Source organism: Rutidosis leptorrhynchoides, chromosome 4 (genome assembly GCF_046630445.1).
Source record: "Rutidosis leptorrhynchoides isolate AG116_Rl617_1_P2 chromosome 4, CSIRO_AGI_Rlap_v1, whole genome shotgun sequence".
NCBI lineage: Eukaryota > Viridiplantae > Streptophyta > Magnoliopsida > Asterales > Asteraceae > Rutidosis > Rutidosis leptorrhynchoides.
Window position 1 is genome coordinate 507,325,561 of NC_092336.1, and position 72,089 is coordinate 507,397,649.

At 34.5% G+C, this 72,089-nt stretch overlaps 2 protein-coding genes and 1 long non-coding RNA gene across 16 annotated transcripts; all 3 read right to left on the minus strand.

The window, feature by feature from the left end:
* Positions 1 to 5,323: 5,323 nt before the first annotated feature.
* On the minus strand, positions 5,324 to 20,389 carry LOC139844815 (brefeldin A-inhibited guanine nucleotide-exchange protein 2-like). 3 transcript variants are annotated; one of them, XM_071835045.1, is made up of 13 exons: positions 20,201 to 20,389; positions 19,113 to 20,143; positions 16,752 to 17,069; positions 16,305 to 16,656; positions 15,541 to 15,963; positions 15,175 to 15,461; positions 14,632 to 14,905; positions 13,822 to 14,321; positions 13,022 to 13,343; positions 11,967 to 12,231; positions 11,796 to 11,894; positions 10,683 to 11,377; positions 9,118 to 9,882 (listed from the first exon to the last, which is right to left on the minus strand). In XM_071835045.1, exons 1-13 carry the CDS (start codon positions 20,387 to 20,389, stop codon positions 9,265 to 9,267), a joined length of 5,373 nt encoding a protein of 1,790 aa, XP_071691146.1. In that variant the 3' UTR covers positions 9,118 to 9,264. The 3 variants fall into 3 exon arrangements, with proteins under 3 accessions (XP_071691145.1, XP_071691146.1, XP_071691144.1); XM_071835044.1 differs by adding an exon at positions 5,324 to 5,360 and having other exon boundaries at positions 9,261 to 9,882; positions 11,796 to 12,231; positions 19,113 to 20,389; XM_071835043.1 differs by having other exon boundaries at positions 11,796 to 12,231; positions 19,113 to 20,389.
* A 3,095-nt stretch (positions 20,390 to 23,484) lies between these two features.
* Positions 23,485 to 27,945, minus strand: LOC139844816 (uncharacterized). Of its 12 annotated transcripts, none has more exons than XR_011758100.1 (8): positions 27,628 to 27,938; positions 25,735 to 27,511; positions 25,560 to 25,649; positions 25,288 to 25,480; positions 25,104 to 25,124; positions 24,872 to 24,958; positions 24,387 to 24,460; positions 23,485 to 23,769 (listed from the first exon to the last, which is right to left on the minus strand). It is a non-coding gene; the product is annotated as an uncharacterized lncRNA (long non-coding RNA). The 12 variants fall into 12 exon arrangements; XR_011758105.1 differs by lacking the exons at positions 24,387 to 24,460; positions 25,104 to 25,124 and having other exon boundaries at positions 25,735 to 25,990; positions 26,449 to 26,498; positions 27,216 to 27,511; positions 27,628 to 27,933; XR_011758099.1 differs by lacking the exons at positions 24,387 to 24,460; positions 25,104 to 25,124 and having other exon boundaries at positions 27,628 to 27,745; positions 27,849 to 27,945.
* Positions 27,946 to 54,950: 27,005 nt separating this feature from the next.
* On the minus strand, positions 54,951 to 64,724 carry LOC139844817 (LOB domain-containing protein 30-like). Its single transcript, XM_071835046.1, has 2 exons — positions 64,389 to 64,724; positions 54,951 to 55,470 (listed from the first exon to the last, which is right to left on the minus strand). Exons 1-2 carry the CDS (start codon positions 64,722 to 64,724, stop codon positions 55,054 to 55,056), a joined length of 753 nt encoding a protein of 250 aa, XP_071691147.1. The 3' UTR covers positions 54,951 to 55,053.
* Positions 64,725 to 72,089: the final 7,365 nt, after the last annotated feature.

Consider the following 72,089-nt stretch of genomic DNA (forward strand, 5'->3'; position numbering starts at 1 on the left):
CATATATACCAGCAGTAAATACTCCAGCTCGAATTGAAATTCCAAAAGCTGGCAATAACGTCACTCATGAATCTTTGCCACGTCAGAAACGTGGAAGACCAATCGGTTCAAAGGATAAAAATCCTCGAAAAAGAAAATCAGCTGATAATGAAGTAAAAGAAAGTGTTCAAGAAGAACCACAAATCAGTACTCCTACTGCAGAGGAGATTGATGATGTCAATACAGAAATTGCAATCAATTATGCATATTCAAAAATATTATGGAACCGAAATGAAATGAAAAATCTTGATGAGAAATTTTCATTTAATGTTGCATATGACATCATGAATAATGATGATGATCCAGAACCAACATCTATGGTTGAATGTCAAAATAGACATGATTGGGCTCAATGGAAAGAAGCAATACGAGCTGAATTAGAATCACTCAATAAAAGAAAAGTTTTCGGATCCATCATTCTCACTCCTAAAGATGTGAAACCTGTAGGATACAGATGGATTTTTGTCCGAAAAAGAAATGAGAAAAATGAAGTTACAAGGTATAAAGCTAGACTTGTAGCTCAAGGTTTTTCTCAAAGACCGGGAATTGATTATGAAGAAACTTATTCTCCTGTTATGGATGCAATTACTTTTAGGTACTTAATCAGTCTGGCAGTTTCTAAAAATTTAGAAATGCATCTCATGGATGTTGTGACTGCTTATCTATATGGATCACTTGATAGTGATATATATATGAAGATACCTGAAGGATTTAAGGTACCAGAAGCATCAAATGCAAAACCCAAAGAAATGTATTCGATTAAATTACAAAGATCTTTATATGGGTTAAAACAATCGGGACGTATGTGGTATAACCGATTAAGTGATTACTTGATAAGCAAAGGGTATACAAATAATCTTACTTGCCCTTGTGTTTTCATTAAGAAAACAACATCCGGATATGTGATCATAGCTGTTTATGTTGATGATCTTAACATCATAGGTACAAATAAAGAGATCCATGAAGCCATTCAACTTCTAAAGAAAGAATTTGAAATGAAAGATCTCGGAAAAACCAAGTATTGCCTTGGTTTACAAATTGAGCATATGCCTAATGGTTTACTTGTACATCAAACAACATATACTGAAAAGATTTTGAAACGTTTCAATATGGACAAGGCAAAACCATTAAGTACTCCTATGGTTGTTAGATCACTCAATGTTGAAGCTGATCCATTTCGTCCATGTAAAGATCAAGAAGACATTCTTGGACCAGAAGTACCATATCTTAGTGCAATTGGAGCTCTTATGTATCTTACAAATTGTACAAGACCTGACATTTCTTTTGCAGTTAATTTGTTGGCAAGGTTCAGCTCTGCTCCTACCAAAAGACACTGGAATGGGATCAAACACATATTTCGATACCTTCGAGGAACTACTGATTTAGGATTATTTTATTCTAACGAATCAAAACAAGATTTGGTTGGTTATGCAGATGCAGGTTATTTATCTGATCCACATAAAGCTAAATCTCAAACTGGATATGTATTCCTAAATGGAGGTACTGCAATATCATGGCGTTCTCAAAAACAAACACTTGTTGCTACATCGTCAAATCATGCCGAAGTGATTGCATTACATGAAGCTACTCGAGAATGTTTTTGGTTGAGATCAATGACACAACTCATTACTGATTCTTGTGGACTAGAACGCGATAAAAGTCCAACAACTATCTATGAAGATAATGCAGCTTGCATAGCACAGATGAAAGAAGGGTATATCAAAAGTGACCGAACAAAACACATACCACCTAGATTCTTCTCATACACTCAAAATCTCATTAAGGACAACCAGATTGAAATGAGATATGTGCAATCTAGCAAAAACTCTGCTGATCTTTTCACGAAAGCACTTCCAACTGCTATTTTCAGAACACACGTTCATAACATTGGCATGAGACATGTTCAAAAGATGTAACAGCTGAAGCGATGTCTACTTGAGGGGGAGTCAACTCCATGCTGCACTCTTTTTCCCTTAGCTAAAGTTTTTTCCCACTGGGTTTTCTTTAGCAAGGTTTTTAACGAGGCAGTAATTTATAGTTGATCTTCAACAAAATAAAATTGCTATCCAAGGGGGAGTGTTATAATAATAATAATAATATAGATATGGATAGTCAATTTTGGTGTATACATATAGTCAATTTTGGTACACAAAGTATGTATTTTTATATTGAGATTTTAGGCTATAAATACTCATGAATGCAAGCATTAAACTTGCACCATTTCTCACACTTACAAAGTGTTTCTTTCTTTCTCTCCATTATCATCTTTGTTCTTACACTTCATTATTAGTATTCTAAATCAAGAATCAAATCACTAAAGGTAGTTATAAGCCTACTGAATTATAACATCAAGAATCAAACCACTAAAGGTAGTTATAAGCCTACTGAATTATAACATCAAGAATCAAACCACTAAAGGTAGTTATAAGCCTACTGAATTATAACAGAAAACACCTCCAATCTTCTCATCTTTTTGTACTTGGATCTAACTTTGAATCACTAGGTTCTATATCGTAATAGGTTCGTTCATTGACTAATGTATTTATTCCGATTATATATAACCACGAATCGACTCTAGTAACGACGCACATATATCCGAGTTTTAGTATAGTCTATAGCGATCATGTTATGTTGTATGATATACAGACTAACTAAATTTAAAATCCGAGCTCTAGAAATTTTTCCATATGATAATAACAAGATCGTGCGTGAATATAACTCGATCTAATAAAAAATGAAATGAGATTTTATATAACACAGTCAGAGATTGTTTGATGTTCATTTTCATATCACTTATATGACAGCGGCAGATCCAGAAATATTTTTCGACGGGGGCAAAAATTTGATGATAAAATAAATATCTGAATATGCATTAGAAAATTATGAAAAACATAACTACGTGAAGGTCTCGAACCTGCACCATAAGTTTCATTAACAAGAAGCAGTAAGCAAGAGAGCTGGTAAGAACCTTGTTTCGATATTTCTTAAACATTTTATAACCTTCTACAGCTGTACACATAAAACTATTATTAGAATATTAAAAACAAAAGAAAGGCTCGAACCTGAAACCTTCAAGTTGCTAGCAGTGTGTACTAACCAGGTGATCTAAAAGCAATCATGTTCAAATTTTATACATTTAGTATATAACACATAACCACAGTATCATTTTTATTGATATTTAATTAAAAACAATTAGCGAATAATTTTCAATTGTCGGGAGCGGATGATCCGAGTTGCCCCAAGGTGGATCCGCTCATGCTTATATGGATTAATACTCCGTATAATTTAACCAAATTGCGCTTGGCTTATATATATGCAAGACGTACGTACGTCAGTCAACAAACTTGTTGAGAGATCAAGTCTCATAAAGATATATGATATATGTATATAATATGTAATTAGTAGTACAACTATGTGTAATAATTTGTTTTTTTCTAATGCATGTGTGGGTGATAAATTAAAACATTCGATTGTGATATTAACATTTTTTTTTAAAAACAGTACAAAGTGTTTGAAAGGCGATTATAAGTGTGAACCCAAAAGTGAGGTCTTCATTGAAATTAACCAACCTAGTCTTCCCTTTCTTTTGAAAAAGAGAGCAAGTCATAGCTACAAACTTGGAAAAATGTTGTCACTTTGGACTTATGTGTGCCAGCATCTACACACCAAACAAGTCTAACATCCCATTTTGGATTCCTCTTTCATCTTATATCACTTCAGATTACTGTATTTTAATTTCTTTCTTGAAAAATATTACTCCATCTGTCTCATTTTAAGTGTCTATTGTTAACTTTTCAAAATCGTTCTTTATCAACTTTGACCGTAAATATTTTTATTTATGTTACATAATATTTGATGAAAATTATATGAATGAAAACACATTTAAATCACAATTTATTCATATAATTTCCATCAGATACTATATAGCACAAATACAAATATTTACGGTCAAAGTTGACAAAGAATGATTTTGAAAAGTCAACAATGAACACTTAAGATGGGACGAAGTGAGTACAAATTAAAGCAATTAATCAAATGATAGTAGATACAGAGTAACTAAAAAGTACCCGACTGCCTAGGTCATTTATTTGTTTTTGATCGATCTGTATCCATCAATAGTTATATGATAGCACTTTATATATATATATATATATATATATATATATATATATATATATATATATATATATATATATATATATATATATATATATATATATATATATATATATATATATATGTCCCAATTAGATAGTCCTGTTTTTCTATTTTGGGATGTCCCAAATTAATAGTCCACTTCCATAAATAGAAAGAAAAGAGAATATTTGATTGGTGGATTTGGAGAGAGAAAATATTTCATTGGTGGATAAATGAAGTTAGTGGAATTTCCTAAAACTGTGTGCCATTTTGTCTGTGGACTATTAAATTGGGATGGATGGAGTATATATATATATATATATATATATATATATATATATATATATATATATATATATATATATATATATATATATATATATATATATATATATATATATAAATGGCATGTTCAAACGAGAACCACAAAAAGGGCGAGAACTGCAAGAATTCTTTAATTACATGGTTTATATGCATTTATATTCAACACATTGCATATAAGTGTTATCTAATGTTCGTATCATTGACAAAAAAAATGTTCACAACTACAAATTACATGTTCAATTGTGAATTATATGAAATGTTCGCATGTTACACAAACACATCTGCACATATGAACGTGAAATTATATATTTGATTATATAGTTAAAATATAGGTTTTTTCAAACTGTTTTTTGTTCAACCTTACTCTTCATCAACATTAATATGTGATTCAACCTATTTAAATTTGAAAATCCTTGTAGTTTAATGGTTCTCGCAGTTCTCGCCTTTTTTGTTGGTTCTCGTTTGAATTTTTGGCTATATATATATATATATATATATATATATATATATATATATATATATATATATATCAAGTATGTTAACAATAGCCAAACATGTAGGGTTACTTTCTAGTTTCTAAAACTCTTGAGTGCATTTTATATTTCTGCTAAGTTTATAATTTTTTTCGAACAACTATGGAATTTTTATTAAAAACCTCTGGTAAGCTACTAGAGAAAACAAATAATACAAATTACAATGACAATAAGAGCCATTTGTTTCATAATATTTTAAAAATCTACGTGTATTAATCAATCAAGAAAAAGAAGTAGAATGAATACCATCAAATAAAAGTCATTTTCTGATCATCGACTCACCAAAACAACTCCCTTTCAATGCCTCCAAGTTAGACATAAACAAAGCTGCAACGATACAATGTTGGTGATTTTAGTGTCATCGGTCATTTTATGTATTGATGATTTACTTGAGACAAATGAATTTCGAGTTAAGCTTTATGACAAGTTAGGAGAGTGTGAATTGCACACTTATTTAAGCTAACTAGAATCAATAAGTTGAAAGGTTGTTATGTTTATTAGTTGGTGTCTTTTTCACCAAAAGACACAACTATTGATGAAATGGTGTAAACTTTTAATGAAATGATGTAACGTTACATGAAATGGTGTGACTTTTCATGGTATCATTTCACCAATAGTTGTAACCATTCATGCTAACTATTTGTCAAAAGGTGTGACCATACATGGTACATTTTAGCCAAATGCTGCAACCTTTCACACTCTATATATAGAGTGATTTTATCTCAAAATCGTTTTTTGATTAAAACATGAACATTCACAATATACAAATTATATATGTTCTTGACTTCCAATTTTAATTGTCTATATTGGAGTTGTGCCTTTGTCTTATCCCGAATTCATGTAACCCAAAGGCAATATATGTATAGGATCAAAATACTTTATCGCGGATGTGATTACGCGAAAGTGATTACAATAAAGCTGATTCTTTAACCTGTTTGAACAATTCAAATCTTCGAACCAATGGACAAAGTCGGTTCATTTGGCGAACGAAGGAATATTCATTTGCGTCCAACATCTTAATTTACTCTATAATTTTGAAGCAATATTGCAAGAAAACAAGAGATGATCTATAAGTTCCACACTAACATGGACGTCCAATCTCTATTATTTCCAAACTACGTTTAAAAAGATTAAGGTGATTAGAAAGACGGTCAAGAGCTAAGTTTATGATTCGACGTAACAAGCAAAACTCACTTCAATATATTTTTGGCTCATTGACAATAACTGAAATTACCATTACATACTTATATATATAATCTTTATTGCATAGGTTAAAGAAAATTTTCACAATAAAAAAAAAAACTAATATTCAAACCCCCTATTTTCTCGCTCCTCTATTATGTTCAAGTAATGAAATCCACATTAATTAATTAATTCCCTGGATAAAGTTAACTAATGATGACTGTAAGACCTAATCTCATGGACCACTTACAAACACCATTTTGCATTCATGTGATGACCACAATGGCCTTTGAATCTAACCATAATATAATCTTTATTGCCATGTTCTTCCTTTTCATCTTTCTTGAACTATGCTTTCTTAGTTGTTAATTAGTGTCTTGAGAACAGTTTCATAATATATAAGATAGGATTTAGATAATTAGTGCTTTCTTAGTTGTTTTGTACTCGTTTGATCTCTTTCATGAACATTCTATTTAAGTTGTTTGTTATTTCAGAAACAAAAACATTATAGGATAGATACATTTATATCTAGGCCCGTTGATAACTTTAACTTCATTTGGGTGATCTTGTTCTCATAAGTTTATTAAACTTTCTTTTAGGCAAAAAATTATGATCATCTACTTTTTAATCATTGTTTAGTGGTCTTTTAACGGCAACCTTGAATCGTTGCGAAAACCATAACTCGCCGTGAAAAGTCAATTTTCTTGTAGTGTAATCCAATCAAATTTCACAAGGACAAATATTATTATTATTATTAACCCTTAAATTGTAGCAGTATACATATCGACCGTTAAGTTAAACTACAAGTGGTTAAGCATCTGGAGCGCTTTCCATTGGATTAAAAAACAGCCGACCATTATTTAGGTGACCATGTGATTGATGGTGATGTGATCTCTTTGGGACTTTTGCCAAGGCCTGAGGGATGCCCTCCAACTGCTCGACGTTTGTGCTTTAATGAAATAAGCTATAAACTAATTATTTGGATGTCAACGGGTGTCCCTTTTGACTCACAATTTTTGTCGTTTTCTTGTTGAATCCAAATTTGTTCTTTCAATTATGTAGTGTGACTGTGATTAAATTGATTGATTGTCCTTAATAATTTCTTTTCTCGTCCCTTAGTAGTCATATTTTAAATTTAGAAGTTTTTCTTCTCAATTTAACTTTAAATATTTTGTTCATTAGATATCATATACTCTCTTCATCTCAAAATTATTATCTCAATTTGACTTTTAAAATTTTTCTCATTCAGCATTGACAATAAATATTTTTAATTTGTGTTATATAATATTTGATGAGCATTATATCAATGAAAATACGTTTAGAACAAAGTATATTCATATAAATTTTATCAGGTATTATATTGAGTGTTATACAAATAAAAATATTTAAAGTCATAGTTGTAAAAAAATTCCAAAAATTAATTGGGAAAGTTATTTCGCGGCGGAGAAAAACAACACCAAAAATAATTTGCAGTCAACGTTTGAAAGAAAAGACTTCGAAAGTTCAAATATTATTACTAATATGAGACGGATGGAGTGTTATTTTAAGGTATGAGGTGAAACCTAAATAACTCGTTGAACTAGTAAATATATACTCCACTCATTATTCCCTCCGTAAGGGAGAGTTTTTTTTTATTCAAATATAGACTCCGTGTTTGTTATGTTATGACCTTTTTTTGACCTTTTTTACCATCTAAAAATCTTCTTTTATGAATGTTAGGACACCACCTCCTACTTGCTATTGACCTTTCACAGTTTTTTTTTTTTATATATTTACTGTTTAACGTTTGATTTAATAGTTGAGTTCGAAGTGTATTTTATTTGATTATGTTGAACCAAAGATTTAAAATATAAAATTTAAGCAGATAGAGATTAAACGGGTCGAAGAAGCCAGAAGAGTTATGTGTGTACAAGACACATTCCCAATATTACTTAGAAAAATAGCTACATAGTCATAGATTATTACTCCTTTATACTAAAACCAAAAATGGCCCAACTTGCCATTTTACTATTTTGTTTTCATTTTCATTTTTCCTTCTCTACTTTCTATTATTACTATTATTAAAACTATTATTATTATTATTATTAATTTTATTTATATAGTATTACAATTACAATATATTACGTTAGCTATTATAAGTACGGAGTAATAACTAACTTCGTACGCATTTTAATATACTATCGAAAAAGATAGTATAAATATCAATAGCGAACTTTCTTTTGTTGGAAGGCCAAAAAGAAAGCAACGCACTTCTATCATTGGTTCATTATATATACTATTTTTCTATTTCTACATGTAGAGTTGAAACTATGAGTTGTCCCATATCCCTGAAAAAGAGTATCACATAACCATATTCTAACGATAATTTTAACGACTAGATTAAATGGCAGAAGTTTCGATTTAGATACAAAAACAAAAACCGTTGTCAAATCTACTTACAGTAAAACCTCTATAAATTAATAATGTTGAGACAGAGATATTTTATTAATTTAGCGATATATTATTATATCGATAAATTAATAAATTATCAATTTAAAAAATTGGCTTATATTAATGAGCAAATCTCAAATTAATGCATCGACATTAGAAATTATTATGTCCGTTCACTTTACCTATTTGAATAAAACATAAACAAGAACCTTCAAAATTCTCATGTATGTACATTCACATATTAATGACCTTGTTAAGTTCAATGTATATTAGGATTTCAAAAAAAAAAAATAGTAATTATTAATCTATAGTTTCGCTGGGACCAATATATTTACATTGGGATTTCAAAAAAATTATTATCTTATTATTTTATCGATTGGGGTCCAAATTTGTACTGGTCCCAAGTTGGGACCGGCCAAATTATTAATTTTATCGAGGTTATTAATTTATCGAGTATTAAATTACAGAGGTTTTAATGTATCTAGATTAATCTAATGATAACTATATATATGCTATGAACTACATTTTTTAACTAAAAATCAGTTAAGTGAAGGTAGCAAAAGCAAAAGAATTAGCTTAGCTAAACACAAATAATGATAAAAACAAAAGATATACCATTTCAACATAGCTGAAGCAGAACAGGGCCGACCGAAGAGCTAAGCATTTCACTAAGAGCGACCTGGACCTCATTTGACCCGTGTTCGCATTTTATCAAGCTTGAAATCAGAGGGAAAAAACTATCAAGGCTCTTCTTGAATGAAGAATCTTCCAAACTACATATAGCGCGTATAGTAGTCACAATAACAGGCCCACGAGATGCCAGCTCTTTCCTTTTTCCTGACGCTAAAGGTATTAACCAATGTGGTTGGAGTCTGTTGTTAAGAGACAAATACATCAAATATGCAGGACGAGCAATTTCAACGTAGGACTTTAAGACTTCATGGCAAAGGTCAACAAGGTGTGACTCAACTTGTGATTCCTCATACAGTTGAGGTCTATCAGCAACTATATTCTGTACAAACTTGAAGCATATTTGATAGGACTCGTTTTCAAGGCGTAACAATGGAGGATCCTGCATTTGTGTCATGTGTCCGAATTCTTGTAGCTTAGAGTGTAATGTGTTGTCTGTATTTATTTTGTGAGCATGGTTTGCCACTTCTCGCACTGCATTGAAAATAATCATAGTGTTCTTTACTGATAGCTGAGGTCTGTACATATTCTGAATCTCTGTAATTGCCTAGAGATATTTACAAGCAAAAAAAATGTTTAATTATTTACATAAAAAGTACCTTAAAGTAGTGAAGTATTAGTACGAATAAACACACATCTAAAAAAACAAAACTCCCGCAATTTGGTCTTTACTCTTGCATCTTAGTGCGCGAATAGGACTAAGTGCTTCAGTAAGTCTTTTAAAGAATCAATTTGGTAGGAACAATGAAATCATTCATTTAAAGAGTTATCTTGGTCAAAAGTAAGACGGGATTGAAAATTTTGAGTTCATGGATTTGCAAAGTCCAAATATATTCACATTTTATATATTGGAAAGTATGTAAAATGGTGACCTGACCTCATATCCCTCACTTAATGCACATTGAAACATTGTTTGCATATAAACCCGAATCGCTAGAGGTGTAAAAAGGGGTAACAGGTCAAAATGGATTCAAGTCAAAAAAGCTAATATTTTAAGGAAGGTCAGTCCAGAATGGGACAGGTACTCAAAAGTTTTTGTTCCCTTTTTAAACAATCTACAAACAACTGCTATAATAACATGATTTTAAACTTTTCTCTATAAACCGGAAATAACTGTAAAGTTAAACTAATAACCCAGCTCTTTCAGTTTTACAATTTTAACTTTAAAGAATTCGAAAACGTTTTGGGCAACCTCGGCCCATTTGACCAGTTCTATAAACCTATCTAACCTATTGGAAATATATAAAACCCAAGATGATCCATTTTAGACATCCACCTCTACAACTTGCTAGTTAAGTTTACCTGAAGTCCTGACAGCATTATAACCTAAAAAGAAAATTATATTACCTGTATCAATAGAAGTTGAACAGCAGCATGACATTTGACATCAGAAACGGCAGTAAATAAACGAGCCCGATGCAGTTTCTCCCAATCTCCATCCTGCGTACTAGATCCAGCAGGTTCTGCATTTCTACTTAGTGTCACACCATCTTCAGGGTTCAGAGAGCTACTGTCTTTACGAAAAACAAATGAAAAATCAGGAAGTGTGGCATTAGCTGCTTCTTTTAAAGACAAAACGACTTCAAGCCACTTATCATCAGAAAACAACTCTCCCGCATTGCTCATCAAACGTACAAATCCAGCAACACCGATACCAGCAAGGCTTTGATGAGGCCGTTTAATGAAATCTACTAGTAACGTCAGCACGTTCTTTAAAAGCGGATTAACAGTAGTGTAGAAACTGACAAAAAGATCCACTACTAACTGGAGTGAAAGGGTGCATGTCTCATATAGCCAAGAGTCTTGATCAAGTTCATCATCATCATCACCATCACCATCAACCTCCCTAACGGATGAATTATCACCAGAAGGATCAATAGCATGTCGAACGTAATCAAAGATTGGAAATAAAACAGATTCGAACACCCTTTCCCACAATGGTAGTGTGAAGTGGTGACCATAGTTCTTTAATGTATCAAAGAGTACTTCCAGAGCACTTTGTCTTATTTCGGGTCTTGGGTCAAAGATAAGTTCAGACAGCCCTGAAATAGATAAAAATTATATATAAGATTAAGAACAATCTTTGAAGATGCAGTATATGTCAAAGATAGTAGCTGTAATTTATGCACCAGAGCAAATAGGCAATATATATTCTGGAAATCTTCATATTATGAGCAATTTTTTCCCCTAAATTAGTGTGTATGTTTGTGTAAGTTACTTTATAAGCAAGAAAAATGAAACTTTCGTGTAACTTAGGCTGTTAATTAGCTTGTTTGCAAGGCGTCTAACTGGATTCTTCTCAGAGAGACTGATACTCATGTTAATAGTAGTTGAAGGTCAACCCAACCCAACCCAACCAGTGTGCCTTTTACCTGTACTATATTTACCCATATAAAAACAAAGAGCTTCCAAAACGGCAACATGAAGTTCAATCACCAAACTAAATATACATTTCCTTACCAGCTAATAACGGAAACCAGAAGTAAAGATGGTCTTCCTTATCTAGAAATTTCATGTTGTTTCCTTGATATGGAGATTTCACTTGATTTGGAGATTTCACTTGATTTGGTGATTTCACTTGATGTGGTGATCTCACTATTTGGTGATGTGGTGATCTCACTATTTCAGAACCTTCTTTCTCCTTATTCCTCGGAAAGCCTATATCTCCTTCTGCAAGTTTTGCAGCACATGACCGCAAGAATCCAATAGCACTGAGACTTATATCTTTGTTACATTTACTATTAGTGAACGCAATAAGACAATTTACACAATCCGTAAAAGCGGCAGTCTCTGTCTCAGTTATATATGGGAAATAATCTTGCACTATCTTCTCAATTAATTCAAATGCGAGAAGTACAATACTTTTGTGGTCATCATAAGCTGCAGTTTTGAAGACCTGGTAAATGGCACCATAATTAGAATTCAAGTGTAAACAGTATATGAATTAAATAGTAAGTACTTGACTGCTTGAACCATAGTCCTTGCTTATTACATTGCAAGAAACCATATTTTTGTGAAAAAGAAACTAGAACACTACACTTCAAAAATGCCACCACAGGCTTTATTTTTTGATGTGGCAATTTCAACCCTTGTAGATATTTTACTTCACTTTTTTGGTTCATCTCTATGTAGGCAAACAGGTAAAATCATAAAACGTCACCCTAATAAACACCTCAAAAGGCATACGAACAACAACAACCATGCCCAATTCCACCAATGTGGAGTACAGGGAGGTGAGATGTATACCGTCATTCCTCTACCCTAAAGTACAAGGGAAGTCGTTCATCCACCTACAAAGGCATACACAGTGCATATTAAATGCACAAACACCTCTAAAGTCTTTTATTCAAACTTTTGATAACTGTTGAGATAACATGAGTTTATTTTGACATTACTTCTTTATAATCCAGTATAAAAAATATGGACAAAACACATAGAACCCGGCACCCGCCCAGTTCTATATGTCCATAATCGTTCATTCTTTTAAACTATGGTGTATTTCTGTTTCATTTATGTAAAAAAAATTGATTAACTTGCACAAAAAGGCTAGTGGTTAATAAAAATCACATTAGAACAGTTTACATGAGCCAAAATCACATATGGTTATTACCCTTGAAAAGCTTGACCAAAACATCCTGGATATAATCTCATATCTCATATATCAAGAAAAAGAAAAGTTATAGTACCATGAACATGCTTTTCCATCCTGACTTAACATTATTGACACGAGATAAGACCATTTGGGAGACACATCTGATTATTAATTCTCTGATTTCCACAGCACTGCTTTTCCGCATGGCAATCACATAAGGTTTCATAAACTCATTCTGGAAGTTATAGTTAGCCAACTCTTCCCTCTCCAAAAACTTCATAGACAGTTGACGTAAAGAATCCATTGCAAATATTGCAATTGACAAGTTTTCAGAGGAGCCAATCGTCACAAAAAAGTCAGAGAGAACATTCCAGATACTTGTCCAAACAAGGCGAATGCGGTTCATGTTATAGTGCCTGAAGAAGGAAGAAAGAACTAAAGCTTATGCAAGACAACAACGGAAATATTAGAGGTTCACATTTTGGCCCATTTATTGTGAATAGGTTGCTTAGAGAATTAGGTTGAGTGTAATTTTAAACGAATAAATTCGTAAATTTCTCTGAAAGGAAACGGGTCAAAGTCAAACAGGTTGGAAAGTCACCCAGAGTTATTTACAAGGAATAACTCATAGATCGATTTTACTCTAACTTTTTAACTATTATTGTAAAACCCTTGTTTGTATAATCAAAATGATTGCTTTAACTATTTGTCGAGATAACTTATTACTGTGAACAAAAAAGTATATGAGGGTGGACCCAGCCTGTTTTGAAATGTACCCAAAAATGACCCATTTTAACGCAAATCCATTACCTGGCCCACCCATCTTACTACCTTTAAAAACTTCAGATAAGTGCAAGTGAAGTATACAAAGAAAGAAAAAAGACAGAGTCATACGCAATTTCAACTATTTTTGTGAGACTGAAAACTCGTGGATCAGATGTAGAACGTAGCTCCCACATCGATAGTTTGCAAAGTGCCTTGACAAAGTCAACAATTGCCTCGCTGTTAAGTTTCTGACTTCTTGCAAATATACGATTCATATCGCCAACTTGTTCCAACATATTTAAGTTAGAGACCAAGTTATGAGCTTGCTCTGATGTAATACCAGCAAAAGCATTGCCACCAAAATCAGAACTGTCATAAGAACCCCGTCTCAATGCAGCAGCTGCATGCTGAATCCTCCCAGTCCCTTTTTGCTTAAGTACCGGAAGAATGTTTGACTTCATCTGTTTTGACTTTCCAAATTCTTTTGTATAACTGGAAAAGAATGTAGCATCTGGAGGAGCCCCCTCTCTCAATAGATGCAAATTCTCAAACCGAGAGACGCATGTTAGAATATGCTCCCATGCCTCTTGTAAGTAATCCCCATCTTCATCTGCAATTTCAACTATCACCTGTGAAACAGGGCAGTGATCACTGAGGTTAACTTCTTCCGGTAAAAAAAACAGTTTCGAGATAAAGTGATAGTTATAAATTGAAGGGTCTTATTTCTTGGGGAGAGGGGGTTGACAGCTAAAACTTTCACTATTTTAATTGCTAAAATTTAGATGTTGAGATATTAGAATAGGCTAATAGCTTGGTGGATAACGAAAATCCATGCATTAAAAGGCGGTTTAAGTGACCGCCATGCACACTTAATTTACAACCCAGATTTCAATTGCTCCAAGTGACTATATATAATGAGTCTTTGAAAGCCATATTAACCTTGATTGCGTCGATGTTTCGCTGTTTTATATCAGCTGGTGAATGAAGGGAAGTAAACTTTGCTAGTGAAGTTACAAAAACATCACGATGAGTCTTCATGGACATAACTGCTGTAACATGAATGGCATGACGAAAACCTTCCAAACATTGAGCAATAACTATCTCGTCGTCGCTTTGATCGAGAGGAACACTAAAGGCTGCAAGCATATGAGCCCAACAAGCCTCTATCATGAATCGGAGTATAAAAACGTCTGTGGCAGCATGATAAACTGACCTGCAAGTTGCCAACAAGAGTATATAAGTAAGAGAATCACTGACAATGAGTTCATGACACATGTAACCATGACCACTATCTAAACAATAAGAATGCATCAAACATGTGTAGCACTAATATGAATAAATCAAAATGTGTTAGATATCTAGCATTTATGTCTATATACATTATTAAAATATTGAGTTGATATGAATTTATAGTGTAAAATAATATAGATAGCATGTAGGTTTCGCAGCCATTCTTCATCCACACAGACCACTTAAACTTACTCGGATTTACGTGCTTTCTCTTGAAACTGTTCTTGCATGTGCCGCATAAGATCTTCGCTTGTATGAATTTCTTCATCTCTCTTGCGCACCACAATATTAAGTATACTGTCCAGGCCCAAAATCTTGTTTGAATTTACAGCATGCCTTTGTTGAATGGGAAAATCTTCTTCTTTCATTTTAATCTCGTTTTTTGATATTCGTTCAAATAATGATCTCAGGTACTCCTCTGGTAAATCTTTTCCATCGTCTATTCCACGATTGTTTCTAATAAAATCATCAGCTGACATCTGAAAACTTAACAAGTACTTTGTATTAACAGCAGATTTTTTAGGCCCAATTTGGTTATTAATAACAGAATGTATATACCTTATTCTTCACCATCGGATTGTGAGCATCAGTATTCAGCATTATGACAGAGTAAGCAAGAACATATGCAGAATCAGCACTGATAAATGCCTTTGGATTGCATTTGCAATAACGTTCAGCCAACTTTTCCATAATCCGATCAATCTTTTGTGCCTCACCAGGCAACCTAAAACCCCGTAACAAGGTTCTGATAGCCTCATCAAACTCCATATCTTGAAAGTCAAAGGAATCCACATATGCATGCATAACATTTAATGATGATTCTTCCCTTTCCCCCAGATAATCACCGATCATAGTTTTGTTTAAACCAGAAGTGTTCTTTAAAAAATCCGCTATTTCTTCAGGTGAACTTCCTACTTTATTGGCGTTAATCAAAAAACTAATTCCTTTCTTTGGTTTCTGATTGAAAAGTGATATACCTTGCTGCCATTAACCTTACATTAGTCCACTAATAAATAGCCAAGTCAAATACACTAGGAAAAAATTGCCACAAATTCTCAGCAAGCAACATTTACCTAATGAGGGTTTAAACAAGTCGTTATCATGTACTGATTAAAACAGAATGGGTAACCCATAACACACTTTACCCATTTTTAATGAAAAAATCAAGTTTTAGGCGTTAAACATGATTACAGATACCGTTTAGTTGTCAAACTCTCCTGAGTCACGAGTCTATTATTTGAAGTACTTCCTACTTGATCAAACAAAATCCATACTGAATCATTAATAAGTAAATGGGTTGAGACTGCCACCTATGTGTTTACCTGAAGTTCAAGCTTGTAAGCACGGCGTTGTTCAATTGTTAAAGCATCTGAAATCTCACTGGAGGCGTCAGCATGAGAATCTGATCCATCAACAGACTCATGCTCACTTGCAACCCCGTTTTCCATGGGCAGATGTTTGATTTCAGGATTATAGTGACACACATCAGAAATAACCGAAGAATTAGGATCCGGGATACGCAATTGCTTATTCATCCAATCCCCCATTGACTTTAAAATAGCCACTAAACACTTCATAGCTTCAAGCTTCATGGTAGCCTCTTGAGGTGGTAAAAGTGTTGTGGTAATACCTGGTTGAGCACCTTGAGCTGTTTTTAGAAGTCCATTGACCATTCTGTGCAAGGATTTAGTATAATAAAACTCAATGGTCATAATTTTTACAAATTTAACTGAACGATGGATAAAATTAAAGGACCAGAGATAATATACCTCTCAAATATGTTGGAAGAATTAACATCACAATCGTAGTTGATAAATATATCTACCATGATCTGTGAATCAACACAGAGCTTTTCAAGAAACTTCAGTACAATCATTTTCTGCTGGAAATTAGGTTGAGCAACATTTTCTAGAACTCTGAGAACAATCATAGGAAAAAAAACTCCAATCTCTGCCTTTAATCCAGCTCTAAATCTTGACACGAGGCTTATAAAAATCGAGCAAGAGAGCTGAAAAATGATCATAAGGGTTGACGCGCTGTTTTTCAACAGTGACAAGCATAAATACTGTTTAATGGCACCCAAAAATCTGTTCCAAATAGAAAAGAGAAATAAGAATAACACATAAAATAAAAAGAATAGTATCAAGCCACATAAAGATCAATTGCAGCAAGCAGGATCATAGGCAATAGAAGTGCATCTACTTATTACCATGATTGTTTGAACTTCCAGCCCCAAGACTTAAGATATAGTGGTCAAACGTTGCAACTAGTCGATACCTAAGATGATAGACACAGTAACTAACTTATTTGAGTTCCCTGCCCATCATGGGTTTGAAGGATTCAAACTAGAAGTTGCAGAAAGAAAGAAAAAAAATGCCCTGCCATCGTCGTTATGAAGGACTAAATATTGGGCACTCACATTAAAATGACGAATTTAAGATCAAACTTCACATTTAAATACACAAATAACAAGAAGTAACCTATAACCCAAGTGTATAGACTGATCATTTGACACATAAGCCCATTGAGTAGAACACTAACCAACAGAAAATAGGACTGATGTAAATCCTAATAGAAATTTTTTCCGGGTGCAAAAGTTTCTTGTTATAATTATGTAGTGTCAATTTCAAAATAAAATGATATAGTTGGACACTTGGATGGTTGCTTTAAGAACACGTGGAAGTAAATTCATCTTGCTAACCAAATAAACTGAAATTGATGTGGATAGAGAATCGAGAATCATTCGAGAGGTGTGATTGAAAAAGTAATTTGATCAGTAACGTAGAACAAGATGGACTGCTTATTGTTCTCATGTCACAATCAACCAAGAAAGTCTCTAATCAGCATTTAATAACTCTAACTGCTCTTGTAATTTTTTATTAAGAATCGTCTAAGGGAAACTCCAGCGCACAACAATCATAATCATGTCTTCCACATGTTCCACAAAAGCAAGCCTAGTGTTAGCATATAAACTGGAGTAAAATACACTTGATACACTGGCGATGGCATGTTAGTAGGGTATATACAACTCGCAATACTCAAAATACCATGCTACAGTTTCTATATACGAAGGTTACACATGGTTAACACTGGTTCTTCAGCCAAGCATATACAATCAAAGATCTTGTTAAACTGTAACTATTGCCAGGTTCAAGTCTAGAGACTGTGATCATTTGATATCCTATCTTGATCTGTTACCCTACTCACTTCAAATGCACTCAACTTATTCTTAAGACTACACCTACACGCTACACCTGATGCTAATTCAAACATATGACGACTCTAGCAACTTAATATAGTTCCTGCCATGACTGTGTCTCACAAACCTACTAATAAACATATGACGACTCTAACTATTACCAGGCATCTCCTACAGCTTCAATTAGTTAGAGCCACTTAAGTGACCGTGTATGTCTAAGCATCCCTCGCTACTTCAATTAGCTCCTAATTCTAGAAGCATTTTCATAATACCATGGGTCTAGTAAACTTTTTCAGAGGTAATACTCTCAAAACCTTATGAGTGATTATATCATTGTAACAATAGAACTAATTATTTAGAAAAGTGATGATCAAAATTGCATGGCTCCTGGTTCCTAAATCTAAATATATACATATTCTAATAATAAATGTAGTTGACATGTGTAAATGAAGATCTTATCCTTCTACTTAACATCAATGTAACTTTGGTGTGAATGGACATAATATGCATTACTTAATCTTTAACTTGAGAACTTGAGAACTTGAGAACTTGAGAAGGAAATTCTACTTGTCTTCCAAAATTTATGTAATGTACAAGAAAGTCAAATGTCGAATCACTTTTAAAGATGAAGCACAGGTCTAGTTGCAGACATTTGGTATTTGATCTTGAATGATGATTCTAACAGTATACATCAACAATAATATGGATGAGATTGATAATTATGTTTAAAAGTTTGCATTATTTAAGAATAGATAGTTAGTGATCTAAGCAGCATCAGTGTTACACAACCCCAAGTCCCCAACAGTTGATACAATGCAGTAAGTTTAGCAGGTCTTATCCACATTTCAGCATAAAATGAAAGGCAATTAAAGCATTTCAAACAGTGAAAAAAACATGATCATGATCTGACAACAAAGCATAGAAGAAGCACCTTTCACTAGTACGAAAAACAGTCCCTGCATTCTCCAGCAATATCTTGAGCAACTCCAAGGCTAGAATCTTCCCTCGCATTAACATCGGGTCTGCCATTGCCTCTTTTGGAGGGGTCTTCATCGATAGTTTACAAAGAGCTCGAAACACAAGAAAAGCATCCCTCCTCAGTTTATTCCCAATCCGAACCTCAATGTCGTCGTCTCTCTCCCCCTCTCCATCAACCAATTCTCCTTTACGTCCCTCCAACGCCGTCTTATACATACTAATCTCCCAATACTTAGCATCCAACATATCCTTGTCAGTAGAATCCAACATATCAGCTGGATTCGTCGACTCCATAGTCGACGTTTTTGTCTCAAACGCCCCATCATGCACCACATTAACACTACCCACGTTAGATTCCCCTGTAGACCCTGGATTCATAACTCCATCCACTCCCTGCATAACCTTACTAATAAACCCTTGAACATACATTGTCATTGTCCCATCACCATCATCTCCTTTCTCTGTCGGTTGCATCAACTCCGCCACAACAATCGGTTGCACAATCTCAGTTGAAGAATCTGCCTCCATTCTTCTAAACACAATCACAAGCATCTGAATCAATGACGCTTTAGCTGTAGTCTGATTAACCGCATTCTGACTATCTAAATAAATATCATAACTAGTCCTCACAATCTGCAACAAACTATCACCAACTATCCTCAACGACATTGACGTCACCGCAGATAATACCGTCTTCAATACTAACAACTCTACTCCTTCATCACACAATTCACGACACTTACAAACACAACTAATCAATTTCGCTAACAGCTTCGAATCCGGTCCACCGGACGGATCCGATTCTCCACGTAAGCAACCATGAGCTATCAATTTTTGTACACAGTCTAACGCCGGTTCGGCAATTTTAAGCGTTTCGGAAGATAACGCATTAATAATAGGAGATAATATGAATTCTGATTCGGCTAGGGTTAGTTCGTACGTACCGGAATCATGCAAAACGCCGGAAGGTGGTAATGATGATGACTGTGACGGTGAATTAACGGACGATTGCGACGGTGAATTTATGGATAATTGAGTCGCAGATGTAGAAGTGGAGGTAGGTGAGAGTGAAGGTGTGGTTGCCGCCGGTGAGGTGATGCGAGCGAGTACGGATTTTGACTGTTTAACGAGTTTTGAGTGTTTACGCCATGAGCCGTTTTTAATGAATTTTTGTAAAGAAGGGATAACAATACTGTTGATGAGACGAGATTCGGCTTCCGAAGAAACCATATAATTTGGATGGATCTGGTGGCCGGTGGTGGTGATTTTGTTCGGAAGATGGCGGAGATGAAGTCCGTTAGGAAATTGGATCGCGTACGAGTAGTGGTAGTTTTTTGATTTTTGTAAATAAAAATATAATATAATGATATTAGTTTAAATATATCAAATGACGATATTGGCCTTCAAATCTAGTGTAGCTGACTGTAGGCTAGGCTCAAGTAGGGGTGTAAACGATCTGAAGTGAGTTTGACCTCGACTCGTATAAATTTCAATGAGCTTGAGCTCAAGCTCAGCTCAATATAAATTTTAAAGAGTATGGGCTCAAGCTCGGCTCGATTCGAATCTAATATCTTAAACCCGAACTTGGCTCATTGATATCTTATAAGTTCGAATTTGATTCGTTAGGACGTCTTTATATTATTTAATTTAAATTTAATTTAAGTTCATATCTCGGAGTACTTTATTGTTTATGATTTATTATTATCCCATATATTAAGATTCAATATTATTAATTTAATTATTTTTATATAATAGGATTATTATCATTATATCTATATTTATATATTTATGTATTTATATAATTATATATTTTATATTATTAAAACATAATTAGTATATAATGAAAATCTCGTTTAGACTCGCGATCTTGTTTAAACTCGTGATATGAAAGTCCAACTCTAGACGAGCTTCAAAATAAGTTCAAGCTCGAGCTCGTTTAGGCTTCGACTGGAATCGAGCTTTTAACGATTCGAGCTGGAATAGCTCGTGAGTAGCTCGGCTAATTTACACTTCTAGCTTCATGACTACATTGAACTGGGTTTGAGTAACGACTAATATATCGATTGATGTAGTTTTAATGATTCTTTTCATTTACTACTCTATACTCTATCTATAAATCTATATATTTTTAGATTTAAATATCTAACTAAGGGTGTATTTGTTTAAAATGCTAATAAGATAATTTTTCATAAGTTGTTATTAGTAATGATTATTAAACAGTTATTGTCATTCGTAATCAAATTCATTCAGAACTCCTGAATCATTCTATTATAAATCATTCAACCATTAATTGTTATGTTTATCAAACGCACCCTAATATTACTTCTTATATATAAAAGTTCGGCTATAATTATATATGTTTATCTTTTGTAAAAATATTAGATATTGATTTTAAATGACTTTGTAACAATGTTTTTTAATCATTGATTTAGAGAATAATGTTATAATTGTCACTTCCTTCAAATCAACCTAACATTGATTAAAAATTTCAACAACTATTTTGCAATTCAATTAATTTCACGAAATCAAGATTGTATATAATTCTTTCTTCTTACATATGAAAGATAAGTCACAAATGTCATCATTTGTGAAAATATTGAATATTTACCTTTAAATGAGTTGATAACTATGATTTTTAATCATTGGTTTGGATAAATATAAGTGTGTTTAGCCGAAACTAGTTGGAACTTATAGCTGGAGTCGGAGCTTATTTTTGATACTGTAAGTTGGAGCTTATTTTTTCCTATTTGGTAGACTAAATGAAGCTAGAGTTGAAATTTTGTAAAAATATTACATAGAAGGACACAATTATTTATAGGTACGACATCAATAATAAAATTAAAGGGTAACATGGTAATTCCACATATGAAAAGGAGCTTTTTTAAAAAGTTTGTTGCATGAGCTTAATCCTTATGAAAATATGCTAGTAAGTTATGACAAGCGAAATTACATTATTACCCCTTAAATCAGTATACATCATTTATTTTATGTCCTTAATTATATGACATTTTACATACATAAGTTCTAGATAGTCTACCAAACACTTATAACACATAAGCTCAAACTTCTAGCTCTAGCTACAAGCTATTTTACTATTTTTGGTTGAAGTACCAAAATACTTACCACTATGTTTTATTCATTTATTTTTTTCTCTTTTATCGGTAACTAGTGACAGTTAATGAGAAATATTAATTTTTTTTTGAACATTTTAGCTAAATTCGTAATAGTAATAATTAGTCTTCACCTTCTATGATTTTTTAGTTCAAATTTTACGTTAAACGTTTTGCTATATATTTGAGAACAATTTGTAGTATTCATTTTAATCTTTTATATATTTCGTATCCGTAATAATTATTCTTTAGGCTATAACTAGATTTAAGAGCCCGTGCGTTGCACGGGGGACTTATAATCTAACTAAATCGAAACGTAAAATGTTATATCATTTGAAGTTTTTGAAAGACAGTCTCACAAGTATCATTGTATCAAATATTAATGGCTTTAACGTTTCTCATCCTTGTATCTATACATTGGGTTGTAACATTTGCCAATATATCTGACTACAACCTATGTTATGCGTGTAAGTCTTTCAAATTGATCATTCGAAATCTCGTTAATAACCCTATAAATGTATACCTTTATATCAAAAGAGCCCGTGCGTTGCACGACAACTCTAAAAAATAACATTCGAAAATGTTAGTATTGAGACTGATTAGCTTAGATGTATGATACAATTATAATGAAAAAAAGCCTTTAGTATTGAGGCATTATTTGAAGATGAGAAGGTTGAGACACTAATGAAAGATGGTTTGAAGGTTAATAATGAAGTTTGTGGTCAAAATAGGCAGAATATTAATGTTTTGCTATTTCAAGTTGTGGATTAAAGAAATAATAATGTGGAAAGGTTGAACATGGATTGGAGGAATAGTTTTATGGTAGATTAATATTATGAAACATAACATTTACATAGTTGAACATGGATTGGAGGAATAGTTTTATGACAGATTAATAATATGAAACATAACAATTACATATACCGATGGAAGTAGTAAACACAGCTATTTCAAGTTGTGGGTAAAAGAAATAATAATGTGGACAGGTTGTTGATGGATTGGAGGAATAGTTTCAATAATAAGTGGTAACTCTAAAATCGGCTACTATTATGATAAGCAACCTACGTTTACTGAGTAAAATGGGCAGTAATTTAAAAGCGAGGGAATTTTGCCTAACTGAGCCAGTGTATACAATAGTATCAGAAGAGAGTATCATTTCCAAAAACCTACAAATGATGATCAAACTCATAGATAAAATGGTGTTAACTACTTTGAATGATTTTAAAGATGGTCATTTATGAAAGTGAGTTGATTTTCCCAAATCAATCCATACACATCATTTATCAAATATTAACAATTTTACCCCCGATTTTAATCAACATAAAAATATAAAAGCAAATAAATCTCAATCTATTATCGTTGTAATCATATACTCCATACATTTCGAAAATAACACATACTTTTCGATGATCAACATGACTCGTTACGGTGAGAATTGTAAGTCGGTCTTGTAAATTGTCCATGTCTTCTTCCTCATAGGTTTTTGACCCATTTAAACACCTGAGACATTACATTGATAAAGTCAATAAACATAAGTGACTTAGTATCATGGTGCTTACACAACAATATGGACTTTTGGTTAGTTTGCAAAGAAAAATCAATTACACTTATTTAAGCAAAAGCCAATGCAACTGAGTAAACATCCATAACTTGTTAATTATTACTCGTACATATTATGTCATATATGGCTAGAAACAATTACCAACAAATTGCAGCATATAGCTTTAGGATTAATGTCAAATGAGCCCGTGCAATACACGAATGTTTAAAAATCAGTTAACAAATTGTTTGTGATTACCTCAATTAAATAAGTTTTGAAACCTGTAAGGGTTAAGTGTGGTACTATAAATACTCAAAGTCATTATATATTGTGTAACTTTTGCCATTTATCTTGTAAACATTTGTGCTTAATGAAAGAACCGATTCTCCGATAACTCTCTCTATCTCTCTAAGCTAACACCTTTATCTATCTATACTCAACTCTAAGTGTTCTAACATGAATTAAGACTTGAAAAAACGAAAATAACCCATAACCCATTTTGACCCTTACCTAACCCCCTTCAAGCCCGCCCTAGTCGCCCGTCTTTCCAGCTCTAATATAATTCATGTAATAATACCTTAACGACTCTGAAATTTATGCATTCTTCCATCACTAATAGTTTCACATCATTTTCTTAATAACAACCTGAAACTGTATAGTAGACATCGAATGATTTATAGATTCAAACCATAGATTATGTAGAGCCACAATGACCAATGCATAGTTAGATTGTTGTTTCAACATAATATGATCCAACTATGACAACAATGGATTGTCAAAAGTTGAATTAAGTTTTCACATTTTGATTTAAGTATTCAAAGCAGGAGTATTGTCTCTTAGTGTTGTATATTTTTTCAACCTTAACATAAGATGACCAACTATTGATCTATTACACAAGGTTGACAACAAAACATGAGTCATAAAACATGAGTTCATGATTATTTTTTAAAATATATAACATGAATTTGTTACACAACTTTGACAACAAAAACCTCAATCATTTTGTGGATGTAGCAACCATTTGAAGTGTTAAAACGAAAGTAGATAATAGCAATAACGTACATGAGACGAAAACCAATACTTCTGATAGTGAGCTTTGTTGCACTCTATCCACATCAGTAAAAGCAACATCTCTAATGGTAAAGCTCTCTGTTTTTTTATGACAAATAGTTGTTTGTTAGTGCCTACAAAGTTTCAACACTGAAAAATTGAAATAGTTGCATTCTTGCAATTAAAAAAAAAAAAAAAAAAAAAAAAAAACACATAAAAGTTAGAGCACATGAAGGTGGATAACCTTGTCATCTAACCCGCGCATCTAATCCATAGTTGGTGGCATTTTTCATATCATATCACCAGTGGAAAATTATGAATCGAATGATAATAATCATAAAAAAACATGACAAAACCTCTTTAGCTTGTTATCTAACCCGCCCATTTTGACTATATTATATAAGCACAATAATATATTATATTACTACCTCAAGTTTCTTCTCTTTCAGCCAAGAATGAACCCCTTGTAATTCCAATTTTTAAGCTGTCATTATCAATCTTGCTTGTATAAATGGGAAAGATGAGAAAATAAAATGATCTTCAATCCCACCAAACTCATATTGACATTGATATCCACGAACCTTCTAGCTTGTCTTCATCATGATGAAGTATCACACCACACTGTAGAAGCACATTTGTCCCTAACTGTTACTTTCGAATTTTTTTGAAAGGATAAGAGAAAAAAAATAAAGAAAATGACCTAACAAAAACCCGTGAACCATAAGTAGAAGCACCAACTGTTACAGCAGCACCCTTGTACTATGGCTAAGTAGGTACCTTACACAGAGGACTGCACAAATAATTATATTATATTTAAAAAAAAAAAATATAGCAGTAGGCGTTATCAATATAACATGTATAATGATAATATATACCTCTAAGAGGATATGGCAACCCATAAAACTGCCTATCCAGATTCGCAACTGCAGTGATCCCACCAAGTTTATTTCCAATCGCCTTTTCAAAATTGCTTGGCAACTTGAGCGTTTCATCACAATTTTCAGTCCAATTAAGTCAACTCACATGTTCAATGTCGTAGTTAAATGTGTGTACTTGAAACGGGCCGCAACTCTAATCTGTCAACATAATAATCAAACGACTACAAAGCAACGACCTCAATCTTCTGCATATCTAAAGAAGCGAAGACCAAAAGAATCACAAAACGTTTCTAACTGAACATTTAACTAACATAACATTCAATACAGTCTGCATATTCAGAAATAACAGTTACAGAGAGATAAGAAAGATAGCGATTAAGCAGCACAATAAAAGTGAATCCACAATAAAAGTGAATCAACAAATTCACAAGCGTTTGAGAAACAACCAAAAGACATCGAAAAAAGAACTAACCACATGAACTAAAATTACTTTTTGGCATTCTCAACCTTATACATTGTCTTTTTGTTTACCTATTCAGAGCAAAAACTCACCGGCTAATTTATATGTATTAGATCTTGTACGCAATTAAATGGAAAGCCACCCATCTTATTGAGGCAGAAAACATATTTACTCACACACAAAACTGACCAAACACAAAAACAACACTAATTTAAAACACAGGGCTGGTGGTTTCTCTTGTCGACACTCACCGTGTAGGTTGTGCAGCAAGAGTTGTGGCTGGGGGTTTATCTTGTAGACCCTGAAATCATAGAAAATACAGGTTGAAAGGTTCATCAATCATCAATAAGAATATAAGGCTACTTAGATATTCGAATCATTAAATAAGATGGTCGTTTTGACAACACAAAACAAAATACCAATAAAATGTCATCATAAGATCATACCTCAAAACTGTATTTAAGGCAGTAATAAAATATTACTAATCCGATCCCGATCTCCAAAAGAATTTTCAATTCAACATTACAGGTAAAAAACAATAATCGAACAATAATCGTACAGGTAAAGAACAATAATCGAAGTAAGCACTTACATAACCTTTACTTATAATCGACATGACAATTGACTGGAGAACCCCTGTACGTTATGTGTATCTAATAGATGGTGATTTAGGGTTGTAAATGAAGCAGATGCGTATCTTATAGATGGTAGTTTAGGATCTGATAAGTACATCCATTTATCTAATAGATGGTGATTTATGGTCGTAGATGAAGCAGATGATTGGAACGACAATCACATATGGAGGTTTAGGGTTGTAAAACTAATTCAATCAGTTATGGGTGCAGATACAGTTTCAACCGACACAACCACTTTGTTGCTAAGACTACACTAAGTAATATATAAATCATTATAATCAAACAAACAATAAGAGAAAAACAATTAATAAACAGCAGCAGTTGTACAATGAATAATAAAGAGAATAATCACATAATAGAATGAGTTAACACCAGAAACATACTTTCAAAAACAGAATGAGTTAACACTGGTAACTTCACCTAATACAACCGCATAACAACCATTTAGAAAGTTACAAAAAACATAAGAAGAGAAAGAAAAAATCAGAAACAGACCTGTGAACCAAACGAAATTACAACCACAGATGTTGAATATAGGCACCCTAAAAATTAATAAACTTGGCAAATACATACAATTACTAATTAGTAACTGGATATTATAAATAACAACAAAAAAACCTGCTTCGATCTTGAATGATCAAATTTCGTTGATAACAGATAGTAGTTGTACAAAAAAAACCTGCAATTGACAAATTAGGGGTTTCAGATGACTAAAAAATCAACGATTTTAACAATGATAATGATGAAAAAATTTCAATTATTACAAAATACGAAATTATAATAATGGAAACTTACACCATGATTCGACAAGTGAATGTTGAAATCCTTTCGGAAGCTTGATTGATGTTGTTTGATTCCAATGGGAATGACAATTTGATGATTGAAACGGTAAAACTGACGAAGGAGTAATCGACTGCAAGATGAACAGTTTAACAATTTGATTTATCTTAGATTTGAGAGATGTGTGCGTGAAATTGGAATGCTACGAGGAAGATTGAAATTGTCGATGCAGTTACCGCTAATTTAGGGATTACGAATCAATAAAACCGATGCAGTTAGGGTTATTTGAGATTTCTGGATTTTGAAATATGAATTTTGAAGCCCTAATAAACCCCGGTTGGATGGAATTAATCGAGCGTAAGATTAAGCGGAAACATTGAGAGTACACGTGTCATTTTCTCAGAATTAGTCTAATAATTCAAGATTAATTAGAAAAAAAGATAAATGTGAGAGTGAACATGGGCTTGACACACGTGGATTTAAACTACCGGATTACTAAGATAGATGGAAGATTTCGTAATCGTAAATTTAATATTTTTGATAAATGTTCATTATTTTTTAAAAAATGTTCACATATATGTTCACAATTATAAAATATAATTGCGAACATCATTGTGATTACTATATACAATATTTTCAATTAAATAGGGGTTCAAATGCATGCTGAAAACTGTTCGACAAATAATACAGTAGTTGTTACTTCTGTTTGGGGGTCAGGGAGTCGAGCAAATGTTGGGAAATTACGGCCTCACTAATTTCCAACAAACGCCCAATGAAAAACAGTAAAGAAATAAGAACAATACACAACACAAGATTTAACGTGGAAACTCCAAAACAGGAGAAAAATCACCGGCCTCCAAAGAGAAAAATACACTATATCACAAATTGTTACAATGATATAGACGGCTCTCTTAAGCCAACTACACTCTCCAAAATATTTAACTAATACAACTCTCAAACAAGGGTAAGAAAGAAAGAAATAATCAAATACTTAAAGTGTATTGATTGGTGCAATTTGGAAGTGAGGCTTAACACTCCTTTTATAACCAAGTCACCCCCTCCCACCTATGTGGGATAACATCCATTCACAAATACAAAGCAACCATATCCATTTCTTCTAACCAAAACTATAACCAACAAATCTCCACCTTTTGGATAGAAGAAGATAACCATGCTTCCACTTTGCAAAAGAAACCGACGTAGATGCTTCCTCGACGACAACTTAAAGATCCTCATCTTCATGCCGCTGACATTACCTCTAACCCAAGAAATAAAATTTACATCTTCATCGAACATTGTCAAGACCCGACAATCATTGTCATCACAGACAATCATAACTCTTAACAAGAATTATCATACTCCACCATTAAGAGTATAACACTTAGAATATCACATTCCAAGTATTTCACCTCGGCACATGTTGTTGAACAACCAGCTGAAACTTTATGGTGCAACTTTCCTGTTTGGCTTTCAAGAAAGTCCCATCAGCTACAACATCAGTTTCCACCACACAACCTGCATCAACGCCAAACCAATGCCCATGTGTAATTGTGAAACCGCTAACGAACATCCCTTTCTATGGTGGCGCGGACACACCATGAGGATGACGTAACTTCAGAGGAATTCGTCACTCTCCGTAACAACGGAGACATCATTAGCGCCTTTGGAGCCATTTGCCGAATTAGCTCCACCTGGACAATTAACCCTTACATGCCCAGTTTTCCCGCACTTCCAGCATACCAGGTTCTTTCCGAGTTTCTCTTCCGCCTATCCGAACACAACAGTACCGTACTTTCTGATGACGAGACCCCGTTACCTTCCAGTCTTTTCTCCTCGGATAGGAGCTTGCTAGTAACGTCTTCAAACTTCAGAGTTTCTTTCCCATACATCAAAATAGGTTTCATGTGTTCATAGGACGATAACAAAGATAATATCAGCCTCAAAGCTTTATCTTCATCTTCCATTTTAACTCCAATAGCCTCCAATTCCGAAACAATACCATTAAGAATACTCAGATGATCTGAAATCTTTGAACCCCCATCCATACGCAAAGTATGGAACTGTTCTTTAAGACACAACCGATTTGAGATGCCCTTGCCCTGGTACAACTGCTCCAACTTATCCCAAAGTTCCTTAGCCGTTGATAACCCGTGCACATTTGCAAGCACGTTCTTTGCAAGACACAAACGAATCGCACTTGCCGCCCTTAAATCCATATCATCTCATTCTTCTTCATCGACCTTACTGCTAGAATCACTGCCAGGAACAAGGGTGGGTTTACCCTTCAATGCCTTGCGTAAACTAGACTGAATCAACACATCCTTGACTTGAACCTGCCATAAGCCAAAATTGATCCTCCCATCAAATTTCTCAACATCAAACCTCATTGGACTGAACTTCGACATCGTATCCGTATCCTATAAACAACACTTTCTCTGATTTTGCTCACGTTTCGACTGGCCGAGAGATGTAGTGGAGTGGCGCACAGGATCCGTTAAATTGGAAAATCCAACACCCGGTCCACTACAAATTCTAGACACCACTTACTCCGAATCAGAAAAATATTGTTAAACCAGATACCCTATACGATCAATAGAACTCGTTTCTGATGTGGACGATCCACTCCCGTGGCAACCACAGAGCATACTCCGACTCCTATAACCGAGACCTCCGTCAAACCTGACGCTCTGATACCAGTTGTTGGGAAATTACGGCCTCACTAATTCCCAACAAACGCCCAATGAAAAACAGTAAAGAAATAAGAACAATACACAACACAAGATTTAACGTGGAAACTCCAAAACAGGAGAAAAACAACCGGCCCCCAAAGAGAGAAATACACTATATCACAAATTGTTACAATGATATAGACGACTCTCTTAAGCCAACTACACTCTTCAAAATATTTAACTAATACAACTCTCAAACAAGGGTAAGAAAGAAAGAAATAATCAAATACTTAAAGTGTATTGATTGGTGCAATTTGGAAGTGAGGCTTAACACTCCTTTTATAACCAAGTCACCCCCTCCCACTTCTTCCTCCCACCTATGTGGGATAACATCCATTCACAAATACAAAGCAATCATATCAATTTCTTCTAACCAAAACTATAACCAACAGCAAACACAGAGATGACAACATTATTCTCATGGCAACATATGAGTATGGACTCAGATTCCAAGTTGACAAAGTTTTTGGGGTATGAGTGTAAAGTCGAAGAATGGGGAAGGACTTGAGAATATAACGGTGGTGCGTGGTGTAAAGAAAAAATCACTATTATTGGGAACATACCTCATCTATTGCGAATGTGGAAACTTTATACTGTAGTGTTCATGAGATTTTGAAGTGTGATTACTAGTTAAGTCCTATTTTTGTTGAGATATTTAGTTTGGATGAATGCAATGATATTTCTGGTTTTCTATTAAAAGGAGAGGGAGACAGAATGTCAACTTTCGGAGCAAAAACTAGTAATATTGTCCGATAAAAAATATTATTGTTTGAAAAGTATATTTATATTTTTTGGCATCATTTAGTAGTAATCTTTGAAAAAATATTATATTTGTAGGCAAAAATTAGTACTCCAATATTCTTTTGTAAGGAACACTAAAATTCTAGGCAAATAATAATAATAGTTTTAAAACAGAATATTATTCTTTGCAAATAATAATAATAATTTGGACAAAATTAGTTAACATTCATTGAAAATAATAAATATGGTCAGTTAAATATTGACTTTTAAAAATTAATGTAATATTAAATTTGTTAAGTCATGTACTTCTGAGAAATTAATTTTCGTATAGTTAATTCATTAAAATTTTGTTTCCAGTGACTCATTCAGTAAATTTTTTTTTTTTTTTTTTGAAAAGCAAGGAATATTATTAAGCACAGAAAATATTACAACGTCCACAAATTACAGTATGAGAAATAGGTTGCGAAGTGAGCAACCATATAAGAAAACTAGCTCGAAAGATACAAGTGTGGGTTGCTCAACCAAGTAAACCAGTCAAACTTTTTTCCTCTCTTACGTAGGGATATCCATTCGAAGGATTTTACTTGGATTTCATTAAGAGTAACCGCTGCACTCCACGAATTTCCGCGAAACACTCGATTATTACGATTTTTCCAAATATAGTAAGTACATATCCACTCGATAGCTTGCCATATTTTCTTCCCGAAAGGAGACATAGAAACACCTGAGTTGCCTCGAAGAATCTCATTGAAACTAAGATTCGAAAATGATCCCAACCCCCACCAACTATTGATACGCTTCCAAATGTCTTGAGCAAACGAACAAAAAAGCAAGGTATGATCCGTTGTTTCAATATCATCATCACAAAGGGGGCATCGAACACTATGTAGATCAATACCCCTTTTGTCTAACTCAATCCTAACCGGTAGTCTTTTCTTCATCAAACGCCACACAGAAATTTCAATTTTTTAGGCACTAAGTTGTTACGCATAGTACTTGAATAATTGGTTCCAAAAGATAAAAGATTTTCATCACACAAACCCGATAATTTTTTTGACAGTGAATGGCTTGTCCCCATCCGAGTTCCAAATCCATGAATCCACTTTGTCGCTTAACGTTACCTCCGAAACCATCTGAATCAGTGACATGAGATCACCCAAGCCTCGGCCCGAAGGTTGACGAGCCCAGGCCCATGTGATTCTCTCCGGATGATTAGCCAACCCAATAAAATATCCTTAATTTTCCGGTAGAATTCTATTTCGCCTAAGTTTCACAGATTATATCATCTTGTATGTATCTTGTATAAAGTTAATTTGAAAAGAAAAATTCAAGTTAAAACCCATAATAAAATAAAATTATATTAAATAATAATTGATGATGTGCGGAGCCCATCGGGCCGAGTAATTGGGCTTGGTCCATGGACCGCGCTCAAGTCTTCCTCCTAAACCCTAATTCCCTCTTATAAATAGAGGGGTAATCTAAGCAATTAGGGCACCCAATCGGGACACATTCTCACTAGGGTTTTTACCTACCACTCTTGGTAGGGTTCCCTTCGCAGCCAATCGGAGCGCCGTCCATCGGCCGGCGGTCAGCCCTTAGCCACCCTCCCGAGATCATCATCTCGGCTAGGGTTATCACGGTAACCGGACCGGAGGTTAACGCCGCTGAACTAATAAAACCCTCCTCTATTGCACTCAAGCGTGTTTCTATCCTAGGCGAAAATATACTTGATCAATTGGTGCTTTCATTGAGAGCGTGGATCAAAAGGTCTCCTACTGCTGCAACGGGAAAGCTTTGTGCATTTGTAAGTTTCTACTTCTTTGCTTTTGAATCTAAGGTTAGTTATTTTTTGGATGTGGATATCAAAGTTTTGTCAAAATAAATCATGTGGCCACATTTGTACTTACCTGCCGTCCTAAATACCAAAGGCAATTAGAACTGTGATCTTAATGCAATTATATGATTTATTATTTTATTATGACAATTAAAATCATGCTTTGGTTGGCTACTATCAATTTCTAGAAAATCGATGTATAGTAATCTCGATCCATCTGTCGGTGATTGTACTATCAGTTACACAAAACTCAGACTTCAAAATTGAGCGATCTTTGCGCAGACTTCAATCCTGGGCGGATTGCAGCACCTCCGGGAAGGGCCGTAATGCCTACGGGTAGGTCCATAATGTCTCCGGGTAGATCCGCAGCTTTTCCATCATAATGATGCGATCCGCAGCTCATAAGTGTTGTTGACTTCATTAGCAGAGAACCCAAAAGCAATAATTAATTATACAAAGAAAGAAAATAAAATTTCCACTATAAATTTTCTTTTAGTTCTTAGGTTCCGTACAAGAAATCGGGGTGAAAATTAATTTACCGATTACCTCGAATTTACCTATGAGGTTGATACTACCGATATATTGTTATCAACAAACCGCGAGTTTAACGCACCATCTAAACAGTTGACACTTATCATGTAGAGCTGTTTCTGGGAACAAATAGGTTTTTTTTAATGTCTTATCGTAAATTCAAAGAGGTTATTATCGACAATAGAGGCAGACTTTTTGTAATTTTGAACAGCTAATACGGAGTATCTTTTATTATTAGTAAAAGATTATTCAAGATATTAATTTTCACAAGCAGATACGGAGTATGTATTTTACTTTTGGCATATTTATATGCGATACATATGGTACAAGTGCTCATTGCTTGGATATAATAACCTACATTAATTTTCAAACGTGGTCAACTTCTTTTTGTGAACGTATAAGAAATGAAAATATTGGCCTCCATTTAATGAACAAAATTAAATTAAATTCTTTGATGAATTTATTCGCGGCTGGAGGGCAACGGTCCTGGCTACAGCTGTTTACGCAATTCTTCGCATGGTACCATACACGGCTCTTTGTAAACTCGTTGCCCAGCTCGTTTTCGTGGCTATTTGCGTACCCATGTGTGCGGCTCTTCGCACAGGTTCTTGGCACGGTTCCGTACGTGATCCTTGGTGCGATACTTGGGCACTATGGTTACAGTCTTTGCGCGGTATTGTCGCAGCTTGATTGCATCCCCTCACGAAACCCTTTGCGCCGTCATATGCGAACCATTAGCGCGGTCCTTTCCGTACCATTTGTTCAGCGCATGCGCGGTCCTTTGCGCAGCTTATTGAAAACCACACGAACACGTGGCTGTTATGTTTACCTGACACCATTTGTTTTTCGATTACTTGGTGTCAGTTATTTCAGGATCTCTTCGACTGAAAACTACAATTGTACTAGAATTTTACGCAAACAGGAACGGGTGTCGACATGCATCAATTTTATTGTTCGCGTGGGGGAAAAGCGGTTCATGGATAACAACCCGCGTAATCTCACAGTCGATCGTTCCATTGATCAAAGACTCAGTTAAATTTCTATGAAAATTCGATCCCCTCTGTTGCGTTTTGGTTTGGCCATGACCGCATTTTTTCCGCAATTGTTATGACGTCGGAGACATTGGGTCAGGTCTATAACATTGAAATCCGTAACTGGATTTGGTGAGGAGTATTCGGGATAACGACTCGTATACGCATGGCTGCGGTTTACGCGGAATAAGCTGTGTATCAATTTCAATAATCCGTGTGATCTCTTAATTAAACAACATGCGTGTGCGCAATTTCTATGTCGTCGTACGGAGTCAAGCATTTGTTTACATGGTTGCATTCGGGTTATTATGACCGGTGATTGATTTTTGACGATGCAGTAATCTCAACCATGCTTGAAGAAAGACTTGCTTTATTTCTAAAAGTTTCAGCCGCAAACCATCTGCTCAGATATAGTAATATATCAAACACATTTCAAAAGTTTTGTTCAAATATTAATGGTTGAACAGATTATGTACCGCATGTCACAGTTATTAATTGGGTCAAAAATATCAAACATAAATTTCACGAGGATTACTTTGGCACAAGCTCTTCAAGAGTGTCTATGACATAAATTTCTAATGCATGCACGCATGCACCTGCGGTACAATTATATAATGTCTTTTCACGGTGCCATAATGCGGCGTTAATCGAAGCATCTCTGTTTGTGTAATCTGCATTATATTCAAGCTTTGCACACATTGCGCCATAGCAGCTCCGTGTAAGGCCATGGCCACAGTTTCTTTGTGCTTTGCACACGTTGAACCATGGCGGCTCTGCGTAAGCCCATGGTCGCAGTTTTTGTGCGCTTCCCAACACTGCAAATACGTTGTACGCATTTTGCTTTGCGCCATGGCGATTACGCGTAAGCCCTTGACCATAGGTTTATATGTGCATCTTGCACCTTACGCCACGATGGTTGTGCGTAAGCCATAGACGGAGTTTATGCACTTCGCACGACTATTTGTACATCTCGTTTGTGCTCCTCATTGCGCAGTTTTTTACGAGGGGTTTGTAAGACACATTTGCGAACATCTTCGTAAAACCTTTTGCGCAGATCGTTGCACACCAATTCACACGATTCTTAGTGTGGTACATGGCGCGATTCTTTATACGTATGTTCGCATCATGTTTGTGCAGTTCGATTGCAGCCCGAGCATTTCCTTAAAAGTGTACGCCGTTTCAAGAATAGACCTCAACGTGTAACGACCCGACTTTTTCGACTTGCTTTTGTGCTTTGTATTTTAGCGAAACTGCGTATTTGTGCGTACTGTGTTACTTTATACTCTGGAAACTTGATATACGTGGTTTACTTCCATTTATATGTTAAAACGTGCCTTAGAGTACGTAGGATACTTAACTTGTTCAACGGAAGCCTTTATAACCGTTAGTGTTACTTAACGTTTCGAATAAACCGCGAACTGCGCACACGTTTGACTTTTGTCGTAACCGGAATATTATGACTGCGAAATATTAATTATTATTTTATAATAATAATTACCTGGACTTTTGGATGCTTAATTTTAATTAATTATTTACTAGATCACAATAGTTAGTCTTGTTGGACTTTCTACCTTATTGGACCTTAGCCCACCCTACACTAGCTAGTGGCCCAATTAATTAGCCCAAGTATTATTACTAGTGACCCATAATAAATAAAATAAATAAAATAAATTAATTAATGAGTCATACTAGCATTTGGATAAGGATTATCCATATTGTTACATGGGATTCTAGCATAAGTACATACTTTAGACAACCACTAACCAAAAAGCAAAATGGTGTCTCCCCCCCCCCCTCCCCCCCCCCCTTTGAAAATCATGGCCATATGGCCCTCCACCTCATCAATCCATGTCAAATTTTGCCTATAAATACTAGCCATTTCCTCTCATTTTACACATGCTCTCATTTGAATTTCACACACACTTACTCTCTTACTTCCTTTCTAGCATTTCTCACTTGTAAGTTTTTGATCTTTTTCTTCTTCTTTCACCTTTCTAATTCGTGTATCATCATCATTATGGAAGATCAAGCTCTTTAGCCTTGATTTTGAATATATCTTGTTGATTCAAGCATGAATCCTTCAAGAACATGGAAGATTCAAGCTTCAAGCTTTCTAGCTTTGAATCTTCACCAAATTTATAGATCTATATTTTTTTTACTTTAATCTTGTTGTTTTGTTAAAAAGATTCAAACTTTTGTTTGTTATCTTCATATATTTTAAAGATCCAAGCTTTATGCTTCAAGATCTTCAAGAACAACCAAGATGCAAGCTTTCTAGCTTGAATCTTCATATCTTGTTGTTGGATCTAAGTTTTCTAGCTTATGATCTCGTTGTTTTGTTATAAAGATCAAAACTTGTGTTTATGGTCTTCATGAAACTTAAAGATCCAAGCTTTATGCTTCAAGATCTTCAAGAACACTAAAGGTTCAAGCTTTCTAGCTTTGTGACCTTATAAATTGTGTGAAAGGGATCCAAGCTCTCTAGCTTAGGGTTCCATCACTCCATTTGACTTAGATCATGTTCATACTTGTTTGATTGATGTAAAGTTTGTAACTTTGTTGTAAATAGGACTTGTAATTGTGTTAAGACTAAGGATATGATGTAACCTTGGTTCATCATCCATCTAAGACTCTTAAATGAGTTGTGTTACCACTTGGTCTTAACATATTGTGTATTGATAGTAGAATCTTGGTCAAAAGTGATGCTAAACCATCAACGAGTTGTACACTTGAAGCTACAAGCATCAAGGATGAGAACCGTGATGAGCATCAAGCACCAAGAACCCCACCGGAGCACTTGTCCACTGATTTTCGTATCAGATCAGGCCACCTGGGCTACTGGAAAGTTGATTTTCAGCTAGTTCGGTTCGAGTATATGATTTTCTGTTTAGGCCTCATCTTAATCCGAGTTACGGTTTAGGATTTATGGCCCTCCGAGAGTCACTACACCCTATTAACGTTGTGCTGAAATTTTTGACCTACTCGCACTTAAACCGTCGTCAAGGTCAAACGAAGACGAATTAGGTTCTAAAAATTGGTCAGCTGTTAGGGAACTCATATACGGAGCCATAGCCACTGACTATGCGTCTTTTTGATTTACGTAGAGGTCGCAGAAGCTGACTGAAGTCAGCCTATTGTTTCGATCTCTATTCTTGTCGAACTTACTTAGCTTTTATGATGATGAATGATGATGATGATGACACTTAAACTTATTTTATGCACTATTAGAATTTATAAAGACAACCTACTAACCTAGTAACCCTTGATTTAGGTTGACGACCTTTCGAACTGACTTACTACTTGCGTACTTTCATTACCGACTATACCGCTTTTATCACTGTGAGTTATAGCATCCCTTTTTATTTTAGCTATTTTGGGACTGAGAATACATGCGCTTTTTACGTTTTACATACTAGGCACGAGTACTTGAACTTTATATGTGTGTGGGTTATACAACGGCATAAACATTCCCCTTAGCACGGTAACGTTTAGTCATTGGTTTTTGAACCGGTGAACGCGAATCTTAGATATGAATCCATAGGGTTTGACATCCCCACTCGGGCTAGTCGCGCTAGCATTTAATGGGTGTTTAATACTTTGTGAACATACGCACTCGCCAAGTGTACTTTCAGGGGGTTATAAACGTTAAGTCTAGTTACCGGGTGCCCACGGTTATACATATACTTTTCATACTGTTTTGATACGCTGTTTGCAGCACTGAAATCTCGTGGCCTACCTTACGTTACTGTTACAACTTAAACTATAGCTCACCAAAATTCGTGTTGACCTTTTAAGCGTGTATTTCTCAGGTGCCTAGAGGTTTCTTGCTTCCGCTGTTAGATTTGTTGTCATGCTGTTATTGAATTGCTGTTAAGGACCTGCTGTATTAGTTATCCGCTGCATTACTAGAGATGTCTCATTCATGGAACTTTTCTTTTGCATTCGTAGTTTATGTTAATTTCAAACAATGACTTTGTAACGACCTTAGGGTCAAATAATTATATTTATGCTCCTATTCGTAGGATGCGCGCTATTTTTTGTAAAACGTTATCTTTTTTATGAATGCAAATCGGTTTTTAAACAGTATATAGTGTTTGACCATGTAATGATCCTGTTGATTGATGATCCGTACACGATAGTTTTGTACGGGGCGTCACATTTGGTATCAGAGCATTGGATGTAGGGAATTAGGTTGCATTAGTGAGTCTTGACCGGACCAAGCAGGATTCACTAATAGGACTAATCTACAACTTGCCAGTTTACTTGTTTTCGCGAAACTTACTACATGCTTTTGCCTACATTTTCAGCTGTATGATCTTACTGCATGCTATTGCTTATCTTTACTTCCATGCGAACTTGCTGTATGCTTACTTCCGCTAATGCATGTTACTATCTGTATCCGCATGTTATTTCTGTTTAGCACTGTTATTATTACTGCCATGCTAGGTTGCTGTAGTGCCTAATACGTGCTTGCTTTATGACTTACTGACATGGAAAAGTTATTTTTTCTTGTTCAGATGTCGGATATTCCACATGTCATCATTTTGGGCAGCGATTCAGACTCTTCAGCCACTTCACCTACCACTGTTGCCGATCCTCCGATCCCGTCGGTGACACCCACCAGTGACCCCGGCGCTTCATCCTCCGGAACCAGCAGCCGTACGCCTGCCCCAGTGGTTACCTCAGACGGAGCCCAGGACCCCCCGGAGATTCCAGCTCTACTTTCCCCAGGACCCTCGGAGCCACCGCCCCGCTCCGGTGGTGTTGTGATTCCCGGGGAATACGGGGACATTCCGTTCCGTAATGAGCATAACCATTGGTGTCGACGCCTTCCTGATGGACGTGTCATACCGATCCCACCTTTCAGATACCGAATCATGACTACTGGTCGCCGATCGCCGCCACCTCCAGCTGTTTTCGACGATTCATCATCCGACGACTCATCCACAGACGACTCTAGTGACGATGACTCCGAAGAGGAGGACCCTGATGATGCACCTGTACAGCCACCCTCCACCCCGCCGAAGAAGCGGTACTGTTTCGATGGCACCGTTATTCCGGGGATCAACGGAGGTCGAGCGTTCACTAACTCACATGGTCAGCGTCGTAGGGTTACCGCCCGTAAGCGGGTTGTGCCTTACCCTACTGATCCTTTCGTGCGTAAGCCTTACCGCTATGCAGCATCTACTTCTGGTACTGGACCATCGGAACCACCGGCACCACCTGCACCAGCAGCACTACCTGCTCTGCCAGCCCCTCCCTCTGTCGAGGAACTGACGAGGGAGGTGGAGATCCTCCATGCTCGGGTAACTGAGCTCGAGGACCAGATGTCCCACGTAATGGACATCCTTTACCCACCGTCACCATAGGGCATTGTAGTAGATTTCATTATGTAATCTCGTTTGTAGTTCATGTTTTACTTATGTACTGTACGAACCTATGCAGATGTATGCAACTCTTTATTAACGAATGGAACTTTGTATTGTTTAATACTTGCACAGTGTTCTATTTACATTACTGTATGTTGGTTTTGCGATATTTATACCTGGTTGCGTTACTTAATTGGCATGCATTGTGTTGTTCCCCTGTTTACCATATACTGTATTATTATATATATTAAATGCTGGATTTTGACTTAAGTCAAAATTTCTGTTTAGAAGAGCAATGGTTAACGGACGAGCAGCACCCACAGCAGCACAGATTGAGGAAATGATTGCGGAACGAGTAGCCGCAGCCATGGCAAATGTCATTCCCCCAGCCCCACCGGTTAACCAGAATGTCCAGAACGGTTCCACTTACAAAGAGTTTCAAAGCTGCAAGCCCCACAACTTTAGCAGCACTGAGGGGCCAGTTGGTTTGACTAGGTGGTTTGAGAAATTGGAAGCTGTGTTTCGCGTCAGCAACTGCTCAGAGGCAAAAAAAAACAAGTATGCCTCATGTACGCTGTCAGACGGCGCCCTAACCTGGTGGAACACACTGGCTCAAGCTATGGGTATTGATGAGGCTTATGCCATTTCGTGGGAAGAATTCAAGGGGGCCATGATCGAAGAGTACTGCCCCAGGACAGAGATACAGAAAATGGAGGCTGACTTCTGGGAGTTAAAGGTTGGGGGCAACGATCTTGATGGTTACAACCGTAGGTATCTGGAATTAGCCCTAATGTGTCCCACGATGGTTACCCCAGAATTTAAAAGAATGGAGCGATACTTGTGGGGACTTCCCAAGTCCATTCAAGGAAATGTCACCTCTTCTAATCCACCCAACGTCCTGGCAGCTATGCGCATGGCGCTGATATTGCTCTAAACATACATATTATTCGACGCAATATCAGTTATATTTCATCAGCTTTTATCATTTAAAAAGACATTCAACGTATAATATTCAAGAAAAATGACAAAAGTGGACAAGAGCTTGCTATTTGAAGAAACGACGATAAAACGATAGTTTTAACCAAATTTATATCAAGAAAAGTTTATCCGAATGAAAGTACAAGATATATGAAGAAAAGAGTTCAAATGGAAAGTGCCAAGTCAGTACACGTCGATACGAGGTCAACAAAGAACAAACGAGAAAATAAAAATATGAAAACTGCCATTTACTCCTACGCGAATCGTGTGAGTGTACACGAAACGCGTAGTAATTTGTTCTTACACGAATCGTGTAGCCTCTACACGAAACGCGTAGTATTAGGCAGAACATAATCATTGATTCAGATAAGGGCGGCTGGCTTTTGAGTTTTAAAACAATTCTTTTGTTGAATTGTGATACAGCAAGGAACCAATTAAGCTCAACTACTCCCTTCTATTCATGTTAAATACGGAGTATGTACAGAGAGGGAGAACACACAGGACACATATCAATTACTATACAAAAATTGTTACTTTAGTTACTTTATATTTTTCAAGTACTCCGTATAATTTAGTTCCATATTATAGTTGAAGAATTAAGATAGTTTCAAATATTAAGGGTGTATTGTTCGTGATTACGGATGTTATTATTGTAATTTTCTACCGTTTGAAGTTAATGAAAGTGAAGAATTTTTAGTAAGTTTACTCTGTTAAAATTATCGTTGTTATTATGGTTGCATATTTATATTTTTATGTTTACCCTAGTGTAATGAATAGCTAAATTTCCTTAGTGTTTGTTTAGATGTAGAGCCCCTAGTGAAATGGATTGTTATCAATTGTAAAAGTTAAAATGTAACTTTAGTATTTTTAATATTGAGCCTAGTTAAAAGAACCATTATTGTGTAATTAGGTATTTAACCCTTGCCACTTAATTTATTAAATTTAAATAACGAAAGTTGTTTTTATTTACATAAATTAAGCTTCAACATTAAAATGATCTAGACGAATTTATGGATAAATTATTAACACCAATTTAGAAATAAACTTCGGTGGTTTGGGTAATATCAATAATTATATGATAGTGAAATTGTAAAAAGGGAAACCGTTACGATTTGGGTATTGGCGAAAGTCAAAACTAGGCTAGGTCTCAATTTAAATACTTAGGGAATAGTAGCTATCCAAATAGAATCCGATGAAAATTTGATTTATTTTGGTTAGTCGTAACCTTATATTTATTCGAAAGAAAAATATAAAGTTTATTACTAAAACATTTTAAATAGGGCGTAAACTTAAAACAATCCATGGACCTAGGGGTGACACATTTAAGTAAACACTCCCATTTATCCCATTATTATTTCTTGTAAACTTATTATTATCATTATTTACGAATTATTATTTTAAAATAAAAAAAAAATATACATAAAAACATTTAAAATTCGTAACAGACTGTTTGTCACAGTTTATATATCATACGCGAATCGTGTATGGTATACGCGAAACGCGTATGCCTGTAATTCAAACTGTACGACCAGATTCACACAATTCGCGTAGGTTTTAAATTATACGCGATACGCGTATAAATACGCGAAACGCGTATGAACAAGACACGGCTACAGTACCAGTAGGGTTAAAATTAGGGTTTTAATTATTTAATTAGTTTAAAATTAGGGTTTTAGCCTTTTTACTATTATATTTAGGTTATTACTATATAATTTATTTTAGTTCTTATAAAATACTTTAATACATGTTAAATCCTAATAATTAGTGTTAATTATAATACTTTATAATTAGAAATTAGTTTACAATTAGTTAATTATTTTAATTCCTTTTAATTTGTATTAATCTTTTTAAACATGTCATTTAGTTAATTTAAATAAGTTTATATTATAATTGCTCAATACAAAATTCTAAACATATAGTTTTATTAAAAGTTACTATTTTACTAATTACCATTTAGTAATATAATTAATGTATCATAATTAGTATAATTTCATTTAGTTCCTTTTTAAGTTAATTATTGTAATCTTGTAATTTTATTTAGTAAATTAGTTTAAGTTATTTTCTTTTACTGTTATTTTATAAATTCCTAATCCAAAACCCCCTTTAATTAAGTTTGACATCAAAGACTATTAAAAACCATTAAACACTCCATCTCCCTGTGGAACGAATCGGATTTACCGACAAACTAAACTACACGGATAGGACTAGTTGCCTATATATGTGTGAAATCAACCTGAATTCAATAAAATACCACATATACAATAAATCAATTCGTGTAATAAAACAACTCAAATCCGTTCATAAATAAAGGTTACGTTTCGCAACATCAGGCGCAAACCCTTATGAACCAAATTATCAGCAAAGAACCGGAAAAGGCTAAATCCGAATCGGGAGACAGTGGTGAGAAGCGTAAGTGGGACTACAACAACAAGGGGAGAACCTATGATCAAACCCCCGCTAAGAGGCCTAACGACGGAAGAAACCCCAACCCGAACACTAGCTCGAACCCCAACTACAAGGGTACTCTACCGCAGTGCAAGAGGTGCTACAAGCACCATACCGGGTATTGTAATGTGGTCTGTGAAAAGTGCAAAAGGACCGGGCATATTGGCAAGAACTGCAAGATTCCCCTCCCAGCTGTGAGGACAAACCCAAACGGACCAAGAAAATGCTATGAGTGTGGACAGCAGGGCCACCTTAGGAATGAGTGTCCCAACAAGCGAAAGGACGGAGGACCACCGCATGGAAGAGCTTTCAATGTGAACGCAAGGGATGCCTGTGAGAACCCCGACTTGGTTACATGTATATTCACTATCAAAAATCTATTAGCCTCTGTCCTATTTGATACTGGTGCCGATAGAAGCTATGTCTGTAGAAACTTTTGCTCTAAGATAGATTGGTCATTAGTACCTTTAGAGGAGAATATGCTAGTAGAAGTAGCCAATGGGAAACTTGAGAAAGTTGACCAAATTGGACGAGGAGCTATTATTAACATAGTTGGCGTGGATTTCCAAATTGACTTAATACCTATCAAATTGGGGAGTTTTGACGTGATTGTCGGTATGGACTGGTTGACCAAAGTAAAGGCCGACATTATCTGTGGAGACAAAGCTCTTCGTATACCACAAGGAGACGGTGAGCCACTGACTATTTACGGAGAAAGATGTAACTCGAATCTGAACCTCATTAGCTGTATGAAAGCGCAGAAGATCATGAAGAAAGGACGACTTGCTGTTTTAGCACACGTGAAGGCTTTAGAATCAGAGGAGAAGAGTGTGAATGACGTGCGAATCGTGAATGAATTCCCTGACGTCTTTTTGGAAGAGTTGCCTGGATTACCGCCACCAAGAGCAGTGGAGTTCCAGATCGATCTAGTGCCGGGAGCTGCACCCGTAGCTCGCGCACCTTATCGACTAGCACCTTCCGAACTGCAAGAGTTGCAGAGTCAACTGCAGGAATTGCTCGACCGAGGGTTTACCTAACCGAGCTCGTCGCCTTGGGGCGCACCTATTTTATTCGTGAATAAGAAGGACGGATCCTTCCGCATGTGTATCGACTACCTCGAACTCAACAAATTGACGATCAAGAATCGATATCCTCTTCCCCGAATTGACGATCTTTTTGATCAGCTGCAAGGATCAAGCGTTTACTCTAAGATCGATTTGCAATTCAGTTATCACCAGTTGAGAGTGAAAGAGAGTGATGTGATGAAGACTGCGTTTAGAACCCGCTATGGACATTACGAGTTTCTCGTGATACCGTTCGGCTTAACCAATGCACCAGCCGTGTTCATGGACCTCATGAATCGTGTCTGCAGGCCTTATCTGGATAAATTCGTTATCATCTTCATAGATGATATCCTCATCTACTCCAAGAGTGAAGAAGAACATGAGCAACATCTTCGGTTAGTGCTTGAACTCTTAAGATGAGAGCAGCTTTATGCCAAATTCTCCAAGTGTGAATTTTGGCTGAAGGAAGTCCAATTTCTGGGTCATATTGTGAGTGATCAAGGTATCAAAGTTGACCCCGCCAAGATTGAAGCTATCAGCAAGTGGGAGACACCCACTACTCCGACTCACATCCGCCAATTTCTAGGTCTTGCCGGTTACTACAGAAGGTTTATTGAAGGTTTTTCATTGATTGCGCGTCCTTTGACCGCACTGACTCACAAAGGAAAGAAGTTCGTTTGGGAAACCGAACAAGAAGCAACATTTCAAACCCTAAAGTAGAAGTTAACCACCGCACCTATCTTATCTCTTCCCGAAGGCAGTGACGACTTCGTTGTGTACTGCGATGCTTCGAAGAATGGTTTTGGTTGTGTATTGATGCAAAGAACGAAGGTCATTGCTTATGCATCTCGTCAGCTGAAGATTCATGAGCGAAACTACACTACTCACGATCTCGAACTTGGAGCCGTTGTCTTCGCATTGAAGCTGTGGAGACACTATCTCTATGGAACAAAGAGTACCATATTCACCGATCACAAAAGCCTCCAGCACATCTTTGATCAGAAGCAGCTGAACATGAGACAACGAAGATGGATTGAGGCGCTGAACGACTATAATTGTGAACTTCATTACCATCCTGGTAAGGCCAATGTTGTAGCCGACGTTCTGAGTCGAAAGAAGAGAACGGTACCTCTTCGTGTTCGGGCTCTGAACATCACCATCCATTCGAACTTCCACAGCCAGATCCGAGTAGCCCAAGAAGAGACTCTCAAGGAGGAGAACATATCTCGTGAATACCTGAACATCATGGTCTCTAAATTCGAGGTTAATGAGTCTGGACTCCGATGTTATGCCGGGAGAATTTGGGTACCTCGTTATGGGGATTTACGAAGCCTTTTACTTGATGAAGCCCACAATTCGAGATATTCGATTCATCCAGGAGCCGGAAAAATGTACCACGATCTTAAGGAACAGTATTGGTGGCCAAATCTGAAGAAGGATGTTGAAACTTATGTTGGGAGGTGTTTGACTTGTTCGAAGGTTAAAGCTGAACATCAGAGGCCATCTGGATTACTTCAACAACCAGAAATCCCACAATGGAAATGGGAAGCAATTATGATGGATTTCATCATGAAGCTACCAAAGACGGTGGGAGGATACGATACAATCTGGGTTATTGTTGACCGTCTTACCAAATCTGCTCATTTTCTAGCGATGAAAGAAACAGACACAATGGAGAGACTTGCTCAACTATACATCAAAGAGGTTATATCTCGTCATGGTGTGCCTCTATCAATTATCTCAGATCGCGATCCCAGTTTTGCTTTCAGATTCTTGCGTTCTTTGCAAGAAGCCTTGGGAACTCATCTCGACATGAGCACCGCGTATCACCCCCAGACCGACGGTCAGAGCGAACGAATGATTTAGACTTTGGAGGACATGTTGCGTGCCTGTGTTATTGACTTCGGAAAGTCTTGGGAAAGGCATCTGCCGCTAGCCGAATTCTCTTACAACAACAGTTATCATTCGAGTATTAAAGCCGCTCCTTTTGAAGTGTTGTATGGCCGCAAGTGCCGTTCTCCTATTTTTTGGGCCGAGTTAGGCGAAGTGCAAATCACCGGACCCGAGATAGTCCATGAAACGACGGAGAATATTTCTCAGATTCAGGCGAGACATAAGATGGCCCGCGATCGCCAAAAGAGTTATGCTGATCTTAAACGTAAAGACTTCGAATTCAACGTGAGTGACCGAGTAATGTTGAAGGTCGCACCTTGGAAAGGTGTAATTCGTTTTGGAAAGCGCGAAAAGTTAAACCCACGATATATCGGTCCTTTTGAAATTTTGGAACGTGTTGGACCCGTTGCTTATCGTCTGGATCTTCCGACTCAGTTGAGTGCTGTTCATCCTACCTTCCATGTATCAAATTTGAAGAAGTGTCTTGCTCCACCGGAACTTGTCATACCATTGGAAGAACTTACGATTGATGACAAACTCCACTTCGTGGAAGAGCCTGTCGAAATTATGGACCGTGAGGTCAAAACCTTGAAATGCAATAAGATTCCAATTGTCCGAGTTCGATGGAATGCCAAGCGTGGACCTGAGTTTACCTGGGAACGAGAGGATCAAATGATGCAGAAGTATCCTCACCTTTTCCCGACTCCATCACCATCAGCTTAAATTTCGGGACGAAATTTCCAATAACAGGTGGGTAATGTAACGACCCGACTTTTTCGACTTGCTTTTGTGCTTTGTATTTTAGCGAAACTGCGTATTTATGCGTACTGTTTTACTTTATACTCTGGAAACTTGATATACGTGGTTTACTTCCATTTATATGTTAAAATGTGCCTTAGAGTACGTAGGATACTTAACTTGTTCAACGGAAGTAGGGATGGCAAAAAAGCCCGAACCCGACGGGGAAAATATATATATATATATATATATATATATATATATATATATATATATATATATATATATATATATATATATATATATATATATATATATATATATATATATATATTTTCGACATAACTGGGCTGGGTCTGGTCCGGGTCTACGGGTCTCGGGCCGGGTATGGGATTGATTTTCAAAAAATATTCGGGTTCGGGTTCGGGTCTGGGTTTAAAGAAAGACCCGTCTACCCGGCCCGTTTACCCAGCCCATATACCCGCATAATAATAATAATAATAATAATAATAATAATAATAATAATAATAATAATAATAATAATAATAATAATAATAATTAAAACTGAATAATAACAAAAATTAAATTAAAAAAATATGTTGATTACAAGGTCAATATGAATTTATATATGTATTTATCATCTATTAACTTCACATTTTCATCTGTATTTATCATCATCATTATGGAAGATCAAGCTCTTTAGCCTTGATCTTGAATATATCTTGTTGATTCAAGCATTAATCCTTCAAGAACATGGAAGATTCAAGCTTTCTAGCTTTGAATCTTCACCAACTTTGTAGATCTATATCTTTCTTACTTTAATCTTGTTGTTTTGTTAAAAAGATTCAAACTTTTGTTTGTTATCTTCATATATCTTAAAGATCCAAGCATTATGCTTCAAGATCTTCAAGAACAACCAAGATGCAAGCTTTTTAGCTTGAATCTTCATATCTTGTTGTTGGATCCAAGTTTTCTAGCTTATGATCTTGTTGTTTTGTTATAAAGATCAAAACTTGTGTTTATGGTCTTCATGAAACTTAAAGATCCAAGCTTTATGCTTCAAGATCTTCAAGAACACTAAAGGTTCAAGCTTTCTAGCTTTGTGACCTTATAAATTGTGTGAAAGGGATCCAAGCTCTCTAACTTAGGGTTCCATCACTCCATTTGACTTAGATCATGTTCATACTTATTTGATTGATGTAAAGTTTGTAACTTTGTTGTAAATAGGACTTGTAATTGTGTTAAGACTAAGGATATGATGTAACCTTGGTTCATCATCCATCTAAGACTCTTAAATGAGTTGTGTTACCACTTGGTCTTAACATATTGTGTATTGATGGTAGAATCTTGGTCAAAAGTGATGCTAAACCATCAACGAGTTGTACACTTGAAGCTACAAGCATCAAGGATGAGAACCGTGATGAGTATCAAGCACCAAGAACCCCACCGGAGCACTTGTCCACTGATTTTCGTATCTGATCAGGCCACCTGGGCTACTGGAAAGTTGATTTTCAGCTATTTTGTTTCGAGTAGATGATTTTCTGTTTAGGCCTCGTCTTAATCCGAGTTACGGTTTAGGATTTATGGCCCTCCGAGAGTCACTACAACCTATTAACGTTGTGCTAAAATTTCTGACCTACTCGCACTTAAACCGTCACCACGGTCAAACGAAGACGAGTTAGGTTCTGAAAATTGGTCAGCTGTTAGGGAACTCATATACGGAGCCATAGTCACTGACTATGCGTCTTTTCGATTTACGTAGAGGTCGTAGCAGCTGACCGAATTCAGCCTATTGTTTCGATCTCTATTCTTGTCGAACTTACTTAGCTTTTATGATGATGAATGATGATGATGATGACACTTAAACTTATTTTATGCACTATTAGAATTTATAAAGATAACCTACTGACCTAGTAACCCTTGATTTAGGTTGACGACCTTTCGAACCGACTTACTACTTGCGTACTTTCATTACCGACTATACCGCTTTTATCACTGTGAGTTATAGCATCCCTTTTTACTTTAACTATTTTGTTACTGAGAATACATGCGCTTTTTACTTTTTACATACTAGGCACGAGTACTTAAACTTTATATGTGTGTGGGTTATACAACGGCATAAACATTCTCCTTAGCACGGTAACATTTAGTCATTGGTTTTTGAACCGGTGAACGCGAATTTTAGATATGGATCCATAGAGTTTGACATCCCTACTCGGGCTAGTCGCGCTAGCATTTAACGGGTGTTTAATACTTCGTGAACATACGCACTCGCCAAGTGTACTTTCAGGGGGTTATAAACGTTAAGTCTAGTTACCGGGTGCCCACGGTTATACATATACTTTTCATACTGTTTTGATACGCTGTTTGCGGCACTAAAATCTCGTGACCTACCTTACGTTACTGTTACAACTTAAACTATAGCTCACCAACATTCGTGTTGACCTTTTAAGCGTGTATTTCTCAGGTGCCTAGAGGTTTCTTGCTTTCGCTGTTAGATTTGCTGTCATGCTGTTATTGAATTGCTGTTAAGGACCTGCTGTATTAGTTATCCGCTGCATTACTAGAGATGTCTCATTCATGGAACTTTTCTTTTGCATTCGTAGTTTATGTTAATTTCAAACAATGGCTTTGTAACGACCTTAGGGTCAAATAATTATGTTTATGCTCCTATTCGTAGGATACGCGCTATCTTTTGTAAAACGTTATCTTTTTTATGAATGCAAATCGGTTTTCAAACAGCATATAGTGTTTGACCATGTAATGATCCTATTGATTGATGATCCGTACACGATGGTTTTGTATGGGGCGTCACACAACGTATTCTGTTTGCGACTTTCCGGATGCTTAATTGTAGTCTTGTTCGGGTTCAATTCACATTCCATTCCATATGGGAGCTCTAATGGCCAAACGTGAATTTTGGGTCGCCAAGATTTATTCACAGGGAACTTTAATACTTTATTTTCATGAATGCAATGCACATAGTTCTGATGCATAAATATGTAGATGTGATTAGTTATATAATAAAGGGTCATGCGTATTTTTATTTTTTTTTGCTCATAATAGTATAACATGGCCAGTTTATATTAAATGCCTATTTGCGCGGTCATTCGCGCGGTTCATTACGTGGTACTTTGTAAGTTCCTATTGCTTTACAGTTTTAGACTGTAGTATTTCTATTCAAATTTCATACGCGTTCATCGCCCCTAAAAGTGGCCGATGTCAACTTTTTGTTGAATTTTAATACCACTAAATACCTTAGTAGTATTGAAATGGGGGCTAGCATGGTGCTAGATTAGCAGTGGGAAAGACGTATTCCATTGTCATGTGTAGTCGTACAACTTATTTTGGGTGGGCCCGTTTGCACAATATGTGTTCTTAAGAATATCTCTCCTTTGGGAGGAGCGTCATTATGCCTCTGGATAACACCGGGCCACTCCCGTTTCATGTTTCGTTGTGTCTTCATTGACTATACTAGTTTGTCGGAACTGACTCACTTCATTACCTTCTTTATGATGAGGGCGTAGACTTATGACGCAAATATTCTGCAACACGCTTCAACAATACACGGTATCTTTCCATACTACTTTACGCGTTGAGTGTCATTCATGGCATTAATCCCGCATAGCACCATTCACACTTCTCGTGGTTCTATTGTACATTTTAGTTTGTTCATGCTTAGAGCAACTTTACATTGCGCCATGGCGGCTCCGCATAAGCCCATGGCCGCAGTTATGTTCGTACTTCGTGCACATTGCACCATGGCGGCTCCGCATAAGCCCATGGCCACAGTTATATTCATACTTCGCGCACATTGCACCATGGCAGCTTCGCATAAGCCCATGGTTGCGGGTTAGGTGTCGTGTACGTTGCACAGTTCATTGAACGGTTATTTGTGCACCAATGCGGTCTTTTTAGCAGTCCTACGGACACCCTTTTGAGTGCAATTCTTTGCACGATGCTTCACGCGGTTCTTTTCAATAAAAAATTGTTTCGAATGCATTTTTGTATCGCCCTTGAAGGCGGTGTAAGCTTAATGATGGATTTCAACACCACTAGATACTTAGTAGTATTGAAGTGGGGGCTACCAGGATATATGGCTTAAACTGATTGGTTCCTTTGGCGACGACTTCAATCCGAAAATACTTTTACGCATTTAATATTGTGCCATGGCGGCTCCGCGTAAGGCCATGGTCACAAGATTATTTGTGCGTTGCGCAACACTTTTCATGTGTTGTGCGCACTTTGCTTTTTGCCATGGCAGCTCTGCGTAAGCCCATGGCTACATTTCGTTTGTGCATTGCGCACGTTGCTTAAAACCATGGTGGCTTTGCATAATTCCATGGTTGCACCTCATTTGGCATGCGACGACATTAAAGAGGTAATACATAGCTAGTTGGACTTGATCACCCAAATTATTAGCTTATGTCCTTTACAACCACGATACACCTCTTCTTAATATAGCTTCTTGCCTACTTCCTTGCCTACAATTGTCTTCATGATTGCCTACTTCCTATACGGGTTTTTTCCGGTTTGTTACATGGTTGCAATCATTCGACGGAGGACGCAATATTACGTAGATCATACTCTATCGAATCGATAGTCGAGTTACGTAAACCATCATCATCATCATCATTCGTGGATAAGGTTAACAGGTCAGTCTCTTGCGACGGTAACCTACAACCTTCACGGGGCCATCGATCGACGAACGTTATCGATGGTAGACTTAACATTTGACCACCCCATCGATATCATCATATCGATCTGGGTTATTCACGGTATCCGGACCGGAGAGTTAAATCCCAAGATCCTTAAACCCCATATTACTCACAATCCCGCTAGGATTGTATACGGTTTACGAAATGAAGAATGGAATCTTGTTGTCCACAAAATTCTAGTGTTCATGGCAAGTTTTAGCTCGTCGCGGATATGATAACTTTCAAATGCCAATAAATCTCTCGCACATATTTTATCAATAGTTTATTGTGTGGTTCCTGCCTACTTAAGGGGTGTCCTCTAGCCCCCGCGCAGCAGAAGCCTGTTTGGTTACAAGGCTAGAATATAACGGCAGGTGAAGGGAATTGAGTTTCCCCTAGCCAAGTGCCACGCAGACTAGAAGGCTGCCAAGTCGACTTAAAATACGAGCATTGGTTTGCTTGTGCATATTAAATCATCCTAAGTATTGGATTACTTAGGCAAACTCTTAAGTATAAAAACATTGGTTTGTTTTTAGTTAGCATTGCCTTACCACACAACTAAGTGCACCCCTAGTACGTGACAGAGCAAGTGATGCTGTAACTTATGAGTATAAACTTTTTTCGTGCAGACTCGCACACGGGCTTTTTGTTAAAATATTGGTTTATTTTACGCAGCGCCCGAAATTGTGCATAAGTTTTGGTTAACTTATGCGCACATTGTGTGAAGTGTCTTAATTCGCGATGATAGGCAATTACAATTAAAAGCATAAATGTCCATGATTACGCTGCGTAAGCGCATGGTTACTTGATACCCCTCACAAATATGTGGTAGGGATGCCTCAATATGACTCTGAAATCGGACTTCGTGAGTCTTATATGCCTTGTATACAACTACAAGTTTCGATCAACTAGTTGTTTCAGGATGTTATTTTGACGTGGTCTTATTTATAGTTCGCCATGATATGTTTTCACATTTCATACCAAACTGGGGGAGTGATGGTATACTATCAGTATCCCTTCAGTTTGGTTTTTGCTACATCGCTGCTTTTTGCATTGCGGATGGTAGTGGAAGTTAGCATGCTCACATCGCTGCATTGCGTTAAGCGCAAGGATGCATCGCGAGTAGTTGTGGTTAACATGCATGCGTCACATTTGGTCGTATCACGCATGATTGCAATGCACGGGGCTGTGTCACGCATACTTATGACGTGTAGGCCGTACTGTGTCGGGTTCCACCCTACGGATCCCCGCTCACCTCATGACTGCATGGCATGCGGAATTATTACATCGTATCATCACATTACTATGTGGATTCGAAATGCATTTGACTTCGTAGTCGGCGCAGGTTATGTAATGAGTTATTTGCTGTGGCATATTTGTAACTTCAATATGACATTAATATGTCACACCGAACTTGAGGGACTTGATGATGTGCGGAGCCCATGTAATTGGGCTTGGTCCATGGGCCGCGGTCAAGTCTTCCTCCTAAACCCTAATTTCCTCTTATAAATAGAGGGGTAATCTAAGCAATTAGGGCACCCAATCGGGACACATTCTCACTAGGGTTTTTACCTACCACTCTTGGTAGGGTTTTTCCCTTCGCCGCCAATCAGAGCGCCGTCCATCGACCGGCGGTCAGCCCTTAGCCACCCTCCCGAGATCATCATCTCGGCTAGGGTTATCACGGTAACCGGACCGGAGGTTAACGCCGCTGAACTAATAAAACCCTCCTCTATTGCACTCAAGCGTGTTTCTATCCTAGGCGATAATATGCTTAATCAATAATGGAATTTGATTTCTGAATTTCATTCTTAATTCTTATGATGGGGTGGGGTTGGGGGGGTGGTGGTGGTGTTAAATGTCGGGTCTTTAAATGAGAAAAATCAGGCACTTTTGGGTAAATGGTGGTGAAGATTTATAACGGAAGATAACGCTTTTTAGGTCAAAATTATTAAGAGTATATGCAGGCATAATGGTAGTCTTGGGGAGGATATTCTGACCAATACAAAGTTAAGAGGAACAACATGGGGAAGCATCATTGATTCGGGTCAGAAACTTAATAGGATTGGTTTTGATTTTAAATCATTGTTCAAAAGGATAATCGGGAATGGAGGAAACATTAAATTTTGGGACGATATTTGGATTGGAGATTTGCCTCTTAAAAGCAGGTTTGCAAGGTTATACGCACTTGAATCTAACAAAGAAGCATGGGTCAAAGATCGAATAAAATGGTCAGGTTCGGGTTGGGATACTATGTGGGTTTGGAGCAGAAACTGCATGGAAAGATCCGAGGCTGAACTAGACGATCTGAATGCTGAGATTTCCACTTTTCGACCTCCTTCTGGATCAAGGGATGGCTGGATATGGGCTTTAGACAATCGAGGCATATTCACTACAAAAGCACTTCATTTATTAATTGATAGCCAAAGCTTACATTCAGGAAACTCGGGGATATCTACTATCCAAATAAAATTGGTATCTTTGTTTGGAGATCCAAATTACGTAGGCTACCGGTTCGGGTTGAATTGAACAATCATGGGATCGACTTGGGTACAATTTGGTGCCCTACTTGTGATGATGATCTTGAGTCTATTAATAATGCTTTAATTTTTTTGTAAGCATGCTCGGGGAGTTTGGGATAAAGTATACAAGTGGTGGGGAATTCCTAATTTTAACATCTGGAGCATTGAAGATCTTTTCTGTGGGAAAAATGGGAACAATTATTCGAGTTTTGGACTAAAATTGTGGCAAGCAATCGAGTGGATCACCGGTTTTTACATTTGGAAAAATCGTAATCAAAAGGTGTTCAACAGCAAATGGTGGAGCGGTTCGATGGTACTCAATGAAATCCAAATAAAGAGCTTCTAGTGGATCTCAAGTCGTTCACGCAATGCAAAAATTGATTGGCTCTCTTGGTTTACGGCTCCTAATTCGTGCATATAACTGTACATATATTCTTTCTTAGTCATTTGCATACTGTTTTCAGGTCTTAGGTTAGTTCTGTACATTGTTTTTATAGTTGCATACAGACCCAAAGGGCCTTCAGTTGTATATTTGTAGCAGTACTTTTGTATCCTTTTTTTTTCTTTAATAAAGTTTGCTGCTTTTCAAGAAAAAAAATTGTTTTAAAATTTAACCTTAAACCCGACCCCATATTTGTATAATACATTTTGTTTAACTTCTTATGTTATTTAAACCGGCCATGAAACCAAATGTAGAAAAAAAATATAATAACAATAACAAGCATAATCATTATAACCGCAAATATTTTGAAACAAAAATCCTTTCAAATGGCAAAAATGTACAATAGCTAATCCAATAACTAAATTTAATATGCTCATTTAAATTTAAACGGTCAGATAAGTCGAACTACTAGTCATCATAACGCATTTTAACGATCATGAGGTGGCAAAGACGGCCCTTCAATTTTGCATGCCCCTGATCCCGAACTCACATTATTTGGCCTCAGCATAAGCTCCCTAGCCAACTCATGAAAATCATTTTCTTCACTCGATGGAGGTGGCAAGTCAGTCGGAGCTCTTATAGGGGCGAGACTCATGAATTGGCGAGGATCCATTTGTGTTGTCCTTGGTGGTTGCATTGTCCATGAAGGTTGCACCATTGGTTCAAGAAGTGATGATATGTCATATGAACCAATTGCCGGTGAGGCGGTTGAAAGATCGTTGATAGTTAACCCTGCTGGTGGAACTGATGCTTGTGGTGGCTGAGGTGGTGGAGTTGGAGTATGACCTTCTAAGGTTGCTAAGTGAGCTTGAAAATACGAGAGCTCTGCTTGTAAATTCACAACCTGTTTTAGTAAAAATAAAATAAATTAGTCTTAACTAATACAACAACAATAATCAATCGCACTCTTGCGGAAGTGATGTACGATGTAGATAGACATTCATCTACATAGATAAACAAACTTGTTCCTCAACTCTCAGATAGAAAGTCATACATTAATTTCTAACATGATAATCAATATTATTCACCATAATCAGTATGTCCATCTCCTGAGGTTTTTTGGTCAACGGGGTCAAATTTGGTCAAAACCATGATTTCTCATATTTTCTCTCTCATTTCTCGGATTTTTTTCCCGTAAAATCTCGTAGTTTCTCGGATTCTCTTGCTCATTTTTTAGATTTTCGTGTAAAATCTCGTATAAATGTATATAAATATACATATATTTATTTATATATACATATTTATATTAATAAAATTATAAAGTCAACGTATGTAAACGTCCGAGATCTTTCCGAGATGCCGGGATCTCCCCCAAAATGTCCAAACGAGATCTCCCTGGAATCCGAGTTCTCCAACCTTGTATATAGGGTGAGGATCCAGAGAGAACTTAGGCAGGGGAGAACTCATAGAACCTCATTGACTGAACTTCGGTCTGTGAACTGATTGAATCGCAGTCTGTGGACAGACTGAACTTCAATCTGTGGGGAGACTGAAAATTTTTTAAATTTTTTTTTTTTTTTTTATTCACGTGACATAGACCAGTTCACACATTGAACTCAATCTGTTCACAGATTTAACATAATCTGTGGCACATTAAACTCTATCCTTGACAGATTCAACTCAATATGTGGGCAGAATGAGTGCAATCCGTTGATAGATCGAGTTCAATCTGTGACAAATTGAACCCAATATGTGGTAAATTGAACCCAATCAGGCACATATTGAACTCAATATGTTCACAGACTGAACTCAATCTGTGACAGATTGAACTCAAACAGATTGAGTTCAATCTGTGGCAGATTAAACTCAATATGTGCACATATTGAAGTCAGTCTGTGCACAACTGAATGTGGATTTTTTTCAGTATCTCCACAGAAGCATGTACAAATGGCTTGTGTTTCAACTTATAATAATCAACTTGTCACTGATTGAAGAATAGCAACAGAACTTAACAGCGCTAATAGTCATAAGTATATTTTAGGTGCATAAGGTAGATGCATATATCAAATTCAAGCCTGTGGCGAAAAGTAAAAAATGTTGATCTGGTAGGTCTTCATCTCACGAATCTACATGCAAAGTTTCAGATTCTAACTCTTAGGTTTGAGCTCGAATTCGTGAGTCAAAGATTGGGTAAAAAAGTCAACAATTTCCTCATGATTCAAATTCATAATCTATACGATGTTTCATGTTATAATGACGATTGACGAGCATTATATGCAACATTTTAAGCAGCTTTCATGTTGATATCATCATCTAAAACTATATATATATATATATATATATATATATATATATATATATATATATATATATATATATATATATATATATATATATATATATATATATATATATATAAAGGATCCAGATAGAACTTTGGATATGAGAGAACTCAGAGAACCAAAGGAAATAGGAAAATATGACGTTGTAGCGTTTTGGATTACGAACTCAAAAATTCAATTCATCAATCCAAGACGTTTTAGATGATGATTGCAACATGAAAGTTGCTTAAAATGTTGCATCTAATGCTCGTTAAGCATCATTACAACCTGAAACATCATATAAATTATGAATTTGAGTTATGAAGAACTTGTTGACTTTTTTCCCCAAATCTTTGACTCACAAACTCGAGCTCAAATCTAAGAGTTAAATTCTGAAACTTTCCAGATAGATACACGAGATTAAACCTAACAAATCTGCGTTTTTAATTTTTACTATAGGTTTGATTTTGAGAGATACATCTATCACATAAGCGTACAAAACAAGGGCCTAATGTAACAACTTAACCACAATACCAATGAATCTCATAACTTGATAAGAGATATCAAAAACATATTATGATCTAGCCATCAATCACGTTATGAATAAAACACCAAAAAATCACAGATTGGGTTTATTTGAGTTCAATCTGTGCACAGATTGAGTTCAATCTGTTGTAGATTGGGTTTAATCTATTGCATATTGGGTCAATCTTTTGCATATTGGGTTCAATCTGTGGCATACTGAAGTTCAATTTGCCTACAGATTGAAGGTCTGATTCTATGGGTTCTTTCTCACTCTTGATTATCTGAATCTTCACTTTATATATATATATATATATATATATATATATATATATATATATATATATATATATATATATATATATATATATATATATATATATATATATATATATATATATATATATTGAATCAAGGGGGAAGTAACCAATCGGGGGGAAGCAAAATGTTTATTTTTTCCATTTTTTGAAAAAACTTTGTTCACAAACATTATAAATTGGATGAAAATATGAACATTTAATAAAGACACTTTGTGATAAATGTTTTTATTTTGGCGAAAAAACGCTCGAAGAATTAATATATAACAATTATCGTGTTTTTCGAGCGTATCTTGAGGTTTTAAATATTAGGGTTTATAGGGTTTAGATATTAAGGTTTAGAAATTTAGGGTTTAGGTTTAGGATTTAGAGTGAGTTTTTAACACGTACGGTTTAGAGTTTAGGGTTTAGGATTTTTTTTGGTTTAGGGACTAAACCCTAAACTCTAAATCGGGCTAAATTTTACTTCACAAAACATGAAAAAATAACGTTAACATTCTTCACGATCAATATTATCTTGAATGTTATTCTTGTCGATCGTTGTTCATATTTTCGTGTGATCTTGATGCTCGAAATTTTTTTTACAAAAAAACGAAATATTTTTTTTTGCTTCCCCCGATTGGTTACTTCCCATTGATCCTGCTAATATATATATATATATATATATATATATATATATATATATATATATATATATATATATATATATATATATATATTAGCAGGATCAATGGGAAGTAACCAATCGTGGGGAAGCAAAAACTTTTTTTTTCGCTTTTTGAAAAAACTTTGTTCACGAACATTATAGATGGGATGAAAATATGAACATTTAGTAGAGACACTTTGTGATAAATGTTTTTATTTTGGCGGGAAAACGCTCGAAGAAGTAATATATAACAATTATCGTATTTTTCGAGCGTATGTTGAGATTTTAGCTATTGGGGTTTAGATATTAGGGTTTATAGGGTTTAGATATTAGGGTTTAGAAATTTAGGGTTTAGGGTTTAGATTTAGGATTTAGATTGAGTTTTTAACACGAACGGTTTAGAGTTTAGGGTTTAGGGTTTGGTGTTTTGGGTTTATGGAATAAACCCAAAACACCAAACCCTAAACCCTAAACTCTAAATCGGGCAAAATTTTACTTCACAATGCATGAAAAAAAAAAAACGTTCATATTCTTAACGAACAATATTATCTTAAATGTTATTTTTGTCGATCGTTTTCCCGCATAAATAATAACATTTATCACGAAATGTCTCTTCTAAATGTTCATATTTTCGTGTGATCTTGATGCCCGAAAAAAAATTTCAAAAAAAACGAAAAAAAAAATTTGCTTCCACCCGCTTCTCCCCGATTGGTTATTTCCCCATTATATATATATATATATATATATATATATATATATATATATATATATATATATATATATATATATATATATAGAGAGAGAGAGAGAGAGAGAGAGAGAGAGAGAGAGAGAGAGAGAGTATCCGGACTGTTTGTGGAAACCATCAAAGCTGACGTGCGTACCTTAACAAAATTCTAAAATTAAATATATTTGTAACATTTTTTATTTCATTTATTTTGACAAATAGGTAAACCATCAGCATATGTGAATACAAGCTCCGACATTTACGTGAACACCCATTATATATTAATAAAATTTATATTTATATTTATAATAATTTATTAAATTACTGATATATGAATGATTTATAATTTATATTTTTTTATATTTTTAATTTATGCATTAACTGAATGAGCAAAAATTAGACAGTCTCCATGAAATAGAAATCAAGAGAGATTATATGCTGGCATGGAAGCCGACCAGAACAAACCATCGTATGTTATTATTCAATCAAAACAATTCTTTTCCATTGATTTCATTAATCTCATCTCATTATTAATATATATAAAATATAAATATACAATTATATAATATATATAATATAATAATATAACATAATCCTCGTATAATATAATCATAATACTTCTTTATATATGAAAAATCAATCAATATAAACACAAACTTTTGGGAAACAAATAACAACTACGAGTACATAGAATATTAATACCAAGTAAATTAGAATATTAATACCAACTACGAGTACATAGAATATTAATACCAAATATCCATCTTGTGAGGAATTTAATTACAAAATAGAAAAATACCAAGTAATTAGAATATTAATAATAATTACATATGTGTGATATAGGGAGACCAAGACTTCTTTTGTTTTAGAATATTACTATAATTACACTAATTGACATTTTTAAGTTCTGTAAAAAAGAAATTTATAAACCTAAATCAATACTACATACTCTATTAAACTAGTTGTTATGGTAGATGATGTGAGTTGGTGGTGTAATTGTGGATTGAGCTTTTTTTTTTATGACGTAACAATGTGGGTTGTAGATATTGTGTTATGGTGGTGTGGGTGAAAAGATTGATAAAATATGATTGGCTGATGATATTGCTCGATTTACACATGTTTTACCTCGCAATATCTTTCTCGTTTCACTCGTTTTTTAGGCTTATTGAGTTCGGAAGATGGATATTTGTGCAATTGTGTTGGTTCAAGGCTAAACTCAGCTTGGTGCAAAATTGACTAAAATCTAGCCAATATGTGAACCAAAGTGAAGGGCATGGTTGAAAGTCCAAGACAAATGCAAATGTGCAATTTCAAGTGATTAAATGAAGTTTTAGGAAGTGCAGTACAATGGTGCTGCGCACCAAATCTATGGTGCGTCACACCATATCAAAGGAAATCCCAGAATTCAAATCAGAACATCTAGAAGGAATTGCATGTTATAAGGTGCGGCACACCAGCTATTATGTGCGGCGCACCTAGCTCTAGTACAATGGTGCGGCGCACCATTTAGTAGGTGCGGCGCACCTACGCTGTTTTGGGTGCTGAATTTTACACCTGTAAAATGAAAAAGATAGGGTTTCATTTTAGGGGAGCTGCAGTTTTTACCTCGAATATTATCCTAAAAACCCGAATTTCATCATCTAATAGTAGATTAAGATTAATTTGGAGGATTAAGCTCAACGCTCAAACAAGTTTAGTGTTAGATCTACATCATATTTCCATTTGGGTTGTAATCTCCATCTTTATGTTCATTGTTTTCAATTGAATACTTGTAATTTTGAAGTATGAAGTTTATTTGTGATATTTTGTCTTTGATTAGTGTTAGTTTAGTCATGCTTGACTAATTATTTGCCATGCTTAGCTAATAATAATAATAATAATAATAATAATAATAATAATAATAATAATAATAATAATAATTATTATTATTATTATTATTATTATTATTATAATATTATTATTGTTATTATTATCTATAGTATCAATTAGAAAATACAAGAAGATAAAAAAATGGAACTATTCATTTGAAACTTTTTGGCAATTTTGTCACCTTACCCCCGGTCTTTACATTATGTTAAATTTCACCCCCTTTTGATGACCTTTTTAATTTTGCCCAACCCTCTAATTTTAAGGGATATATATTAAACACTGTAAAATAATAACACAAAGACATAAGTGGCTGGGTGGCCTTTATTATTTCCAGATGGATGCAGGTTCGTTTCTTGCAGGGGTTTTTTTTTTTTCCCCTTCCAGGCTAGCGATTTTGGGCCCAGCGAAGCGGACCTACCCGAATACTTGTTGTTATTATTATTATATTATTATTATTATCTTTATATCTTTATTATTATTATTATTATTATTATTATTATTATTATTATTATTATTATTATTATATTATTATTATTATTATCTTTATTATTATTATTATTATTATTATTATTATTATTATTATATTATTATTATTATTATTATTATTATTATTATTATTATTATTATATTATTATTATTATTATTATTATTATTATTATTATTATTATTATTATTATTATTATTATTAAGTACAAACGTAGATCAACATCAACTTCTACATCCCACACAACCATATAATATTATTATTATCTTAGTTAAATTTCATTTTTGTGATATAAACATGGTTATATAAAGGGTTCAAAAGCACACTGTCATATTAAAATCTATATATACGACCTAAAATCTAAAACTTAAGATTTGCAGTCCAATCGAATATACATAAAGGCAACTCAACCTCGGTGTGATAATGAAAATTTGACATATGACATTTGACAACTCAAAACCTTAAAGTTTACTCAACATGACAACTATGCAAAACAAAAAAAACAAATTTTGGGTATGTCCCCGTACAAAGTTTGATCTTCATATACATGCATAATAATAATAATAATAATATAATAATAATAATAATAATAATAATAATAATAATAATAATAATAATAATAATAATAATAATAATAATAATAATATGATTCTTTTTTGGGCATGGTTTTATTTGTTCAATTAAAAATGATTCATGTTTTCATTTTAGTTTAATTAGGTATATTAAATGAAAATTAATATATTCACCTCATTTTGATAAATCCACTACATTTATGCATTATAAATAACAAATTACTACATTTATGCATTAACAATAACAAATTGTATTGTATAATTTGTTAATGCATAAATGTAGTGAATTTATGAAAAACTGAATTAAATTTATCACTACCTATATTAAATGCTTATACTAGTTGAATTTTTGGCTGATTATTTAATTAATTTACTAATAAAAGCTCATTTTAATCCGCATAATATATTTCTTTGGAGCTTCTTCTTTCTAAAAAAATAAAATAAAAATACACATATAAACTTTAAAAGTGAATTTCACTAAAGAAAGTGACCTCTACTATTAATATATATATATATATATATATATATATATATATATATAATAATAATAATAATAATAATAATAATAATAAATCAAGATCAAGTTGAATACAATTAGAAAACCAAACTAAAAAAAAGATTTGTCAAGGTTTACAAAAATGCTTATAAAATGAGGTCGATTGTACGTATATTATGAATAAATATATATATAGAAGGATTTGGCAGAAATATGTAAAATTGTCCCGTTTGCCCCACACTGAAGAAAAAGTAAAAAAGTATGGATGAAGTAAGAAAAAGTACATAAGGAATGAGAAAGAAAAACTTGGTTACGGGAACCGAAGGTTAGGCCAACTACTATATATATATATATATATATATATATATATATATATATATATATATATATATATATATATTGAATTTACTGATATTATGTGATTATGATAACTACATTATTTTTGAAGTTCTTAATTTGTGTTTTATGTAAGCTTAAAATATTAAGAATTCAGATATTATGTATATTTAATATCTTTGTTATTAAAATTTGTGATAATAGTTGTTAATTATATAATTTTTACACTAAAAATTTATTAATATAGTAATAAAAATGTCATATTCTTCTTTAATAACACAATTAACCGGAGCTCGTAAAGAAAAGTAGTCTCTTTGATTGTATACGTTTATTTTCTTTTTCATGACTTAAACATAAAGATCATCTTATTTCTAATGGAATAATTGGCTCTCAATGCATTTGGAATTGTTTTCGAGCGCATCGCTAGTTTTTGGTTCTAACACAGTTACATACAAGCAAGGTTGCAAAATTCGCTATTCAGGAATTAATCCGTCAGGACTTTGAAAGGATTAATCAGCAATTCGGAGATTAATTGAGGATTAATCGAATTGTACTTTATACAATAAAATGATAAGTTTTAAAAATTTACGTGTAAATATAGAAGACAACCATAAATATAGACATAAAATTTAACATAATTGTTTAGAATTATTCATTTTATTCAAAAACTATAAAGTATTAGTGTGTATTCATGTAAAATGTTGACCCATATTGACTTTAACCGATATTAATACCAAATTCGATTTTGAACCATCAATTTACGTTGACCGACTAATCAAACGAATTTTGAAAAAAACGAAACGAACTACTCTTAAAAAAATGAGTAGTCGAGGATTAAACGGGTTTTTTACAATAGTGCATACAAGTATACACACATTCACATTTTATATATTTACGTCATGTGATAAGTATTAAAATTAGTAATACGAGTACTTTAGTTAAATAATATATTAATTTTAATCTTAATACATATAGATATAATGCGTATAAAAATGAAAATTATTTGTTTGGATTACTTAATTACATACGTAAAAGATATTTATGACGTAATTAGGATGTCACACGAGTTTTTATAAGTTATAAATTTATTTTAACGGGTAAAAGTTAAAAAAAAAAAAAAAAAAAAAAAAAAAAAAAAAGGTTATATATACAAGATTCATATTAAACCTAACGGAAAACAATAATCCTGGAAAAAATGGGTCGACCTTGTCTTTGTGTATGTAAAATAAGACATGATGTAGCGTTATTTACCAATGAGACTAGATAGTAGATAGTATACCGTAAGTTGTATATGTCTATGTATTTCCATTAAAGTATAGGTAACTGGGACACGTATCGTTCTTATCTTTTAAAAATAAAAATAAAAATTTAAAAATGTATCATTTTGTGTATCATATGTGAAACCAAAATAATCACATGAAATGGTAATTATCATATAAAAAACAAAACCTTGATTATTTAGTGTATTGCATATGCAAAACAAAATTCAATGAATTTACTTATACGTTTTGTGAGAGAGAAATCGATGAAACCTGTTGTTGAAGAGCAAAGATCTGTGAAACACAACCATAGACAGGGTCTCTAAGCCTAGCTTGAGCTTCATAACAAATTGTTACCACAGCATCATGCCGCCTTTGAACAGGAAGATGAGACAGTAATTTTGATACGTTACTCGCTCCAAAAACTTTATGTACCGCCGCAAAATGGGCTGCACCTTGTTCAGAATCAAAATAGGGTGCAAATACGCACCCTGAGACACATTTCCTTCTCAAAAACTTGCAAGCACCACACGGACCACCACCACCGCTACTTCCACCACCACCACCACCACCACCACTTGTGCTACTAGTGCTCGGATTTGTACTCATTTTTCGATAATTAGGGTTTTTTGTGTATAGAGATAGATTATAAGAATAATTTAGTGTTTGGTGTCTTGTTTAAGAGAAATAAAAGGGGATTTTAATAAGAAAATGAAAACTTTGAAGGCAAGCTAGAAAGTAAACCACAAATTAGACAGTTTGCGTGAAGCAAGCATGACATATAGCCAGTTGCTTAACCTTCATCATCTTGTGAACTTTGATGTATAACTCGTGTTTTTTCTTCTCTCTAGATGTCTTGTTCTCGATCTCTATATTTTATATATGACTATGACTACCTGTAAATTGAATATTTATATTAATATATTTATCCTTTTGATGATGAATAATTTGATATATATGCATATCCAATACTGCTTTATAACTAAAGATGTATTAAAAGTTTTTTCACTAATTGTCACAAAATTTGATACAATATTACAATCTCCATCCTATACTTTCAATTTTACAAATAGTAGTCCTCAATCTATATTTGAGTTAGCTAATGGCTTCGCTCATATGTTTGCGTTGCCGTGTTTCGCAGTTGGCTATGATGTATCACGATATATCTACTAGTGATGTTATGTGTATGTGTGTGCCTACGCATTCAATATTTTATGAACGTGAACATGTAGTGTACATACAAATTACGACAAAAGACCATATGTAATTTGTGCATATATATATATATATATATATATATATATGTTTTTTGATAGATCATATCGTCATTACATTTTGGTCTGTTAAACACACAATGCTTATTAAAATAGTCAGCTATTGCTTGTGTTTGGTAAAACTAACTTGTAGGTGAAGTTAGAAACGAAACATATGGCTGAAGTTGAAAACTTATAGTTAAATTCTATTCTGGTATATTATAAGCAACAAATGCTTATCTTTTGTAGCTGTTTGTTTAAACGTTTTATAGTAGAAAACTAGTTACACTTTAAACATGTGAATTGACGTGAAAAGAAAAATAATAGGTTTTCTCTCTAGTGGGGATACTATTTCTCTCTTGCATGTCCATAGAGATTGAAGAGATTTGATCACATAAGAAGTATTTATGTAATTAATCATTTAATAAAATCATTATTATCTTAAAGTCTTTAAAAAATATTTAATTTATTTGAAATATTTAATTAAAGCATAAGGTGTTCGTAGTTCATTTTCGGTGTCCATTTCAAGGTTTAAAATGAGCTTTATAATTAATTAAAGTGAAGTGTTTTTCGGTGTTCATTTCAAAATCGAATATGACGTGAGTCAATAAGAAAATAAAATAATTTAAAAACAAAACAAAAAAACTAGAAACCACCGTCAGTTTAGGGATGATGAGAGGGGGACGGTGGTATTGACTCGAGGGCGGTATCCATTTCAAGGAAGCGTTGGTGGTGGATGGTGGAATTGACTCCGGACACCGTATGCTCTAGGATGTTAGTTCAATATATTATTCATATGTTAAGGAAAATCGTGTAAAGACGGAGGTTGTAAAGTGAAATTAAGTACCACATAATAACATACTATCACATTATTAAACTTAATGTACAAAAAGTAACACAAAAAGAATAGAGTATAACAATTTGACATAAAAACGTGGCGATGGCATCTCTATCGATTCCTTGAAATAACTCACACACCTTTTTTTTTCCTTCTTTTATGCAAGCAAACAACTTTATTTTTGTCATTTTAGTAGTTATGAATTTATACCGAAAAGTAATAATTTGTTACTTGTAAAATCAAGAACTCTAATTATGTATTTAATTCCCATGATCACCCGACCAAAACACGATTTCCATAAATGGTTCTTCTAACAATGCAATCCGAATATTTCTAATATTAGAAGTTGCAAAGTTTACCGATTTACTAACTCAGTCACATATGTGTATGTGTATGTATGCATCATATGTGTATGTGTATGTATGCATCATATGTGTATGTATTTAAACATCGAAGGATAGGTGATGAAATTGACCCGTGATTGTATTATATTTTTAATGTTGGAGTCGATCGTTTGAATGTCTATGTAATACTTGCTCTATATAGTAAGATAGGTAAAGTATTATTTATTCATATATAATTATATTTTTTTTTTTTTTTTTATTTTATACTACATTTTACGGAGTATATACATTAGAAAAGTTTGTGACAATATTATATTCATGCACGTAAAGGTTTTTCGATGGCCTAATATGATTTATGAATTTTTCACCTTACCTTGGACTCATAGATTCAAATACTGACATCAATGTCTTAAATTAGTCTTAAAGAAATGCTTTAAATTAGTGTGATTTATTTAACGAATTACTTGAAAATATAGCTCAACCGTGTAAGGTTAATGGTTGTTGTAATATAAACCTTAAATATTTTTGGTTGAAAAATATTTAACTTAAATTTGTTTTTTAAAAACATGTATAAAATCGAAATTATGATCATTTGTGGATGAGTATTCTTGTTTATACATATAAACAAGTTTCCGTTAACAGAACATGATCTCCTTTTTCTCCATTCTTTCAGAACTGGTACATAAATAGATGTTTTTTCTACGTTGTTTACCTTAGTTACTAAGGGGTTTCGGGGAAGATCTATGTGGGGCACTTTTTGGGTGTTGGATGCTAGTTTAACCTCTTTATTAATCTCGTTCCTTATTGTGACGATCGCTCCAAATCCATTTGGCCGAATACGTCATTCATTGATTTCATTGCGAGGTATTTGACCTCTATATGATACGTTTTATAAACATTGCATTCTTTTGAAAAGGCACACCATAAATGAATATTAAATCAAAGGTTTTCGACATCTGATGATTTCTACATATAAACAATCACCTTATATAATAGTTTACAACAGTACTTCCGTTGACAATGCAGTCTAAATAAGGTACATGGTGATGAATTGGTGAATGCAACGTTTTCTTGAAAAATATGCCATGTAAGACTCCATGCACATAGATTGTCTATCATATAAGCAAACAGCGGAAGACTTCTAGGGAACCTGAGAATAAACATGCTAACAAGTGTCAACACAAAGGTTGGTGAGTTCATAGTTTTAGTGTTTCGCATAATCTGCATATAAAGGTGGATCACAAGATTTCAGTTGTTTCATCCAGAAACGTTTATCAAAATATTCTACGAAATTGAGCACCCTGGTAACTAAACTTAACGTATATATAATTTGTACCCTTTGTATAATCATCTTAATAATACACGTAAACCAACGTGTACGCTTCTCAAATAGCATACGTCCGTTAAAAGGCTAGTGCTCTAGCTCGGACGGGGATATCAAGCCCTATGGATCCATATACTACTACTCGCGCCCACCAGTTCTTATAACTGGCAGTTACTAGTTACCAAAGCTAAGGGATTTTCGGTTCAAACTCAGTGTAGAATTTAGTATGTACTTGTATCCATTGTGTTTAAAATAAAGTGTATGTATTCTCAGCCCAAAAATATATATTGCAAAAGCATTTAAAAAGGGAGCAAATGAAACTCACGCATATAAATCTAGTATTTTCAGTATTTATAAACAGTCGCATGTATTCTCAGCCCAAAAATATATTGAGTAAAAGGGATCATATGAAACTCACCTTAGCAGCACATACAGTTGTTCATCGTAATGTGACCGTAACTCGGAATGCAAGATTAACCGTAGATCTCAACCTAGAGAACATATGTTGGTCAATACATGTCTAATAAACTAGGTTGGGTTATAGTGTATCACAATCCTAATGCTCGAGATCGACATATAAAAGTTATCAAAAGTCATTTCAAAAAGTCAATTTTGACAATAGTTTAACAAAATGAGACGTGCCTTATATAAAGATTCATTTACTCGGTTAGCAATATTTGAAAATTCACTTTATCAATCTCGTAAACAAGTTGTTTAAATCTTAATTGTAGATTCAAAAGCAATTTCAATTAACGTCAATCATAATTCAGTTGATCATATCTTTTAATCCGTTCATCGAAACTATTCGGTGTCTAAATAAAAAGTTATCGATTTTTCGCCAGCTTTCCAAAAACATGTATATCATATACCTTTTACCAGTAATATATGGATTTAATTCGTGATTCATTATAAACTGTTTAACGACGAAATTTAGCATACAAGCATTTATAAATATATATACTCGAGTACTAGACATGGATACACTATTAATATATAATAGATAAAATATAAGTACTTACGTATTAATATTGAGATTCAATATTGTAGGAAAGTACAGACGTAACGAGATGATAAACACTAGGTTTGATTCATAAATATATCCCCGAACATTACCCATAACCTCTTTGGCAATAACCCATAATTTCCTTAGCTCTATCCCGCTCTTAAAACCATTTTGAAAGTGACACACTCATAACCTCGTCGTAGTATTTTATGTATAATACTAATTAATAATATTAATAATAATAAGATTAATAATAATAATAATAATAATAATAATAATAATAATAATAATAATAATAATAATAATAATAATAATAATAATAATAATAATAATAATAATAATAATAATAATAATATAAATATGGAGTATGATATGTATGTGTGTAAGACAGAGACCAAAATGCTTGAGCTTTTATAGGTGTGGCCTGATTCTGATGCCCATGCGATTGCATGGGTTTTATGCCTATTTGCCATGCGATCGCATGGCCGTCAGATCCAGCTCACATATTTTTTGTAATTTTGTTTGTCGACATAATTTAATATAATATATATAATATATTTAATTTAAATAATTAATTATATATTATATTAAATTCACATGCATAGTTGACTTGTAATTTTTGTTCCGATAAGTCGTACGTCATCACTCGACTTATGTCCCGGTTCCGGTTTTTCGAGTGTCTCTTCGTACGTTGAGAAAACTTGTACATTACGTTTCGCGACTCGTACCTTTGTCAAAATATAGTCTTAAATTATTCCTAAACTATACCACTCAAAGTATATCTTAAACTTTCGAGTATTTTGGTCATTTACTTCTATAAATCATCGTCTCGTTATTTGTTATTATATATATATAATAACAGATTGTTTTATGACCAAGTTAATATTATATTTAAATATATATATTCAATATTTAATAAACACGTTTTTAAAATACATAACACAGGTTATTCATATATCTAATTCCAACAGTTAATATTCCTTATTATTGTATGTGTCCAAGTTACGTTATTTAAACAAACACTTTATCATTTGTTCCGAATACCGTTAAAAATGAATGATTTCTCAAATCAACGTGGACCTCTCAATAGAGACCCGTAATGATATCATAATCCTTAAGAGACTCAGTAAATGTCTTTTACTTGAATCGTTTGGCATAATCTTTTAACTCCGTAGTTAAATATATCAATCAGGTAATCAATCAAATAAGATTAATGCACAGTATCATATACCCAACACTTAGTTACGTTTTAAAGTTATAGTATATGTATCTATTTACATATAATTATTCGTGCATCATCGTGAATAAACGAAAGGTAATTGAATAGTTCAAGAATTTTGAGATTCAGTTTAACAGACTTTGCTTATCGTATCGAAATCATATAAGATTAAGTTTAAATTTGGTCAAAAATTTTCGGGTCATCACAGTACCTACCCGTTAAAGAAATTTCGTCCCGAAATTTGAGTGAGGTCGTCATGGCTAACAATAAAAATGTTTTCATGACGTATATGAGTTGATAATTAGAGTTTTATCACCGTTGAATAATATGGATAACACAATCCAATTACTCGAAGCGTATGAGGGAAGTTATCGTAAAAGAGTGAAATGAAGAATATAGATTCGTCTTAACTCTTGACATATTAACGATTGATTTTCTTAATTTAAAGAATAGAAAATCTTCATTATCTAAATAAGATTTGATTCTTCGAAATTTAAGGAAATTGGGATTTCCTTTGATTAAATGCGTAATCTGCCTCGATTGCTATGTCTGATATTTTGCTATAAATTAACCTCTTCCGTTTCATTTATTTTCACCACTCCTATAATCTTCTTTCTTATTTCATACTTACAAAAGATTTGTGAAAATGCTTCATCCAGTTCTGATTCTTGATATTTTCTTGGCTATCATATCATTCATTCTTCTTTTTCATCTGCCACCAGAGGAGGTTATTTTCTTCTACTATTACCTTGGGGTTATATTGTTTTTCATTCTCCCGTGTCTTTATATTGCTATACGCATTGATATACACGGTTTGTAATTTTGGGGTTGTTTTCGGGCTTTATATTTTCCATTATATTCCGGAGCTTCATGCTTTCGTTTTCTCTTCCCGACTTTAAGTCAAGCGAATAATGGTTCAAAATTCGTAGATATGGATTTTGAAATGAACATAATTAATGTTCTAAGAAAGAAACGGTAATGGCACAATCTGACTTGTCAAATTACCAGAATACCTCGAAAAAGACCGAATCATCAAGAAAAATATTTTCTTAATATGTTTAGAGGTTAAATAGAATGAAAGAGTTATGTAACATGGTTCATGATGAGGGTATGATCTGTGAACCTTTATCACGTTCCATTAGAAACTCAGCATGACTTACTGTAATATAATCACGTTGATCAAGTGTCATTATATTATATTAACTCATGCTTCAATTCCCAACATTACTTCAAAACATTTATATTTTAAACTTGAAAGTTTCAGAATTTAGAAACTAAAATAGTTTCTTTTATGGTGTAACACAGATATCGTAAAGAGAAAATTGATTTTCGATAAGAATGATTATGAAATTATCTCCAGAAACATGGAGGATATTTATAATGAAAGATACGATGATATCTTAGAATTTCTAATATCAGAGGATGATGAAGAATATTGTCCGCAAGGGTTTAGATTCGGAAGCAAGGTATTCGTTAATGGCTTCAACAGATACTGAATCATTTGGATTCTTTGAAGACAAGTTTTGTCCTTGTAATTTATCCACAGCCTCTTTCATACTTTGCTCAATCCGTTTTCCAGTTCCAAACTTTCTCTTTTTCTCAGCTTTACCACCATACTATTCTTTATCATCAAACTTTTGACTGTTAAGGTCGTTTACAGTTTTTGCTGCTTCATCAACATTTAAAGTTATCCTAACCGAATCGTTGGTTATCAATCCGAGGTGTTTTCAAAAGTTTGAAGGGTTTGCATGAAGATTGTAATTGTCAAGATACATATGATGTTCTAGAATTTTGAACGATACAATTTTTTTTTTCCTGAGTTTATGAATAGAAGTGATGTTCTAGCATAGTTTTGAAGTCAAAGTATAGCATTTGAAAGATGTAAGAATCTAAGAGTGATGTTTTCTGTTAAATCTTGGCTTGGATTCCGATTTTTCAAAATCAGAATATGTAATTGAATTTGTATGGAAACGATTGTATATCGCTGTGAGCA

Excerpts from the sequence above, each read along its gene's own strand:
- LOC139844815 (XM_071835044.1), bottom strand. The coding sequence starts at position 20,389 with ATGGTTTCTTCGGAAGCCGAATCTCGTCTCATCAACAGTATTGTTATC. Across the intron at positions 17,070-19,112 it reads GTTTTTCGTACTAGTGAAAG|ATTTTTGGGTGCCATTAAAC; the intron begins GTGCTTCTTCTA and ends TATTTGGAACAG. Across the intron at positions 13,344-13,821 it reads ACAAAAATAGTTGAAATTGC|GCACTATAACATGAACCGCA; the intron begins GTATGACTCTGT and ends TTCCTTCTTCAG.
- LOC139844817 (XM_071835046.1), bottom strand. The coding sequence starts at position 64,724 with ATGAGTACAAATCCGAGCACTAGTAGCACAAGTGGTGGTGGTGGTGGT. Across the intron at positions 55,471-64,388 it reads TCTTTGCTCTTCAACAACAG|GTTGTGAATTTACAAGCAGA; the intron begins GTTTCATCGATT and ends TTACTAAAACAG.